Here is a 72089-nt window from a genome sequence, read left to right as displayed (position 1 = left end):
GCAGAGAGAATGCCTTCTTGTAAGCAATAGCTGGTTTGTTAGGCATGTGCTCTCCAATAACTGGATCAAGTTTGATAAGATTCCAGTATTGGTTGACAATCTTTCTAAGGGCCCCGTGCTGACTATTGTAGGTCCAGATAAGTCTGATTGGGGGCTCTATGTTTGCTACCATGCTTATCTGCTCTTTCCTGTGGGTCAGTGCTTGGGTACGTGACAGAGCATTAGCTTTTCTAATAGCTGTATCAATGAGCTGCTCGCTGTACCCGCGTGCAAGAAATCTTTCTTTGCTGGCAGCCTGTGCACTTTTGCAGTGGGAGTCCGTGCTACACACCCTACGGATTCTAAGCATCTCCCCATAGGGGATGCTTCTAATCAGATGTGGGGGGTGATGACTTGCCGCATGCAAGATGGTGTTGCCCGATGTGGGCTTCCTGTACAGCTTAGTTTCAAGTATGCCCTCTCTGACCTCTAATGTAATATCAAGAAAGTGTGCCACCTGTTGGCTGATTTGAGACGTGAAAGACAAGTTAAATGAGTTGGAATTTAAGGTTTCAATGAAGCTGACTGCCTCTTCACGTGTTCCACGCCACACCAAAAGTATATCATCGATATACCTGTACCATCTGATGATATGATGGGTACAGGTGTCATGGTGGATGCCTCTGAGGACCTGTCTCTCCCAGTACCCCATATGGAGACAGGCGTAACTAGGAGAGAAACAGGCCCCCATGGCAACACCCCTGACTTGCTGGTAATATCGATGAAGAAACATAAAGTAATTGTGGTGCAGACAGAAACTGATCATTGTTAGCAACATTCTATTGTGCTCAACCAACTCTATGGGTCGTCTGCCCAAGAAGAACTCCACAGCTCTGAGCCCATCTGCATGCACTATACTTGTGTATAACGATGACACATCTAGTGTAATCAACCAGTAATCATTGTTCCACTCAAAACCCTCCAATTTCCTCAACAAATCACTCGAATCCTGGATGTATGATTCTAGTGATAAAACATGCTCTTGGAGGAACAAATCAATATAAATGGTGGCTTTTTCCAACAACCCCCCGCACGCCGATATGATGGGCCTACCTGGCGGCTTTGTTGCGTCCTTATGCACCTTAGGAATTAGGTACAATACTGGGGTTACAGGGTGGTCATTTTTTAAACACTTCAGCTCATCCATACTGAGCAGTCCGCTGGAGCGCCATCCCATTAGTAGAGAGTGAAAGTCTGATTGTGCCTTCTTTAGTGCAGTGAAGTCACAATGTCTATATATATATTTTTTTATTATTTTTTATTTATCTAATATTACATTTATTGTTTTTCTTTGATGGAGGGACCACCCTCCCCCCCCTTTATAGGTTGAGCCGTGCTGTACTGGAGTATGGATTAGAAGCCCCACCCATTCTCTGCCCATATTTGGCATTGGATTGTATCATTGTCCTTCGTAAATGCTGACTTTAAATTCGTAAATAGGCTTGCTAGTCCCTCCTTCGTACTGCCTTGTCTTTATTTGTAACCTCCTATGGCGACTGGACCTTTTACTTCGGTTGTTACATGGTACGTGTTATTTAGTCTTGTGAGCTCTATTTTCTTTATTGAGTTTCTCTTACTGCAGGCATGACATGCTTTGTGTTTTAATGAAACGTCCCAAGTGCTTTCACTTTAAAGGCTATTACTTTTAAATATGCTCGCCCCTCCCCCTCACCCACAGACACCGTGCAAAGCTGGGACTTCGCTAATTAAAAAAATCTGCAGACGCCATTGTTCCCCCTCCCTCCCTCATCAATCTCAACTCCAGTTGCCGCCCAACTTCCCCACTTTCAGGCTCACAATTGCAGCCTGGCCATGGATGAGGGAGAGGAGGAAGGATCCGTGATCCTCCCTTAGGCTGGGAGAGCAGGCTCAGCTGCTGCACCGAGGGTTGATTCCTGGTACTCACACACAAGGAGATCTCAGCACTGTCTGCAGCCCAATGGTGCAAGGTACTGAATCCCACAGACAAACACAATACCCACAACTTTCAGGCTTCATTTTGGAAACTATGACGTGGGCGGGGACAGCACATCTGACCAGGGATGCGTAGTGCGCACAAAATATTAACTTCTTTTATATGTAAAAACCCTATCAGAAAACACTGCAAAGTTGAATAAACGTATATAGCCTGGAAATTCTTTACAATAAGAAATGTTTTTATGTGTTTATGATTCTAGATACCATTATCTATAGCGTGTTTTTCAGCACTAGCAGTTGCAAGCTCATAATGGCTGCAAGGCGTGCCTCTCCTCGCTTTACTCCCACACCCCCTTGGAGTGTGCATGTATGGCAGGCAAGACCAGGAACACTCTGTACACACACACTCACACGGAGGGGGATCAACAGTCACTGTGCAAACATCATGTGACCCACGGCATCCGTGTACAGACACCTCCAGTCCGGGCGTCATTACTGAGGGAATGGGGGCACCTGGGGGTGCCATTCGAAGAATGTTCACCCTTGGGCGGCTTCGGGCTAATGGTACAGCCCAGATAGGAGCTGTGGAGTGGTTGAGGCACCTGCTCTAGAATGCGGCGATTCGAATGCTGCATTCTGTCCCTCAGTTGCAGCAGGTAAGTCGAGATAGGCGAAGCGTTTTTTATTAATTGCTGGCGTATTGGGATCCTCGGGGGGAGCGAGCGTAGCAGTCTCCCCCCGTGGATTTTCACCCGAGTGTGCAGACCGGAGAGATGACGCGTTAGAGCAGGGCAGCGCGCGCTAGTGAGCTGAGTAGGCGTTAGGTAGGGGAGAGGCGCCATTTTAGGTTCCAGTCTGAGGAGGTAGGAGCGTTTTAGGTGAGGCTGGGGCATTTTAGGCAAAAGTAAAATAATAAAGTTTTTTGTTATACATTGCCGCTTACCGCTTTGGCTATGGTGATGAAGGAGGCACTGCAGGAGGCGCTCCGCGTCATAGCAGCAGCGGGAAGAAGCGACCTATTAGCGGTCGGAGTGGACGGTGCAGCAGAGCCCCCTCACAGGCCACCGAGGAGACAGGCGACGAATGGTGTGAGGAGGGCCATTGAGGCCTGCAGGCAGCCGGCGTCAGCGCGAAGAGGCACAAGAAGAGCGCGCTCGGCCAGAGGTGCACGGCAGTCTGTGGTGCACGCTCGTTAATTGGCCCTGTGGAGGGGCCAGTCTTCACGCTCCCTCTCCCCAGCATTGCTCCGAGGGTCTGGCTGTGTCGTCAGGCGGCTGGGTGAGTTGGCTACGCCCACAGGTTCGAGGGAGGTGTTAGCATAGGGCGGGCCCGGCTCAGGTCTCCTGCTTCAAGAAGGTGGGAGGGGCAGGTCAGCAAGAGCAGCCTCAGCACGGCAGACAAGGCCCAGACCAGTGCCTTTATTCAGTGTGCCTCAATGTTTAGAGGGCAATACAGTAAAGGGGGCGGATAAGCGCCTGCCCACTACAGCAGCTTCAGAGGCACTGCAGTTACAGCCTCAGCCTTTATTTGATTATTCCAGTGGCAGTGAAGAGGAATTAGGGGTTATGCCATATCAGGAAGAGTGCCCCAGGGGTCGGAGGGAGTTTTTGTCCACAGGGGTTTTGACCAGGGAGCCAGAGTTTGAGGAGGTAGGGGGGGTTTCAGCATTGTGGAAAATACTGCAGAAGATGTTATAGACAGATAAGTACACGGTCAGGAGGGGCTGCAGGCGCAGGCTTTTGAGGAGAGTTTTCAGAGGAGGGCGGCCGGCCTGCCAGTACATTGCCAAGAAGATTTTATTCATTATATGTATGACAATGGTTTGGAACATACCAGATTTAACCGCAAGTAAATTTTCCCGGCTGCGCACCAGGCACCAATAGGTTTCGGGCCTGAGGAACAGGATTTGGGCACTAGTTTAGATGGTCAATGTGTGTGGGTAGAACATTCCACATCTTTGGACATGCAGCGGAGTAAAGGGAGATTGGGGGTTACAAGCAGCAGGGTGCCTCTAGCGGAGGAGGCAGAGAGGGTGCCATTTTGTCCAGTAGTTGAGCAGGTTCAGAGCAGAAATCAGACAGGAGGTAGGAGAGCACATGGCAGAGACTTTGCGATGGACAGGGCGGCCACTGAACAGAGTGGTTTTAACGTGGAATTTTTTGCAGATTCACACCAGGCGGACAGGCCTTTGGAGCGAGGGTCTGTTTTTAATTGGGCAACATATGATGGGGGTGTGGGAGATGGAGAGTGTCCAGGAGGAAGCCAGCAAATCTTCACCCCACAAGCTAAGGGGGCAGGGAAAAGCGGCATTCGTGCAAAATTCGGAGGAGCGGAATGTGGGGGAACAACTGATGAGTTTGCAAAAAAGAGACACAACTCAAACAGAGGGCAACGGGAGTGGGATGGGGACAACAAAATCTGTTCAATCATTTCAGGTTCAAGATGAAGAGGCAGATTCTGGACTGCAGAAGGAGAATCTTGAGCGGATATCTCAGGAGGATTTGAGACGACGAGAAGAACAGCTTCCAACGGGTAAGCCGCGTTAGTGGGGGGCATGGGATGTTGTTTCACAGGTTGCTGGTAAAAAGGTCAAGGAGCAGGATGTTTCGGTGCAAAGTCAAGTGGCGATTTCACAGTCAGGTGAGAAGGGTGGAAAGACGGTACACAGTCTTAGGCACGAAGGCACGGAAGATAGATCATCTGTGCCAGGCAGGTTACCATATATGGGCAGGTCGATGCCGCTAGGCACACATTTGTCACAAAAGACGAAACAAAAGATATGGCAGCATGATTATGTAGACGTCTTTCGCTTGCTGCATCGAGATGTGCAAGCGAGAGAGGGGTCAAAAGAGGAGGAGATGGAACTGGCAAGACGCCCTAGAGTGCCTAGAAATATAGATAATTGGTCATCTGCCTTTTTAATTTTTGCTAGCATTTGCTGCGAGAAATATCCGGAGAGGGCAGTTTCACTTTTCAAATACATGGATGTGGTACGGAAGGCACACATGCATTTTGGTGGTTTTTCCTGGCTGAACTATGACGAAGAGTTCAGGGCCAGGATGAGTATGAATCCTGATAAACCATGGGGGGACATAAATACGGAATTATGGTTACAATGGATGTCATCCTCTCAACATACAGAAACTACACATACAGTTAGGGGCTTGCCGGTAGTGTACTGGCCCTTTCCAGGGCGCGCCTCCCAAGGAGGGGTGGGGTCGGTTGCAAGGGGACATCCAAGCGGCATGGGCTCATGTTGGAACTACAACAGAGGTTATTGTAACAGGCCATACTGTAGGTTTAGCATGAATGTTCCCAGTGTGGAGGTAGACACATGTTCTTTCAGTGCCTTACACCAACACCAGACACAGTTGAACATAAACCCCAAGAACAAGGCCAAGCAGCAAGAGGGTGGGGAGCTCCACTCCCTCCTATACCAAAAGGCTTTTACCCCAATTAAATGGGAATTGTTTGTCCCTTGGTTAGACAGGTACCCGGACAGGGAGGCGGCTGCCAAACTATATTGGGGGTTTAGGGATGGATTCAGAATTGGTTACCAGGGCCCCGGATGCAGGCGCTGGGCAGAGAATTTAAGGTCTGCAAAGGACTTCCCGGAGGTAGTGCGAAAGAAACTGGAAGAGGAAGTGCGTTTAGGTAGAGTGGCAGGCCCTTTTGAGGAGATGCCTTTTGTTCATTTTATGGTGTCACCATTAGGGGTCATTCCTAAGAAGTCGTTCAGGTAAATTCCGCATGATACAGCATCTTTCATGGCCAGAGGGTAGGTCAATCAATGATTTAATTGCAGACGAGGACACGGCGGGCTCTTACACCACAGTTGATGAGGCTTTGAGAATGATAAAAAGTTTAGGAGATCATGCTGAGTTAGCAAAATGCGACATTCATTCTGCGTTTCGATTGATCCCGATTCACCCCATAGATTTTGAGCTCATGGGCATGCAGTTGAATGGCTATTTTTATTTTGACAAAGTTTTACCAATGTGGTGTGCAGTGTCCTGTGCCCTCTTTGAGTTATTCAGTTCATTTTTACAGTGGGTTTTTCAACAAGGGTTTAGTGAAGGCAAGGTGTGTCATTACCTTGATGATTTTTTATTCATGGGACAAACGCAGTCTAGACATTGTGAGAGAGCTTTACAATTTTTTCAGAACATGGCCAAAACATTTGGGGTGCCTTTGGCACAAGACAAGACTGAGGGACCAAGTACACAGATTACGTTTCTGGGAATAGAAATAGATACTGTGGTGATGGTGGCAAGACTTCCTAAGAAAAAATTAGAAGAGATTAAGTGATGTATTCAACAGGCGCTACAGGCAGACAAATTACAACTGTGGCAAGTGCAAAAGCTATTAGGATATTTGAATTTTGCGTGCAGAGTGGTGAGGGCAGGCAGGACTTTCTGCAGGTTGTTAGGCATGGCCATGTCGGGAGCAACTCTGTCGCACCATAGAATCAGGCTAACCAGAAGTATAAAAGAGGACTTGAGAATTTCGTTATTGTTTCTTGAGGAGTTTAATGGTTTGTCTTTATTTTTCATTGAAGAGGGCATGAAATGACAGGTGCAGCTTTATTCAGATGAGTCAGGATTTAATGGATTTGGTATTTTTTGGGATGAGCGCTGGTGCGCGGAGGTGTGGCCAGAGGTGTGGAAGTCACAGGGCCGTAGTATAGCTTTTCTGGAGCTTTTACCCCTTTTGGTAGCTATGCAGGTATGGGGTCAGGAGCTTAGTAACAGAACGATCCTTTTCCACGTAGACAACATGTCAGTAGTTAACTTGCTAAATAGGCAGAAAGCAAGAGACAGAAGAGTGCTAGGTCTTTTGAGGGCGTTCATGTTGTTGAGTTTACGTCTGAACATAGTTTTCAGGGCAAAACACATACCAGGTATCAATAACACAATCGCTGATGCACTCTCTCGTTCCCAGTGGGACAGATTTCGTGGGCTGGCTCCGGGAGCAGCAGTCAAGAAAACACCTGTGCCTCACAGCGTCTGGGCCCTAGGGGACTGAGGATCCTACAGCTGGTGGAGAATTCAATAGCGTCATCCACCCAACGGAGTTATATGCTGGCATGGCATGAATTTCTAAGTTATGTCAAGACTTTCGACATTGTGAAAAGAGAAGAGATGTGTATCCCACTAATACTTGACTTCGTTTTAACATCTATACTACTGTTATAAAGAGAGAACACAAACCTTTGAGCCAGGTAAACTACAAAAGTAATGCACCAATCACTACACCCAATACCCCATTTGAAAGGGGAAATGTGGCAGAAGGACATAGGCTATAGATATGTACACCATATACATTAAAAAAGCAAAAACGCCAAAAGTGGTAAAGTAGTCCCTTGGGGGCGTGGTCGTGGGCGTCTCAAACAACAAATGTGGGCGTTTACAGGGCTGTGCCAAGTGCAAATAACAAAAATAGGCCAAGCGACTTCACAACACACTTACATATGCACACAGAGCGGAAATGCGCTTTCACTGAATTTAGAACGCACAATATGCAGACAGAGCGGAAATGCGCTTTCAATGAATTTCTAACAAACATTTGCAAATCCCAACACATACAGCGGAAATGCGCTTTCAATTAATTTAAATTCACACATACAGCGGGGTAACACCAATATACAAAAACAGCAGAGGTGCGCGCTATAAGAAATATACACACATTTGTTGCAGTTACCCAGACAAAATCGACGCCTTCGCATTAAAAACCGGGCACGCCTTCCATCGACGAGGAGTGTCAAATTACGCCACACAGGGGGCAGGATTAATCGCATACTACACCAATCACAACGCACTAAAGAAACACACACGACTTCGGCTTACCAAAAAAAAAAAGTCTTTAACCATTGGCCATTGACCAACGACGTCACAAGGGGGTAAACACGAACAAAAAAAGCCGACATTTCATAACGGAGAAACGCACCCGACTGCGCATTTACGAGACTTTCCTCACATCTTGCGGATAAGATAAAACACTGACAATAAGACATACGAATAACGAAAATACCACAACTGCCCATAATCACTCGAGCACTGCCAGGACTTCACCACATAATTGACAAAACGAAAGGGAAACTTCTTTGAAGGGATACAAAAACGAACACACGGAAAGAGCCTTCGAAAGAAAAAAAAACATTAAACAGGTGACACAACACTTTCCTCACATCTTGCGGACAACATAAAACGCGGAAAACAATACATATGAATTAAAAAAATAACACAAGTGGGCCAAATCAGTTGAACAGGGCCAGGACTTGCACAGACAACTCTTCTGCGGGGCAGGCGGGGGCCCTGAAGCAGCCTTTTGCTCCTGGACAACGTCGGGACGGGCTGCTAGTTAATTGATAAAGGGCTTTCGCATAACACCATAGCAGGAAAGTTAGCGGGGATTTCTTTTTACGGTCAATTATATTGGGGACTGGATCCGAATAACAATGTATTGGTGAAAAAAGTTTTGAAAGGTTTGCAGAGGGAGAAGGGTGCAATTCCACACACAAGAGCACCAATAACTTTTGATTTGCTACAGCAATTGCTGTGGTCGTTACCTGAGTCTTGTTACAATTTTCATCAAATTAGGCTTTTTAGATGAGTTAATATATGGCTTTTCTTTGGAGCATTTAGAGTTTCTGAACTGTTAGGTTTGAAGAATGAATGTGGGCTATGTAGCAAAGATGTTTATTTGGAGGGTGACATGTTAAAAATATGGCTACGCAAATCAAAAACAGATCAGATGGGTCAAGGAGTGTGGATACACCTGAATGTGACCCAAATACAAGGTTGTTGTCCAGTAAAAGAGTGGAGGGATTTTCAGTCTTTTAAAGGTTTTCTGGGTGGGCCGATTTTTGTTCATGAGTCAGGTGAAAAGCTTTCAAGCCACCAGCTGGTGGTGGTCATGAGATGTACGCTTTTATTATTAGGTTTAAATCCAATGAAATATGCAACGCATTCCTTTCGTATAGGGGCGGCATCAGAAGCAGCTTGTTTGGGGCTGGGTCGGAGTGTAATCAAGAGGATAGGAAGATGGAGTTCTAATTGCTGTGCCCGCTATGTGAAGAAATAAAAAAAAAAAAGACATGAGTTGTAAGCATAAGTTTATACGGTTGTTTTGAGTGTTTTAATAGAATTTTTTCTTTCATCCAGGTGAGTTTTGAGGTTTGCGTCCTGCCAAAAAACAAATTTGGATCGTAGGACATTAATTTGTGAAGTGGGCTGCGATTTTTGCTGACCATCAAATCTATGGAAGGAATTTGGGCATCCCCAGCGCTGGACACGAACTTTACTGGTGCGGTAAAGGGGGCATGCGCTGGGAGAATTTGTTTCCTTTATTAGCAAGGATCAGGTATGACAGAGGTGGCCCTGACATGTTAATACTCCACCTTGGGGAAAAAGACCTGGTGGCATTATCAGGTTTAAGTTTGATCAAAGCCATGCAGTTAGATTTAGCTGTAATTGGTTAGGGACCAGTTTAGTGTGGACCGAATTTGGTGGAGGAATGCAAGTAGCCACACTGCTATGGAAAAAGCGAGGAAAAAACTAAACAGGGCTATGAAGATTTTCTGTGTGGGATTGGGAATTCAGACCATCGCACACGACAGCATCACTGGCAAGGAAGGCCATTTGTTTAGAGAAGACGGTGTCCACCTAACCCAATTGGGGATGGCTTATTACATACTCGAAATAAGAGACATGTTATCGAAAGTTTTGAAAGAAGATTTGTGGGTGTCTTCCGCAAGGGAATAATAAAAAATAAAAAAAGCGGATCAAAGCAAGAAAGATAAGAAAGATTTTTGGTTTGGGTGTTGTCAGGAAAAATCTATGGTTTTTCCTGAGTGGCGGAATAGGGGGAGGTCAAGGTCTAGAGCGGACTTGATCGTCCTTCATCTGAGAGGGTGGTGGGAGGTACAGGATGGGGGAAAAGAAAAGAAAAAATGGAAAGTGAAAGACTTTGAAACATGGGCTGAATTCAAGAGAACAAAGTTATATTGGTTTTGGATCAATACAGTTATAAACAAATAAGTTCATAAATAAATGATATAGTTTTGGTACAAAATGCAAATTCTATGGTTCTGAAGATAAGAGATAAATACAAGTGTTTGTAGGTTTTATGGATATTTATGAAATTGCCTGATCTTATGAATAAAGTGGCCTTTTATGCTACCAGTGATGTTTGTCTCATTGCATGGGTCTGGATTATTTTGGGCGATGTGTAATCTTTTGGGCTGCCTTTAATTTAGTCATGGCTAAGTCTTCTGCTTCCATGATGGAAGCGCTAAGGCTTTTATACGAGGAGGGCGGGAGGATTTGTTGGTCCCGGGCACTCTCGGTCAGGCTTGGACTGGGTTTGAAAGGAAAAGGAGGGTGTCAGCTGATGGCGTTTTGGCAGCCGTGCTGACATGTTCCTTGAGTGACTGCTCCCCCATTAATGAAGGTAATAAGGCGGGTAGCACATGTATTTAGGGAATTTAAAGGAGGAAACTCTTCTTACATCCTCTCAACAGCCTGCTTCCTTGGTTTTGAAAAGGGGGAGGGGCAGATCGCGCGCATGCGCTGTGAGAGGCAGGCTATTAGGGAGAGGGAAATCTCTAAAAGGATCATGTTTTATTAAGGGTGAGGAGGTTTTTAACAAAATTACTGCGGCTAAGCCACCTGGTGGTGCTTTATGTACAGAAAATGTCTCTACTGATCAGGCTGCTATTTTAAATGAAAGTTATAGCAAAATAAATATTTATTTTTGGGTAAATAGTTTCAGATGGCTTAAAATGTACTGACTATACTAGATGAGAGGTCATTATCCCCTATTATTTCTGGTGAGAAGTTTGATTTAATGTTACCTCATAATAAAATACAAAACGGCGAAGGTTCCCTAGAAGTAAGAAAGATGCAACCAATTTTGCAATCAGTTAATGGGTTTCAGTCTTCTAATTTTAATCAGAATAAAGAGAATTTATGCTCTAGGACTGCGTTTTTTAAGGATACGGATAAATCAACTAAATCTGGGTGGGTTCAAGAAGGACCAGGTAAATGGGGTGGGTTCAAGAAGGGAAAAAAGGGAGTGACATGTCATCAGCAACGGTTTCAGATGTTCCTGTGTCAGCAAGTTTTGGCGTCTTGCAGGCCAACGCGGAGTCAATACTGCAAAAGGACAAGAAAAGTAAGCAGGTCTAAAGCGTCCTGCATGATGTTGGACAACGAAAGTGAGAATTTTGACGCGGTTTTCCCTACGCCATTGAACGAACAAAGAATTTCACATTTTAAAAAGGCTGTTAATCGGAGTGTTTATGATAGTAGGGTGGGGAATGGGGTACAGCAGGGTTGTAGTGGGAAATTCAAGAACGTTCAATTTGAAGACGTTTTGGGGATGACGACTCAATGGAATTAGAAGAAGGGGAAATAGGGGACGATGATGATGACATACCCCCTGGGGGTTTCAAATCATACGGGGGATCTCTAAAAAGCTGTTGAAGACTCATATTTTGCAGGAAAAGGACCCCGAGAATAACTGCTTGGACTGGGCAAAGCAAAAAGGACACCAAGAAGGGGACAGAAGGAGGAAGACGTCAGTCTGCGACAAACCTTTATGAGCAGATGAGAAGATTTCATTGATAGTTATAATAAATCAATTTCAAAGAAACTGAAAACAGCTGAAGTAATTCTTGAAGATAGGGGTGTGGGTTAGTTATCAATGTGAAAAAACAGTAGTTTTGCGGGAAAAATAATCCGGCAAAATTAAAGATGAGGGCGAGATATCAAAATCAACTAAAGCTAAACACAATAAAGAAGATGGGGTAATTAAAAGGAAGAGAATTCGAAATTGGCAGGCTTGAAAAGACTGCCTTATATGGGTTTATCTATGCCTCTAGGTTCCCATTTCAGCAAAAATACAAAGGAGAAAATCTGGAAAGGGGAATTCGTAGTCGTTTTTAAGCTTCTTCACAGAGAAATTCAATCCAAGGTGGGTTCAAGGGAAGAAGCTTGGGAGCTAGCTAAGATGCCAAGGGTTCCCACAGCTATAGATGCATGGATGTCAGCTATTCTAATTTTTGGAAGTGTTTATTGCAAAAAAATTCCAGATAGGTCAGTGTCTATTTTTAAATATTTAGATACAATCAGAAAGGCTCATACTGAATTTGGGGGTTTCGCATGGCATCATAAGGATTCAGAGCTAGGCTGGTCCTTAGTCCTGAAAACCCCTGGGGAGAAGTAGATAACAAGTTATGGGTCCAGTGGATGTATCCCCAGAGGCCTCCTCCTACTATGCATACAGTGGGTATTGCCAGAAGAATCCATGCAGATACAAGCATGAATGTTCTAAATGTGGAGGCAAGCATGCCTTTTTGCAATGTTTTGGGGAGCAGTCAAACTGGAGTAATTTTGGGCAAGCCAGAAGGCGAGGAAATTCATTTCAGCCTAACTACAAGGGCCCTTACCCCAATTAATATACGAAAGTTATGCTACTGGCTACAATTCTATCCTTTAAGGGACAAACCAGCCAAGTTAGAATGGGGATTTAAAGAAGGCTTCCGGCTGGGTTATCAGGGACCCCACTGCTGTAGATTTGCAAAAAATTTTAAATCGGCTAGACAATTCCCACAAGTTATTGAACAAAAGCTGCAGTCAGAAATTACAGAAGGAAGAATAGCATGTCCATTTTCTACATGGCCACTTCCAAATCTTATCGTATCACCCTTAGAAGATGTACCTAAAAAGACACCAGGTGAATTTCGCATGATTCAGCATTCGTCGTGGCTTCAAGGTTTATCGGTTAATGATTTAATAGCCAAGGAGGATTTTATCATTAAATTTGCATCTATTCATGTGGTGCTTGAGCTGGTAAGGAGGGCATGAAAGAATGCTGAATTGGCAAAGTGTGACATTAAGTCTGCTTTTAGATTGTTACTGGTACTCCCACTGGATTTTTCTTTGTTGGGTATTTATTTTGAAGATCAGTTTTTTGTAGACAAAGTTTTACCGATGGGATGTGCAGTTTCTTGTAATCTTTTTGAAGAGTGTAGCTCTTTTATTCGAAGGTTTTTCATTTTCAGGTTAGGTCACATTCAAATAACACATTATCCGGATGACATCCCTTTTATTGGTGCAGCTACTCAGCAATGTAGCAGAGCTCTTCAGTTTTTTCAGTCATTGGCAAAAGATTTAGGTATTCCTTTGGCAGAAGAAAATACAGAAGGCCCTTCAAGTTGTCTGATCTTCCTAGGTACTGAAATAGACACAGTCAAGATGGAGGCAAGACTGCCTGTTAAAAGGGTGAAGGAGATGGTGGAAATGCTAAAACATGCCAGGTCTATCACAGAAGCTAACACTTTATGAAATGTAATGTGTTCTAGGGCATTTAAACTTTGCTGGAAGGGTTGTGAAAGATGGCAGATCTTTCTGTAGAAGGTTAGGTTTTGCCATGTCAGGAGTTACCGTGCCTAATCACAGAATTAGAGTTTCAGCCACCATAAGAGCTGATTTCGAAGTCTGTATAATGTTTTGAGGGCTTTCAACGTAGGTACGATTTAGCCTCTTGATGAGGATTTTCTATGGTCAATTCAAATATTGTCTGACACGTCAAGAGGCAGTGGTTTCGGGCTCTCTTGGGAATGTAAATGGTGTGCTGTAATTTGGCCTCCAAAGTGGATTTCTGAGAAAAGAAGCATAGCCTTTAAAAAGAAAAATCCTCTGATAGTGGCATTAGCGGTTTGGGGCAAGAAATTGTCAAACAAAACAGTTATTTTTCATGTTGACAGCAAAACTGTGGTTGACCTGGTAAATGGTCAAAAGGCTAAAGGCAGACGCCTTCTTAAACTATTTCAAAGATTCATGCTAGGTTGCCTGATGTTTAATATATTTTTTTAAGTTAAACACTTACCAGGAATAGATAATAATATAGTAGATGTGTTATCTCGTTCTCAGGGGCTGAGAAAATCATAGGGATGACGTTTTACGCTTTATAATTTCCAACATAAAACTGAATATTTCTGCCATTACAATTGCCGGAAAACTTGCAGGTCTAGCCTTCTTTGGTAAATGTTTTTGGGGGCTACGAACCATCAGCGGGAGAACTAGGTAGGAGAATTTTACAAGGCTGGGCTAAAATGAGGAAGCGCTGTCAGTTTGTGAGAAAACCCATATCTTTCAAAATATTAGGCAACATCATTCAAATTTGCTTTTCACAATTTGAATTCTTATTATTCAAGCTGTGTATGGTTTGGTTATTTTTCGGAGCATTCAGGATTTCAGAGTTACTGAAATTACTGGGTAGGACAGAATCTGAAGGGCTGAAGGTTTCAAATGAATTAATAACCAAACTGTCTCTTTGAATTCTCTTGGAAAAATCACAAACAGATCAGAAGGGGAAAGGAGCTTCAGTGGTATTGCGGAAGCTGGGCGGCCCGCTTTGCCCTGTGAAAACTTGGTTTGAATTTAGATTAGCAAATGGTTCTTTAACAAGCTTTATTTTCAAACATCAAGATGGATCTTCTTTAAAAACATCACAGATTCTAGCAGTTTTAAGAAAAGCATTAAGCCTCTTAGGTTATAATCCTATTGAGTTTGGTACCCATTCTTCAGAATAGGTGCCGCTTCAGAGGCAGTAAGAGGGTGGGTTCTCCTTGAAGCAGTTAAAAAGTTTAGGCCTCTGATCTTCCAATTGTTGTTTGAAATATGTTAGAGAATAAGAGGATTTCTAAATTTTACTGCGTTTCTGACATTTTTCTCTTTTTAGGTAATCTGTTGAGCCCATCTGCGTCCATGGCAAGCGTCTGGATCATTGGACATTCATTTATAAAATGGGCAGTGTTGGAACTGGCCCTTCTTGCAGGGTCATCCCCAAACTTTTTGCTTCTTCCTCCCTTATTTTTCCTGACCCGTGGTTGTTGGCAATAGGACTCTGCGCACTTTACCACTGCTGATCAGTGCTAAAGTGCATATGCTCCCTATGTAAATTGTTATTCTGATTGGATATACATGTTTGGCATATTTGTATCACCATGAAGTCCCTAGTAAAGTGCACTGGGTGTGCCAGGGCTGGTGATGACAAATGCTACTAGTGGGCCTGCAGCACTGATTGTGCCACCCACAGGAGTAGCTCTAAAAATGGTGTCTCAGGCCTGCCACTGCAGTGCCTACGGGCAGTTTAGAACTGCCATGTCCTCCTGGTCAGTGTCCCCACTGACCAGGCCTAACCCTTCCCTTTTCGTGCACATCAGTCACCCCTATGGAAGGCCCAAGGTACCCCCCTGGGCAGGGTGCAGTGTATGTGAAAGGTAGAGCATGTGCTAGTGCAGGTGACATGCTCTGGTAGTGAATTACAGCCCTTTTCGTTTTTCACTATTGTAAGGCTATCTTGCTCCATAGGTTAACATGGGGGATGCTGGCTACAGTGGTTAACAGCATTTCTTCCCATAGGAACAAGATAGGACATAAGTATCTAGTATCCCTGAACTCAGAATTTAATAACACATCTTTTAGGAAAGGTGGTTTTTAAATCCTGTGTTTGAGAACAGCACTTTTAGAAAGTTGCTGTTCTCTTGTCTGACCCTTCTGTGTGCCTGGGCCTGTTTGTGTATTGACTGTCTGGTTTGTGAGTGACAGGGGCTGGGGAATTCCCCCAGAGGCTGGATGAGTCAGCACTAGGCTGAATGAATGCAATTGCAACCTGAGTGGTGGGAGGAGTTAGCACCTGGGCCTGAATAGGGCTGTGCCTGCCTGCCACAATGCTGGCTCCACCTCCTGCTGGGCGGCTGAGGACCCTGCCCCTCACTCTGAAAGGAAAGATGCAGCCAGCACAACAAAGTGCTCAGGATCTACCCAGAACTGGTTCAGACCGGGCTCAGGGCCCACATGCACAGAGAGAACAAAGACTTTAGGGGTATAAGTACAGGACCCCTGACAACAGAAGATTAGATCATCCTGGAATCAAGAAAGAACCTCTGCCAAGGAGAAAGCTGACTCTGAAGAAGGAAGACTGTCCTGCTGTTGCTCTGCTGGACTGACCTGCTGTTGCTTTGCTGCCAAGGAGAGGGGAAGGACTTTGCTGTGAGATGTGTCCCCTGTCTTGAAGGGATCTCCAAGGGCCTGAGAAGAGCCGGCTCCCTGTTTTTGAAGTCCCAGGAACAAAAGGACTTCACCCCCAGTTTCCCTGAACTCTGCTGAGAGAGTTCTGTCATTCTTAGAGTGCTTGACCAGTTGTGGGGCCTCTGGAAGTTGAACCTGAGCTGGGAAGCTTGAAACTAAGCTTGAGAGACTTTTGAATCTGAAAAGTGTTGCATCGCTCGCTTGCGGAGCGCATCCCCAACAGTGCGAGAAGTTTCCCGCCGCTACGAAGGTCGAGATCGGCGCAGCGCCTGACGCCGCTGCCGGAACCGTCGCATCCTTCGTTTGCGGGACGCACCAGACCGGTGCGGGAGAATCGAACATCGCTGCGAGTGTCGTCGCAGAGCCTGTCGTCGCTGGGTGAGATCACCGCACCGCTTGCTTGCGGACCGCATCACGTCGCTGCGAACATCGTCGCAGAACCATCGCATTGAGGAGCTGCGAGAGAGAGGATCACCGCTGGACCGCGCATCGTCGCCCCGGAGATCGTCGCAGCCCCTACGAGATCATCGCATCGTGCCTTTGCGAGAACAGACTTCCTACGGAACCTATGCACCGGAATCCACGCAAGCGGCCTTCCTCCCCATACAGACCGGATTCGTCGCAACACGCCCGCTGCTGCAGCGGGGCTGTCGCATCGCCTCCCCAGGGTCTCAGGAGTAACGCATCGCTTGTTTCCACCGCACCAGCTTCCTGCTTGTGGAACTTTGTTGCATCTAAAAGGTACTGTGAGTAAACGTGACGCAACTGTGAACTTTTCACGCATCTGTGGATTATTTTAACGCAACTTAAAGAACTTTGATTACAACCTGAAGAACTCTTTTGAAACCATATTCTTGAACTGTGTATGTTGGATTTTTGACGTTTTGGTCTTGTGTAGTTTAGAATAAATACCTTTATTTTCCTAAACTGTTGTGGAATCAGTTTGTGGTGTTTTCACTGTGTTACTGTGAGTGTTGGTACAAATACTTTACGCATTGCCTCTGGTTAGCCTAGACTGCTCAGGCCAAGCTACCTAGAGGGCGAGCAGGGGTTATCTAAGAGGGTTATCTCCTTGCCCTGACTAGAAGCAAGGGTCCCTATTTGGACAGTGGTACCTACCTCTGCCAACTAGAGACCCCCAGTTCTAACAGGCAGCAAAGCAATCCGAAAGTAATCATTATGGACAGAACCTTGGCTTTAGCTTTGATGATATTAAGATTGATTGGTGGGGCAAATGCGGTATGAAATGGGGTCAATTGATGCATTTTTTAAATGAATTATGTTTGTCTAGAAAATGTCCAAACATTTTGTTATTCATTTGGGTCTTGGGCTGCTAATTGCACTGAAATCTGATTTAGAGTTGATAATTACATCCTGTCCAAATACAAAACTAATCTTGCGTGCTCTAATACCTAGATGGGTTTGGAGGGGAGCTGCCAAATTCACAGCTGTAGACAGAGGCAGATGGAAAGTTAACAGAGAACTCCATTGTTTTTCCAGTACTAATGGGATAAGTTGACTGGCTCATGTGGATACAACAAAAGATGATTTCCAATTTTTCCATCCTGGTGGGGTGCATCTTTTCATAGATCAATGTATAAAGAAAAGATTGACTACGGCATCTTTTTCTTTATACATTGATTGTTTTGAATCTATGAAAAGATGTCAACATAGCTGTTGTGCAGGTTAACTCACGTCACTTTACAAACTATGTTTGGTTGCTTCAAATCCTTTTATTCCCTGATTTATACATTTACCATATATTAAATATATGTTCATTTTGAAGTAGATTTTTGCCCTGTTTGTTCTATAACGCGGCAATTCTAGCGCCGCATTCTTTCCCTCAGTTGAAGCCCGTAAGCAGAGGTAGGGGAAGCGTTTTTTCTTTGTTGCCCCTGCCACCCTCCCTTTAAGTTAGTTAATTATAAGATTTTGCAATCAGGTACATTTTCTTATAAAATCTCTATGTTTTTGCTATAGTTTCTTGAGTAGGCAGATTTGGACGAGATTGAGGCAGGCAGGAAGGGTGGGGGCAGTCAGAATAGCTTAGGAAAGAGGGAAAACAGATGACCGAGAAATGAGGCAGGTGGGAGGCAGGTGGCGAAACTAAGGGGTTGGGGACGAGGGTCAATGTGGGGAAAAGTTTGTAGGGAATCAATTAGAGGCGGCAGGCTGTTAGACTTGATTTGTGTTAGTTAGGCCTTATCAAAATGATTGTAAATTGTCATAAGCTGCTTGCCTGTTCCAAATAAAGTGACCTTTTACCTCATACTGTCTGTGATGTACTCATTGCCTGATTTTTACTTTTCCTCGTACACCACATTCACCAATACAGGTCCTTCCACCTCTGAGATCTATGGCGGTACTTGTGTCCTATTTTCATTTCTGTTCCTTGCATGTATAACGCACGTTCTGTATTAAGCCCGATTCTCATATTCGAATAAGTGAAATTCCCTCCAGATGCGGGTCCTGTTACTGAGGCTAAGGGCTGTATTTTAATGCAGTCCTTCATTTATGGACTTTTTATCTCTTTAATATGGTGTGCCAAGTTATTGGTAGGTGGTTAATAATGTGCTGTCACAGGGGGTTGCCTTGCGTGTACTGCTGTAATTACGTAACACGCCTCCATCTATTTTGCACTTCGTAACACGCAACCTTGTTTCCTGTTGTGCAGACAGACTTGGGCAACAGCAGCCTGCTTTTCATGCTCGGATAAGTGGGATTCCTTCCAGACGCTGGTCCTGTTACTCAGAGTGAGCAAAGTATTTTAATTCAGTGTTTCATTCATGGACTTGGCACCTCATCAGTTTGGTGTGCCAAGCTATTGGTAGGCGGTTACTAATGGGCTGTCACAAGGGGTTGCCTTGCGTGTACTGTTATATTTACGTAACGCGCCTCCATCAATTTTGCACATCGTAACTCACAACCTGTTTCCTATAGTGCAGACAGACTCAGGTAATGGCATGGCTCCCTGAGTGTGCATTCAGTAGCAGTGGATGTTGTAGCACCCAAGGACAACATACTACATAGCTAATTAATTGTACTACAAAACCCTACTCAGCTGTCTGCGTCGTTTTGGCAAAGGGATGGGCATTGTGAATGCTTGCCAATCCAGCAACATCCTGAGAGGAAGGCACCTCTATAGAAATTAGCCAAACTTTAAAATATTTTGTTAGAAAACTTCACCCATCCCCATGAAAGTTTATATACCAGGTTTTGTCGAATTTGGTAGCACAGAATCTTCGTTTTAACTTGTTATCTTGCCTGTCGGCCATGATTGTGAAAGGATCCCTAAGATGTTAAGCAGTCAACTCCCTTTTACCCTCCTTGGAACTCACCTTGACACAGATCACAATTCAACAGTATTCAGGCTGGGTGAATCATTCAACAAGTTTACAGCATAGAGGGCTATTATAAGGATGCTCTACTCCAGTGTACAATTCTTACAAGTTTCCTTCACACTTCGCCTAACTCGTAACAGCTATATCATAATGAAACTGTGTCTGGATATTCGGATAACCTTACAAATGCTTGAAGTCACCAATTGATATGTTTCAGGCTTCAGGGCCTCAAAAAACACCATCCTCTGTCACGTTAAAACACTACACTCTGAAAACTGCTGTGTCATAAAGAACTTCCGGTTACATACATGTACACGATGGCAGTGATGCCTAAACTTGCCCACAAGACCCCTGCATGTGCTTCTTGGTTCTGGGTACTTTTGGAACTCTATTTACTTTTATGTCTAACTCAAGCAGTAAACTTGTGATATATTTACAGTGCCACTAACATATATAGTTTTCCTGCTTTCCTTGCCAGTTTCGAGGGCTGCGATTGTTTTCTCTGGCCTCTGTCTGGAAGGAAATAGACGTATCAATAAAGCACCAGAAAGAACCCTCGAGTCCGCGTCATTTATTACAGCTAGGACTCGACAACTGGCGACGAGGGTGGGATGCATCGCATTGCCTGAACGCGTTGCTCTCAGAGTTTGATGAACCTGTTCCCGTCGCGCGCGTGTGTGGTGTCGCCGTCGCGACAAGTGCGCTCATCTGGTGCCCGCCTCAGCAGAAGTCTAAGCCGACAGGGTTGCCGCATTCTGTCTCGATCTCCCCGACCTGCAAGCGGTGGAGATTGATGCCTACAAACGCGGACATGCACTGAGAGCTGGGTGCCCACCCCAGCCACGTGTGCTGCCCATGAAGTAGCTGCGGATGCCGGAAGCCCACTCCGGTTTTACCTGCTGCTTAAGAATCCGCTGCCGGACGCCAGGAAGCCACCCCGGTCTTCTGCACTGTGCCTGATTGATCGCTGTGATCGCCTACCTAGTGAGTGCCTGCTCGTGGTTGCTGAGGCCCCGGGGTGTGAGAAACTCTGCCAAATCTCGTGGGAAGCGAGATTTTGACAACGGCGGCCATCTTAAAGTCAGGCTTCTCCACCTATCCCCTGTCAGGGATAGCCGGCGGCCATTGTTAAGTCAGGCAGCAAGGGGTTTCCAAATAAGCACAAGCACATGCAAGTTCAAAACCGATTGTTTAGTGCCACGAACTTGTGCAGAAATACCTGGAGCATAACGAAGGGGAAGAAGAACAGACATTTAACATGCACCCGTCCCTGTTAGCGGATACGTGTAGCAAAATCCCAGAAACAAAAAAGTGACTGTTTGAGAATACAGCAAGCGTAACAAAACAAGTTTCAAAGATGTCAGGTTCACCTTCACGGAGAGCTCAAGCCCCAGCTGACACCAGCAGACCAAGCATGATGGGTGTCTCCTTCTTGCGCCCACCTGAATCACTTGTGCTTGTGGCTGGAGGAGGAATGGGCCTCCGATGGCAAGAATGGCTTGAGACCTTTGAAGATTTTATGCAAGGGTCCCAGGTGACGGAAGAAGATCAGAAATGAATCGCTTTGCGTAACCTCGTAGGAAAGGAAGTTAGTCAACTCATCAAAGAACTGCCCACTGAAGACACTGGATCCTACACCAAAGTGCGTGATGCACTGAATAGGAAGTTTCTACACAAAAAGAATGTCGACTATGAGAGGTATACCTTCAACATAGCGTCTCAGGAGAAGGAATAACCAATTAGCACGTTCATCACACGGCTTCGACGATTGGCCCGCTACTGTGAATTTGACGCATTCTCCACTGAAGATGCTCTCAGGTTACGCATCATAGAGGGCTGTCAATTAGAGTCCCTAAGACGCCGACTATTAAAGAAAAGTTATACCTTAGATGAGATCGAGGAGATGACTAGAGTTCATGACCAGGCGAAGAACACGCCAAAAAGATGGAGGCAGGACGCACGGAGAAGCCTGAACAAGCCTTCCGACTTCAATCACGCACTACCCGCAGGTCCCCTCGTGACAGGTAAAGAATGTCGAGACCAAATACTCATCATCAACACACGGGTCGCAGATGTCATGATTCAAGCAAAAGGGACAGAAGACGGGAACGTCCGCTCAAGTGCTACCAGTGCAGATAGGACTTTCCCCACACTGATGGATGTCCCGCCCTTGGACAACAGTGCCGGAAATGCGGAAGAGATAACCATTTTGAAAATGTCTGCGGAGAATACCGAAGAGACAAGCAGAAAGACCCTGGGAGGTCTTCTCGTCCAACGACCACACGCCACCACGCCAAAGCGGTCCGCGATCACCGAAGATCGTCCACAGGATCTTCACAATCGAGTGGGACGTCACACAAATCATACTGGTCGAGAAGGTCAATGTCGCAATAGTCGAGATCACCATCTCCTGCGTCCCAGGACAGTGATGAATATATCTGCATGGTGGCTGACCCTGATCAACTCAAGAAATACCCGCAACTTAATATCCGTGTAGGAGGTCACGCGACAAAATTTGTGCTCGACAGTGGCGCATTCCTGAACTACATTCTAGTGACAAAATATCAGAGAATGAATCTAATTCCTCCACTAAGTCCAGCGCACGTGAAGGTGTACACGTGGATATCTAAAAAAACACTTCCCTGTCTGAGAAAGTTTGCAACCACTCTCACTCACAAAGAACACACTGTGCCTGCTCATAAACACGTGATCGAAGGACCAGAAGCTGACTGTCTTCTCAGCCTCCCCACAGCCGAGCGACTCCGGCTGGTGGAGATTCTTTATTGTGTAAGTGACGACCCAGACATCATCCACAAGTTTCCCAAACTATTCACCGGACTTGGGAAGATGGCGCGCTATCAAGTGCGCTTACACGTCAACGAGCAGGTGACACCCGTAGCTCAGCATCATAGAAGGGTCCCATTTCATATCCATAAGGCCGTTGAAGAAGAATTACAAGAGTTGCTACAAGCTGACATCATTGAGAGAACTGACGGACCCACTCCTTGGGTTTCGCCAGTAGTGATTGTGCCAGAAAAGGGTACTCCAAACAAAGTGCGCCTCTGCGTTGACATGAGGGTACCCAATACTGCCATTGAGCGAGAGCGACATCCTGGGCCGCATCTGAGTGACATGATTGCGTCCCTCAAAGGAGCCCTAGTCTTCTCCAAGTTGGACCTTAATAAAGGATACCATCAACTTGAGTTACATGAAAAATCACGGTCCATCACTACGTTTGCTATTCATCTTGGACTTTTCAGATATAAGCGGCTCAGTTTTGGAGTCTCCTCTGCAGCGGAGATATTTCAAGAAGCCATAAGGAATACAATCCACCACATTCTGAATGGCCTAAATTACAGTGACGATATATTAGTTTATGTTGCAACAGTGCAAGAACATGACACAGCACTGGACAGAGTTTGCCATGCCCTTTTAGACGCGAACCTCACATTGAACAAGGAAAAATGTGAATTTCACAAGTCCACGTTGAAATTCTTTGGACATATATTCTCTGGAGCAGGGATGAAGCCCGACCTTGAGAAAGAAGAAGCGTTGACCGACACGAAAAGCCCTCAGGATGTAGGGGATGTGAGATCCTTTCTAGGAATGGTGAGCTATTGTGCTCGATACATACAAGACTATGCCACCATCAGCTATCCCTTGTGCAATCTCACCAAACAAGGGCAGCCTTTTAACTGGACACCACAATGTGAACAAGCCTTTCAGGAGATCAAGAAGGCAGTTGAATCCGCAAACAACCTGGCGTATTTTTATCCCAAGAGGAAAACAGAAATTACAGTTGACGCCAGCCCCGTAGGCCTAGGTGCCATCCTGGCACAGTTTGATCATGACACCGACCAGCGACACATTGTTGCGTATGCCAGCAGGTGTCTTACAGACACAGAAAGAGCCTATTCTCAGCCCGAGAAGGAGAGCCTAGCCGTCGTATGGGCCTGCGAGCATTTCCATATCTTTGTATATGGCAAACATTTCACGTTAGTCAAAGACCACCAAGCCGTAGTCACCATTTTTGGCAATCCACGAGCTAAAATGCCTCCCAGGATAGAATGATGGGTCCTCCGTCTTCAGGAATACACATACACCATCATACACAAACCCGGGAAGGCTGCCAATCCTGCTAATTACATGTCGAGGCACCCTAAAATCACAACCACAGCAGGGTCTTCCCTAGCTGAGGAATATATCCATTTCGTGGTTGACCAGGCCAGGCCACCTGCTGTTCCGCTGGAAGTCATATGGGATGCCAACATGCAAGACGCTGTCCTGCAACAAGTGAAGCATTGTCTCCGAACAAACACGTGGCGACACTCAGACGAGGATGAAACCAGAGATCCGAGTGAGAGGCAAGAACTGAGTGCGTTCAAACATGTAAGAGATTAATTATCTGTCACAACGGATGGCCTTGTGCTCCGAGATCAGAGAATAGTCATTCCCTTGCAACTTCGCCAAGGTGTAATCAATCTGGCACATGAAGGGCATCGCGGAGTGGTGGCGACTAAAAGAGCACTCAGAGAAAGCGTGTGGTTTCCGCTCTTGGATCAGATGGTGGAACTGCCCCTCAAAGACTGCCCTCAGTGTCAGCTGTCAGCTGGTGAGTCAAGGAGAACTGCCCGCTCCCCTGCAGATGTCCACACTACCCAATGGCAGTTGGCAAGATGTTGCCCTGGACTTCTTTGGTCCTCTTCAATCCACTAAATACATCCTAGTTGTCATGGATGAATATTCAAGGTTCCCCATTGCCCAGTTCATCTCGTCCACAAAAGCTGCCATCATCATCGCTGTTCTGGATGAAGTCTTCGCTGCCTGGAGCATACCCAAGACAATCAAAACAGATAATGGACCACCCTTCAACGGTCAGGAGTTTGGGGAGTTTGCCAAGCACCTTAATTTCAAACATCGCAAGATTACCCCTCTGTGGCCGCAGGCCAATGGCATGGTTGAACGATTTATGGCCACTCTGAAAAAGACACTCCAACAAGCGGCACTTGACAAGAAGGATCCCCAAGTTGCCTTAAACGAAGTCTTGCGAGCATACCGCACAACCCCACACGCGACCACTGGCAAGTGCCCGGCTACTCTAATGTTGGGGCGATCAATACGGACCAGGATACCCACTCGGGATGACGCTCTACAGTCTGACAAGCATAGATTCGAACATGACGACATTGCTGTTGCAGATCGGAAAAACAAAGAGAAAATGAAATCATATGCGGATGCCTGGAGGACAGCCAGAACTCCGTCCATTCATGAAGGAGACTGGGTGTTAGTCAAACAAGAGCAACAGAGGAAAACGGACTGTCGATATCGAGCTGAGCCGTTAATGGTCACTCAGCAAAAGGGGACTATGATCATCGCGGAGTCTGAAAACAAGAGAATCACAAGAAACGTATCACACTTTCAAAAATGCCCTTCTGCAGTCAAAGATGCCCTTGCCGATTCGTCAAGAGCCTTGGCTAGTGGGAGTGCAGTAGCCAGCGGCGCTTCATCAAAGCCCGAGTATCACGCTGAGTCTGAAAATGAGAACTCGGACGTGTATCTGAGACCGCGACGAACCATTCGAAGACCTGTGCGGCTGATTGAGGAACTGTAAATACGTTCATACTGTCGTTGAAATGACGAGTCATTGCTAACATGATTGACTTTTGCTTTTGTTTAAGAAGAGGGGAGATGTAAGAGTGTCAGTTAACATTCTAGTAGTTCGGGGGTGGAGATGTGGGAGGGACCGGACAGGGAGGGGCAGGGAAGGAAATAGGCAGAGTAGAGTAGGGACGGGAAGGGAATAGACGTATCAATAAAGCACCAGAAAGAACCCTCGAGTCTGCGTCATTTATTACAGCTAGGACTCGACACTGCGGAGAAGACAGGGGACACGCAAACCTAAAGTCAGACAAAGCCTTCTCAAACCACGCATGCCAGAAGTTCAGATGGTTGCAGAATGAAACAAGTCCAGCATGTCGCCCTGGGGCAACAATAACGACTCTTAAACACATATCTGTAAGAGTAGCCCATGATGCTGTACCTCGGGCACCAGAGCCATATAAAGAGGTGTCAAAGATAGTAAAAGAAAGGAATGAAAAGCAGCAGAATGCGAGTCACTACGATAGAAGTCAGATATTTGACTTTTACATTACTATAGTACAACTATAAGCGCACGCGAGCGCCTGGGTTCTAAGAAAAAGCACCACCTTTCATCAGTGTGCTTGTTCTCTTTAATTTTCGGCAACATGGCAAACCGTTAATAGCAGGAGTGGATTAGGTCCTGTGAATTTTCCCATTGCAATACAACGCAGCTCCTCGAGCCAGCCAGCATGGCCCCTCTCGGCGTCAATTTAATTTTCACACTATTTGCATTGCATGGCCATTTGACGGCTAGTTAGGGAAAATTTCGAATTTGTAAAAACTGTCACATTTGTCGAAACTGCCAAGAAATAAGACAAACGGTTTGTTTTTGTGTATGTAAAATTTATTTTCAATAAAATATTTTGAAATAAAAAAGAAATAGACAAAATACATCCAAATATTGGCTGCCGATGTATAATTAAATCATCATGTGCAGAGATCACAAGTTGTCCCTTGTGTAGTGCAATAGTATATTTAGTTTACTTTTTTCCTTCTCATTTCAGGACTTGTGTTTCTCCATGTGTAACATTAAATACAGTACTACAATTACTAGAATGAAAAACAGACTTCACTGAGGCCTCTTCCCCGGACTCGTGAGATGTTTTGAATGTGTGAGAACAGTCCATGTTTGTTCCATTTACAGGGCACAACTTTGGCTTCTCGCTCTAAACCAGCGAAACAAAAGCAATTTGCCCTGCGTTCAAGATCCTGCCAAAGATTGGGAACACAAAAAAACAAGCATTTGCAATGCAATAGGTCTCGTATTTGGGAGAGTTTGAGCTAATGGCACAATGCCTTTTATTTAGGTGTTCTGGAAATCTGCACTTTTGTACTTATAGTCCTTGCTTATGAGAAGCAAGGCTGGCTGTAAAAAAGGCACAGTAGCTGCGAGCCTTGCTTCTCGCAAGAGAGGAGGAAGTAGCCTTACGGCTAGAGCAGTTGACCTCGAAGCTGCGGAACTGGGTTCGAGTCTCAGCAACGATCCTCAACATCCTGTGATTCTGGGCAAATCACTTAATCTCCCTGCGCCTAACAAAACAAGCATTTGCAATGCAATAGGTCTCTCCTTTAGGTATGTTTGAGCTATTGGCATTTTAAATGACAATGCTTTTTTATGTTTTGGTTTTTAAAACATAAAAAAGGCATTGTCATTTACAATGCCAATAGCTTAAACTCGCATAAATGCATGACCTATTGCATTGTAAATGCTTATTTTTAAAAGTAATTCTTTAGTAGCCCTACTCATCCCAATGTAGGGTGTCAGAGCACATGCATATTGCACTGAAAAAGCACACAAATATTTCATGAGACAATGAAGGTTCTAAGGTGCTGGAGTCACATATCATCCACACTGGAAGGTATTATATGTTAAGATTGCATGCATGGGAGAAACACAGGATTTCAAATGTAATGCAGTGTTTGGGGGTGTCTGTACTAATAAGACTTCATCACTAGCTAAAGGAACCTTTTTTAGCAACCCCATAATAATCACAGATTAAGAAAAAAACAAGGTTCTAAACCTATGCCTAGCAGTGGTGTTGCTTGGGAGGGAGGGGCTGTCCGCCCCGGGTGTCACTTTTTTGGGGGTGTCAGTGAGCGCAAGCTATGTTTCATTTTGTTTACATTTTATTCTCCTTCCTCATCTATCGCCTTCCCCCCTTGTTGTCAACTGTCACCACCCTCCTCCTGCTCTAGTCTGCACCGGCCGTCACTAGACGCAAACTCAGGGATCGCCCCAGGTGGCAAAAGCTCGAGCTACACCACTGATGTATAGTGGTCTGCATGGAACTCTTTCATGCTGGTTCATAGCTTCCTGTGATACAGTAGAAGGATTGCAACTTACCGACTACAAGTAATACAAACATTTGCAATGCAATTGGTCTTGCCTTTGGGACATTATATATATTTAGCTATGCAGCACATTAGCCTGGGTGCTGAAACATCTACTGTTCTGTAACATGGAGGGAAAGTAAGCACCAAACTGCGTGGTACGCCAGGTATGGGAACACATGAGGAAAAATATTTCCTTTCAGCGGGAAATGGTATAGTCCAAAGCTCTGTTTTCAATATAAATGAGTGCCTTCGGTGGTCATATCACTGAAAATACAAGATTTTAAAAAAATATTATTGTCTACGGGTGCTCATGCAAGACAATTTCTATGGACTGGAATCTAGATAATGCTAAGGTAATTATGGTATTTTACTGACCCCTGTTGGTCGTTTTCTAACAAGAAAGTTAAATGGAGGCAGTTGCCAGAAAAATAAAAAAGAAAGTCCCTCACCAGAAAGCAATTCTGGTATTTTACTGTCCTCTGCTGGTCGTTTTCTATCAAGACAGTTGAACAGTAAAATGAAAAGTCCCACAAAGTACATAGACATATAAGTATATAATAAGAATATACTAAAGCATATACAAGAGGCCTCGAATGCTCGACCTAAAAAGGAGCTCTGTGGCAAAAGCAGTATCCCACTGAGCTGTCTATGTAAAATACAAATCTGTGATCTTCATATTAGACAGTGTGCTTTGCAGTATGCACAATGCTCTCTATTTTGTTTTATGAGTCAAAACTCTGGACAAACATGTCAACCCACACAGTGCCACCGCGTGACACACAATATCGGCTCCCATCACAGAGTCACCCGGTGAGTAGCCGATAGCACACAGTGACAAAAAAACGGAAAATAGTGGTTTTCCAGCTTGTTTTCTGAGGCTTTGAACTGCTGACGTCAATTAAGGGGTGTGAAAACACAACAGGACACCAGCACCAGGCAGGTTTTTGGGTGGTCAGGGGATTTGGGGGCGATGTGGGGTGGGGTTGAAAAGTGCCTCTAGGTACTTCTCGGCACGAGGCCCCGCCCCTTCAAAGCCCCGCCCCCTTCTCACGCGGTGGCATTGTTCTTCAAGTTGGCAGGTATGTGTGGGGCTAAACAAAACATAGATCGCTTCAGCATGTGAATTAACCACTACAATTTTCTTGCCGTTATTATCTCCTGAAAATTCCTGGGGTTTTAAAAAGTGAAATATAGAAGTTAACTGTCAGGTTTCGCTTTTCATCACTCCACCAATCGTGACTCCATCCCCGCTCGACTGCCACACCTTGACCCTAAATCTATGGGCTCAGGAGAAAATGTTTTCCATTTCAATCACTGGTTGTCGCTGACCCTGACTTGGGTCACAGTGGGTGTGCTGGATTGTTGTCAAACCCCATAAATATGGCCAGGGCGGGGCTGGGCACATGGGGCAGTTCACCGCAGAGTCACATTATACTGAGCTGAGTCTGCTAATGAAGTCAGCGGAAACACGTCATCGCAGTTCCAATCTCCTTGAGGAGTGATGTGCCAGAGTGCCTAATTGATGCACTTTCCTGCTGGAGTGATGCATCGGTTGACGCCTGTAAACATGTTCTGTTTTCACTTCGTTTTTCTTTTCTCTAATAGGCTGTCTGTTCTCCTCTCCCATACATCCGTCATGTTTAACATTCGCTTCCATCAGCACACTGAATTATCTGCCCATCAGGCTAGACAATTCTGCTCTACTTTGGTTCTGAAGCTCCCCCGGGAGACTAGATTATATTGATTGAAGCTACAAGGCCGTCTTTACCTTGTCTAAGTCATTAATCTGCATCGCCTTCAGGCGGATCAATGGGGCACTGACTAACCCAGGAGAACTGGGCTTTGAAATTTTTATGTTTTTATACTCTGGCTGAGGGCACGATGCTGCTTAGAAGGCCGGGAGAGGCCAAGTGAGAGAAGGGCGCTGTGGCGAATGAGCCTTTGAAGACAGGGCACAGCTTCGGTGCTCCTGTGGCACCATCTGAAAATGAAGGGAGAAATAACAGCCTGATTCATGAAGTGAAATTGCGCCCGCAATCGCTGCGAAAACGCAAATGCGGGCGCAATTTCCGTAATCGGCATTCAACAAGAAAATAGCGAATTCGCAAACACATATTTGCGAATTCGCTAATATAATCGCAGAATCCCTGCCGCTGAGCATTTGCGAGTCGGAAATAGCGACACACCACGGAATCTGCGAAAATAATAGCGAATTCGCAAAAAAAATCGCTATCGGCATTCAAGAAAATTCGCAATTAGCAAAAAACCCAAAAATCGCTATTTGGACGGCGCAAAATAAGGACAACTCAAAGCAGGTGGTAACCATGAAAGCCATTGAAAAAAAATTTCAAAAAACCGTTGTCCTATCACCAACAGGTACTGGCCTGACCAATCACACATAAGGACCATCAGCAGCAGCAGCATTAGGAGTCCCACAATGCCAGGAATGTACATGGTGGTGAGGCGTCGCAGGCTACAGCGATTAGCACGGAGGAGACGCAGGATCCAGGCCAGGATATTCCGCCAGCGGGTCACCTTGCTGGGCCAAACCAGAGAGCAGATATATGCTAAATACAGGCTGAATGGGGAAATGATAATGCAGCTAATACAGGACCTTGACCCCCTGATGCAGCACCCAACAAACCATACCAATGCGGTGCCTACACATGTGCAGGTATTGTGTAGCCTGCACCTCCTGGCCTCCGGAAGCTTCCAGGGGGTAGTAGCGGCTGCTGGGGGAATATCCCAGCCCACCATGTCACGCTGCCTCAACACTTTTGTTGACGCCATGCTCACCCAGCTACACCGTCACATCAAATTCCCCGCCAGCCAACAGGAATTGGACATGACAAAGCTACAATTCTACAATGTAGCCCATTTTCCACATGTGCTCGGATGTATAGACTGTACCCACGTCGCCATCTGCCCACCAGCTGGCATGGAGTATATGTTCCGCAATAGAAAGTGCTACCACTCCCTCAACATCCAGATGGTCTGCAATGCCAAGACATACATCACTGACATCGTTGCACGGTACCCAGGGAGTACCCATGACTCCTTCATTTTCCGGCACAGCGGACTCCACAGACGACTGGTCAGGGGAGAGTTTGGGGAAGGACACCTACTTGGTAAGTACACTTTGATTGAAATGTCACATTGCAAAGATGTAACAGCGCAGCACAGGCAATCACCATCTGCTCCTCTCATTCAGGTGACAGTGGCTACGCCCTCCGTGAATACCTCCTGACCCCATACCTCAACCCTGCTACACCCCAGCAACGGCGCTACAATATTGCTCACATACGGACAAGGAATTGCATAGAAAGGACATTTGGCCTGCTCAAGAGCAGGTTCCGCATACTGCACAAGACAGGTGGGGCCATGTATTACAGTCCTGCAAAGTGCTGCCGCATAGTGGCTGTCTGCGCAATACTACATAACATTGCAACCAAGCGCCGGATACCTGTTGACATCTCTGGCAGTGAATCTGAGGGGGACAACCGGCCACCTGCACATGCGCGCCATGCACAAGGGGAGAACCCAGCAGAAGGGCACAGACGTCGCAACCACATCACAGTGAACAGTTTCTAGTACAACCACTGCCATCACCCCACAAATCAACAATGCATGCAAAATGTAATGATGACACAACGCTAATGTGTGTAGGAAAATAAATGTATTTGTTCAATTCACAAAATGAAATATAAGGGTCTGTGCCAAAGTTCAAAATAAAAGTACGTGTTCTATTCACAAAATGAAATATAAGGGTCTGTGCCAAAGTTCAAAATAAAAGTACGTGTTCTATTCACAAAATGAAATATAAGGGTCTGTGCCAAAGTTCAAAATAAAAGTACGTGTTCTATTCACAAAATGAAATATAAGGGTCTGTGCCAAAATAGTCCCACAAACAGTATTACGCCATACTGCTGTGCATGGCAGGCTTGACCTCAGCCTGTGCCAGTGGTGATTACAGTTCTCTAGGTGTGCCTAGAGCGTGTTCCTCCATAACGCCTCTGAGGGGCTTCCTCCTCCGGGGCGTCAGGCAATGGGGGGGTCCTGGTGCTGCGGGTGGGTAGTGGGGCCTGTGAGGCTGATTGTGAGCTCAGGCTGGACGCCCCCTCACTCGCATCATCACCCCCCACAACAGATGGAATAGGTGGAGGGTGAAGAGCCACGACAGCCGTGGTGAGGGTCTCCAGCACCCTCGTCATGTCCACACTGCACTGGATGACAGTGTGCTGCTGTGTCAGACAGCGCCGCGCCAATAGGGATGTGGCATTTGCCGACACATAGCTTGCCCTACTGTAGGTGCCAAGCTGGGTCAACAGTTGGCGGTGGTGCCGGCGTTGCCCACCGCACATTCTATACATGGCACGGGTGTTGGCCTCCACGGCTGCAGCAATGCGGGCCATTCCATCGCCCACACCGGCCAGGTCGGCCCTCATGCCTTCAATGTGGGTAGCAACACATGCCACGTTGCGGCCAATGTTGTGTAGTTGGAGCTGAATTGCTCCCTGCTGCCGTGCCTGGCGCTGGTGTATGCGCAGCATCCGTCGCTCGATGCTGAGCCGCGCCAGTCCATCACCATTGGCCCGCCTGGTAGCAGCTGAGGAGCGCTGGCGTGACCTGCCACGCCTGCCCTGCTGGCCTGATTGTGAGGCTGGGGGCTGAGTGGACAGTGGCGCAGCCCCGGATGTTGAGGCGCCAGCTGCTGGGGGTAAGGCCACCGGTGTTGCAGGTGTGCTCGTCGCAGGGGGTGTGCCTGCTGGTGTGGCAGTAGCAGTCGCTGCAGGGGCCACAGGAGTGACTGACCTGGCTGCAGCTCTGGGAGGAGCAGCGGTGGCAGGGGGCACAATGGGGGCTGCCATGGCAGCGGATGAGGGCGCTGCAGCAGTTGCAGGTGGGACGCTGCTGGTGGTAGTTGCTGGTGGTGCAGTTGCAGCGGAAGGGGCTGGTGCCTGGGTAGGTGTTGGCACCTCCACCTCCAGGACGCTGTCGTCGATCACCAGCCTGTCACTGTCACTGGTATCGCCACCTGTGGGGGTAAGTGGAGGACCATTAGTTGTATGCATCTGGCAGACGTGCAGTTGCTACATGCATGCTGGGTGACATTCCCTGAATGGCAGTGGCTTTGTGTGCATTGGGACCTGACTGGCTGCATTGTGGTACTACAACATTGTGGCCAGACTACATCTCCCACAATGCTTCAGGACATTCCTTGATGTGCAACTATGACATGCCTATGGGACATTGGGGGAGCCTATTTGGTCATGGACATCCATAGGGGGCAGGGTCGCAGTCGCATGCCACTTACCTTGGGTGTCTTGTGTGGGGCCGGATGAGTCCAGTGCAGTGAAACCCACACAGGCCTCCCTCTCCAGGTTGTTTTCCACCTGGTCCTCCAGGGCGGTGTTCGGTGGTACCGTCGGACCTCCTCCTCCTGTGCCCGAGGACTCCCCAAGGCGCGCCGCCACCTTCTCCTTGGCACGGCCTCGGAGGTCGTACCACCGCTTTTTAAGTTCTTCCAGGGACCTGGCCGCCACTCCCACCGAGTTTACTGCTGAGGCTATCCCCTGCCATATGCGCCTCTTCTCCATTTCTGGGACCCTCCTGGAATTGGCACCAAACAGTTGGTCGTGGTTAGCCACAACACCCTCGATAAGGTGCTCCAGCTCCTGCTCGGAGAATTTGAGCTTTCGCTTTCTCCCAGACGAGCTGCTGGTCCCAGGTGCAGCTTCCTCAGCCATGGTATGGGTTGTGGCTCTGTGGATCACTCTATTAGCCAAGATGTGCAGCAGCTCTCCTATGTGCTCCCTGTCTCTGTGCCTCAATGTGCAAAATGGTGCTGGGAACCGGCAGCTTCCTGGTTGTGATGTCATCACTGGGCTCGAAATGCGACTTCCCGTTTTCCCGATCTCGCGAGTTTGCGATCTCGCAAATAGCGATATCGCTAATAGCGATATCGCTATTTGCGAGATCGCAGTCCAGCCGCGGGTAGGCCGAAATTGCGATTAATCTGCGATTAATCGCAATTTCAATCGGATCGCTATCGGATTTTGCGATCGCGTGCGAATCGCTTTTTTTTATCGCAATTCTTCATGAATTCGGATTTGCGATTTCTGAATAGCGATTCGCTATTTTTCGCTATTTCAGAATCGCAAATGCCGATTTTCATGAATATGGCGGTTAGTCTCTTTGCCGGTCTGCTGGTATTTTTACACTCTGTAGCATTACAAGGATTTCTGGCATTTAACAACAAGCCCGAACTGCCAAGCCATGCCTTCCCTGGACCGGATTCAAGCTTCCCTTGACCGGTCCCTTGCTCACTTTGCCACTGGATTCAAGCATGCCTGGCTGAAGACGGCTGATAGCCAGAAACCGGTCCTAGGAAGCTTGAATCCGGTCCAGGGAAGGCATGGCTTGGCAGTTCGGGCTGGACTGTTCCCATGAGGCACAGGGTCAGACTGATTTGCATATGGCCATGTCTGAACTGGGGTGGCAGAGTGGGCTAAAGAACGGTGATGGATTAAACCCAGATCTGTTGACTGGGTGTGAGTGTTTGATTGGCTCAGATGCTCCATCCATCACCACCCCCTTTTGTAAAGTTCTGGGATTTAGGCAATACTCTTGCAAGCCCATAGAATAAAATAACTGTTTTACATAATCCAGCCACGTACAAACAATTTTATCTATGTCACGCATATTTAAAGATCAACTTCTGCAAAGTGGAATATATGATACATAGGGTGCACCAGCCTCTGCACAGTGCCTTGGGTAAAAGAAGACTCCTGTGAGGCACTCTGCCTCTGCTGAGGGCTAAACAAGGTTCAGGTCCGCTTCGATTCTGGAGCAGGGCAAGTACAGCAGCAAATCAATCTCAATTGCACAATAGATAAAAACTATTGCAATCAGAATTAGAAAAATAAAAAGAAACTGGGATAAAATAGGCAAGGCTACATTAACGTACAAGACTTAAAAGCAGAAAACTAAATATAAATGTCAAATAAAAAAATTCAAGATTGGAGCACAGAGATAACATTTTATGAGAGAAATGTAAAAGCTTAAACCCTTGCCACTGCAATTAGTATTTAAATGTGCATCCTATCTAGGGTGCACAATACGTCTCAAATGCGCAGGGTCAGACGCACAACCACCAATAAATTGCAGAAGCCGGTTTCCAGAGTGCCTGATCTATAATAGTGTTAGGGACTAGATAGACTCTTGAGGAACCGCTTGTAGAAGGGTTGGGGTTGAGTGTCAGTCAGAGGTTGAGATCTGGTCGATAAGAGATTGGAGGACTGTATAATAGAGCTAAACAAGGTGAAGAGAAGGGATGATAGTTGGAGATATATGTGGCAAAAGTACACACTTGCTGCTAAAACTGCAGTACCTGGGATTCCTTAATTGAGGCTATTTGTTTTATTTGGTGGACATAATCTACATGCGTGCTCGCAGTGGGCCGCTTCAACACACCGTGAGCCAATACACAATATAACGTGATAGAATCTTGACGACATGGCAATCTGATAGATAGCTTTCCGATCGAGGCACCAAGAAGAAAGAAGCTGCATGTCATTCAAACAACATGCTGAGTTAAACTGTGGTCAATAGTAAAGCATCTTGAAGACATCCACTCTAAATTCTGACCTTTCAAGTCACAGATAAGCCTAAATCAGTTTGCAGCACATAGATATGACAGAGCATACCACGTCTGTGATTATTTACCCGCCTTGGGAACCTCCTCAATCTGAGACTTTAGGGTAAGAGTATATCCTGGCAATCTATGCTAGGAACTTCGGGTGTGCCCATGACCCCTGCCCTGCGACCTCTGCACTGACCCCAATTCATCCCAAATCTGCAGGCCACACCTGCATACCTGATCCCCACCACCTGCTTGCTCCCCACATTCAGACCACTGATTGCTGAAACACAGAAAAAGCTCAGGCAATAAAAGATAGCAGAGCTGAAGGGAGGAGTGTTGGGTGGGGGAGAAAGGATAGCCATACACAGGGGCTAGGGGAGAGAACGGAAACAAGCAAAGTAGGAGAAAGCTTGGACTTGCAGCTCAGAGACCTGCGACTACTCTGCCTGCTGCCGCCTCACTTCTCTGACCTGACACAGCAGATCTCAAGACAGCCCACCCCATGCTTCAGGCTAAACATAGCACGGCCTTGCCTGTTTCTATACATATCAATATTAATTAAAAATAACTACAAATGGAAAAAGGGGAGCTAGTGTTTTAATCCAGTGGCTTTCGGGAAGTTATTTACACCCTCTCAGAAAGATACATTCAAGTGAAAAAAACATCCCGGGCCTTTTAGTGAGTGAAATGCCTGTCACACTCACCACAACACACAGTGAACTGTGCTTAGCGACTAACAAACACGTAATAAGAATGAATGCAATGCTACTCGTATTTACTTTGAAAGGATGAACGGCTGAGTCAGCCCTGCAAGGTATGTTCTGTTCCATATAGGTACCCTAATATTGGTTCAGGTAGTCACCTAGCCCTTCACCTATATTCTCCCTACCATTACACTAAATAACGGTTCTTAGTACTGACCTTTTACCTAGTTACGGTAATGTCCAAAGATGACATGGGGTTTTCTCCGAAAAGCTTAAGTCTCATTAATTATGCATGAGGATTGTTGGAATCACAGAAGGTCAGCATGCCTACCAACTCCTGCATATTAACTATGTATAAGGGTCATTATTTCCCTCATCACAGTCCGACATGACACAGCAAGGTATATCCCTAAGGGATACCACTTTTGGTATATATGCATCATCTCTTGCTGAGATAGTCAGAGGAGAAAAGGACTTCCATGCCGACACACTGACGCGAGACGCTGAGGCTCCTGCATGCAGATACTCCAGCTCGCAGTGGTCTAACATCCCTTGCGGGGTGTTCAACTCGAGACCAAGAAGGGGTCCCACATTCTCTCACTTCAGGTAACGGGGTTGACTTTATCCTAGAGGCATACTTGGCTTTACTCCCACATGCATTCTAGGTACTCTTAGGTACATCTAGTTAGGGACGCATCGTAGGAGTACGCATTCTACTGTCCTGTATTTTTTATACTTGGCTGTATTCATTGTTTTAGCACAATGGTAGAAATCTACCATCCTTTTACTCTGTTAGTGCTTATAATCATTTATATCTGTTACTGTCTAATGGTTGTTTCAGCACACCTATTTTACACTAGAATAACGCCGGTTCAATAAATGCTTATTGAAAAACGTCCCCACCGTTTATTCTGTGCATTTCTCTGAGACAAAGTAAGCACAAGTGACTGAGCGAAAAGTAGTACACTATGTCCACGATTCTGAGGTATCAGGGTTTGTTATGTTCAATAGTTGCCAAGAACTATTCTCTCCTTGGTAAGAGGAGTATCTAATGGTACTGTGAGCTAGCTGGTATATAGGCTGACATATGCGGTAGGGATGTCCAGACTCAGTCTGACTCCAATCCTACAGTATATGTTGTCTAAACGTGTAGATCCTACATCGGTTAATAGGAACTACACAACAGGTATACAAAGATGTCAAAGACACAGCAGAAAAATTATGTCTGGAAAGGCTCGAATCAATCCTTTCTAACTACTGCGGAATCCATTGGCAGCATTCCACTCCATCATTTTTAGCCCATCCGAGGCATTACAGCAGGGGTCTAACCATATGTAAAATCAGTTTTGGCAGCAGAGAACCATTCAAATGCAAATCAGCCATGGCATCAAACATTTTGATGTCGGACCAGGTTGCTAGGAGCCTTCCTCTGGGAAAAGAAAAAGTTTTGGCTCATCATCAAAGCCGGTCACCGACTCTTAAGGTATTGTCCTATCACTTCCCAACTTCTTGCCAGATTGTTATCAATGCAAGCCACCGGAAAGGAACACTTTACAGCTGATCACCTCCTGTTTCACTGGTAGCGATACACTCACCGCTTAAACAAAAACACACCCAAAACGTGGCTCCTCCAGGTGTTTAAATGCAGATGATATCACGCAATTCAATGGTTCCTATTAAGCTTGGACTCTGAAAGGGGAAATGCCCAGTCGGGCCTGTAGGGATATAACACATGGCCTGTAAGTCACATAAATATCTCTGCAACTAGCGCAGAGCCGACTGAGTTATCATGAAATGGACCCACTAAACTGGGTAAAAAGGGAAATGTACATTGGTTGGTAGTAGAAGGGGGTTTATGAGATAACCCCTTTTCCCAGTGCCCCTTTAAATGTTTTAACCCCTTCACTATAGTTCTATCCCATTCCTTTTTTTGTTTTTTTTGTAATATATTTTTATTGATTTTCTTGATAGGATACAGATATACATATAACATTTAGAGCATTTCGCTGTTTCATTTGGCATGCTCGTATTACATAAAAAGCGTTCGGTGGTTTGGTCTTGGTCTTCATTTGAGTTGTTTGACGCGTTACAGTCGTTAGGTTGGTTATAACATATATAACGGATACATATAACATATAGGAGGTCGGCTACCTGACAAAAGCAGTCCCTTGGAAGAAGCACATGCAAGCTATCAGTTATGGGTTTGCAGAGCACAGTGACGTCAGACGAGGGCCTGCATTGGAAATTGCAGTGCGGAGGGACGCAGCTTGTGTACCGCTAGACGTATGGGAGGGCCTTGTTTAATAGTATCAGTGGGTACAATGGGAGACGAAGGTGGGGGCAACTTGTTTAATGGCACACCTTGTTTAACTGCTTCAGAGGGGGTGCTGTGTAGGAGCTAGGGGAGCACCCTCGTTCAGTAGCAGCCTCTGGTGGGAGTGCTGCCAGGCGCTGACGTGTGGAGGGGGAGGGGTAGGGTGGATGGTAGTAAACTATGGATTATGGACGATTAGAGGTTATTAACATATAAATAAATAAAACTAATTTTGTTGAGCGTGCTGCATCTCAATTCATTTTATTTATTTATGTGTTTACTTACCTCTAATCGGCTGTAATCCGTAGTTTACTACCCCCCCCCACCCTGGCCCGCCCCAAGTCAGCGCCCAGCAGCACTTCCACCACGGGCCGCTACTGCCCTCCTTACTTGTACCAAAGGGGGTGAGCGTTGTTTCTGCCATGTCAAGGGGCACTGTTAGAGGTAAGGGGGGCCACAACCCCAAATTGAGCAAATTGTTGGTTCCTGTGGTCTGTGTGGATTTCCAAGTATCATTTCCTCTGCAGTTAGCATGTACGACCTTCTTCCATGCTCTATGATCGTGTATGGGTTACATACATCTTCATTGAGGCAAGCAATGCGCAGAAAAGGAATCCTTCAGGACCGCTTGACAGGCACCTTCCAATCAATGTGCCAATGTTATTTAATAGTGAGGCACACCTTGCATGACAGTCACAAGTGACTCACCATCCGTCCCAGTACTCAGAAGAACACTTGTTGGACTCATGACTTTGCCACAGGCGTGCATGAATCTTGTGACCAACAGGTCTGAGCTCGATCCCACCCATGACTTCTGAGCCACTGTGGATGCTGCTCGCTTGCTGTTCATGCTAGGAAACAGCATGAGAGCAGCGCAAGGATCGCCAGCGCTCCTTAGGAGAGTCGGGGGCTGTGGCAGCAATTGCCTGGGCTCCTACAATTGTGCAAGTAGGCGAGGGTTCAAGTGCGCATGTCGGGCTGGACAGAGCAAGGCACCCATCCAACCCGACATGCGCACTTCACCCCAATGAGGCCGGTAGCTAATCTGTCAATCATCCAAGCCCCCCCCCTTCCGCCTCACCACATGACGTGACTTCTCCTGCAATGCAAGACAAACTGCAAAAAAAAATAAAGAATGAAAACTATTTTACACAGTAAGCATTTATGGGGCCCACCATTAGGGTAGACAAAACAAACAAGGGGGGGCGATGCCCCCGCTCCCCAATAAAAATACGGCTGCTGCATACGTTGGAATAACAATGACCCAACACCTAAATACCCAACGTTCTCGCTGCCCTGAAGCATAGACATCACCTGGTGCAGCCAGAGCTGCAGAAGTCCTAGGCCTTCCTTTCACTGATTACCAAGCTCCAGGTGAACTTAATCAGCACAGTGTAGCTCGGGGCTAAAGTTAGGATGGGAGTATCTAGTTCAACAAAAAAGGCTGGGTTCATATTGTCTGATGCTCTTCTTGTTAAGAGGCATAACCGTGCACAGGTGTATTTTTCAGGGAGCACAGTATGCAAAACCTTTTTTATGAAGAACAGACAATGAGCTGTTTGTGTAGCGCGGAGTCGAGGGTGGCAAATGTTCTTCCATTGTGTGTGAGGGTCACACCCTGCCTTGGTTCTTTCTGTCACTTGGAGCCTTGAGTTTAGAATTTGAGAAAAAAACCTTCAGATACCAGGATGCAAAGAAACAGAAGAATGGATGAGCTACTTACCCCTAACATGTAACACCCTGAGAAAAAGCACTCACTTTCACACTATGAAGCTAGGCCCAATATTATTCAAGTTGACATTTCAGAAAATTCCTTGTTCTAAAAAGCAGTAAAATAAGAAGGTGAACAATTTCCAAAAAGATGGACCAATATTGTTCTAAATGTGGAAATAAATTATTTTGGTCCCTAAACATTGCAATCCATCCCTACATGTTTAACACCACAGCAGAACTGACCAATGTTATTCATCTCCATAAATCTGCATAGATTTGAACATTCTAACTTTAGCTACAAAATCGCCATTTGTTAGAAGCTTTTAGCAAAGCATCACTGCACAAAACTGTTATATGTGGAGTGAGAGAACCTCTTATTTTTAACTGGTGGCATGTACCCGGACGTTCTCTGCCTTGTGCTATAAATAAGTAGGTTTCCCGCAAAATTTGAAATAGCCTTCACTATGGTTCGAGAGAGCTGTCAATGAAACCCCCTGTCAATTTCCTTTTTCTTTGGCAAAACAAGCATTGGCAAAGCCAATTAGTCACGCTTTCCCAATGCTTATTGTTTGCCGGTACTTGGTATGCCAATGCAGCTCAAGCATTGCCAAAGTCGTTAGTAGGAGTGGCGATCTTTGATTCTTTATTTTCGGCACCTCCAAAATAGCTGCCACTTTGGATTAAGATGCAACGAGGCAGCCATCTTTGAAGTATAGATAATAATGTTCCACGATTACTGAATGTTATTGTCTGTGCTTCCAAATGGCTGCCACGTTGTATCCAAGATGTTCAACCATAGCTACTGGTTTGTCAATGCTTTAAAAAATTGCGTGGCAAGCGTTGGCACCATGTTGCAGCTATCTACAAGCAACATAAAGGGCATCCTGGGCGTATTAAAATACCATTCCGAGATGGCCAGTTGCTGCTATTGTTTTTTTCGTGGCTGCTGTAATTGTACAGCCAGGTAGTGGCACAGGCGCAACTAGAGCCAAATTTCGGGGGGTGGGGGGGGGGGGTGGGTGTCATTCTTCCAGCAATGTAGAGCCAAATTTCAGGGTGGGGGCTAATACTTCCAGCAATGTGGCCTTGTATAATGTAACTGGTGCTGATGCAAAGAGCCTCAATACCTTCAGGTGGAGTTCGAGCTATATAAAACTGCAAAAAAACCAAAGCTTAAGGTTACTTTTCAGGTAATGCATTCTCACACTGTGGCAGCTAAAGTAATTTGCAACTTTAAGGAATAGGCAGAGTGGGGATGCAGGGGCTCTAGAAAGGGGTGGAAAAACAACAAAACTTAATTATCAAGTAAATGGTCTTATGAAGACCTGTGAAATATTTGGGCTTCGCTGCGAAAACCCCACTGCAGCCTGGGGCGGCTCCAGGCTCATGGTGGCCCTGGGCAGAGAGCGTAGGTTGGGGGCCCCGGAAGAGGGGGTCCGGGCGGGGCGGAGTGCGGAGGCCACTGAAGAGGCGGGGGTCAAGGTGTTTGGAAGTGGAACAGAGCCGGAGGCTGCCAAATCCCTCCCCGAGGGCCGCCAGGTGTAGCATCCAGCTACAATAAACACAGACACTTATCATAGTCTTTAACTAGTGCTTTATTCAACACGTCTTCTCTGTTCCCTGTCCCTACTCTAACTGCCCCCTTCCTGTGTCCACTCCTCCTCTTCCTCTGGCCCCCTAGCTCCTCCCACTCCCAGCTACTGGTGTGCTAACTTCACAACATCTCCCCCTTTTGTAACAAAATAAACAAAACATACTGACTTCTCAGTCCATCTCCACGATCAGTCTCTTGGGTGGACTTATGTCGCGATGAGGTCGTGGCGACCTGACTCTCGGACTATTAGTACTCAGTGTCTCGTTGATCGGAGCAGTGTTCTCACGATCATCAGGATGCAGTTCTTCCACACTGGGAGTGTCCATTTCACTTACTGTGGTTCTGGAAATGTCTGGTGACAGCTTTTTAAAGTGCGAGATGTTTCTCGTGACTCGTCTCTGCTCGGACTCCGCCGTCAGCATAGTCCCGTTCCTTTTCGTGACCACCAAGGAGTCATCCTTGAATTGACAATCAGTCTTTTTCTGTGGTTCCTGCTTGACAATGACGCGGTCCCCTTCATGCAAGGATAGTGACCTCGCTCTTCTCCGGTGATCGGCGTAGGCTTTCATTTTCCTTTTGTTGCGTTCGTCTGTTGCTCTCATTTCATGTGTGTCCTTTGCCGATGAGGATGCTTCCAGGGCCCCATCCCACGTTGGAATGCGATTTCTCATGGGACGTCCCAACATGAGGGTCGCTGGGCACTGGCCAGTCGTTGCATGAGGAGTCGTGCGATACGCTCGGAGGACTTCATTGAGGACTGCTTGTAGATCTCTGCCTTCCACGGTAGCATGTTGAAAGGTTTTCTTGAGCGTGGCCATGAATCTCTCAATTGTCCCATTCGCCTGTGGCCAGAGGGGCGTGATCCTGCGGTGATGAAAGTCTAAATGTTTCGCAAAGGCTGCAAAGTCTTTCCCATTGAACGGGGGCCCATTGTCTGATTTAACTGTCTTAGGAACCCCCCACGTCGCAAAGACTTCATCAAGTACTTTGAGAGTGCTGGAGGTGTTTGTGGACGGTACAAAACATGCAATGGGATATCTGGAATATTCATCGATGATAGCCAGAACATACTTGCCCGATGACAGGGGTCCATAGAAATCAATAGCGACCTCTTGCCATACACCACTAGGCAGAGGTGTCATGTGTAATGGCGCAGGTGGATCACTTTTGCTAGTGAGTTGACAGAGATGACAATCCTTCAGAGTGGTTTCCACTAAGTGATCAAGATATGGGAACCACACTCGTTCCCTCAGTGCTCGTTTGGTAGACACTATCCCACGATGCCCTTCATGTGCAAGGGCAACCACTCCTTGTCTTAGTTGAGTGGGGATTATAATCCTCTGGTCTCGCAGTAGTATGCCATCCGTGGTAGCCGACAGTTCGCCACTCACATGCCGGAAAGCCTGCATTTCCCGTTGAACAGAGGAGTCGGCATTCTCATCTTGAGAGTCATGTCTCCATCGATTGTTTCGGACCTTGCGAAGGACTTTTTGCAAGATGACGTCCTGTGCTGTACTCTCCCGAATGGTGTCCATGGGGATGGCTGGAGGTAGAGCTTGGTCCGTCACAAAGTGAATGTACTCTTCCGCGATGGACGAAACGGAAGTTGATGATGGAAGCGGGTGTCGGGACATGTAGTCCGCTGGATTTTCAGACTTCCCCGGCTTGTGGATTATGGTGAAAGTATATTCCTGCAACCGTAGGCCCCACCTTTCAATCCTCGGGGGCATCTTGGATCTTGGGTTTCCATAGATGGTGATGAGCGCTTGATGGTCTGTAATTAAAGAGAAATGTTTGCCATAAATGAAAACATGAAAATGTTCACATGCCCATACTACGGCTAGGCTCTCCTTTTCGAGCTGGGAGTTGAAGGACTGGGTTTTCTTAAGACCCAGCGGTGCCAGGGGACAACACCTGAAACCTTCGTGGGTAACCTGTTCCGGCGTACAAATGACAGAGACACGGGACACTTCCTTCGGCGTCAAAGATTCGAGGTTTATTACTGCAGGGAACACAGAAGTCACGAGAAGTACATAACATAGGTTCACGGAGCCTGATTCGAATTGCTACTGTGGGTCGCTCCTTTTATACACATTTCTCTCATAGGTTAACATGATACACAAAGGTTTACAACTTGGTTCCCATCATAAACCACAAGGAGTTACTTTCATGTATTCAAGGTCCGGAACATAAGTACGGAAACATTTGGTGGTTCCCAACTGTAAAAACCCATCTTCCCACCATTAGTTCATTCCAATTGGCAGTAAACAGATCGAAGAAGGAACAGGAACAGGTGCAGAGGAAGGCAGAAACAGTGGGGAGATCGGAAAGGGTGTAAAAGGGGTGGTATTGGGAAACACGAGCTACAGGCATCAAAGGGACGTGCCTAATGAGATGCACGGCTAAGACAATAGACCGGCACGGCAAGATGAGCCTCGAGCGGGGCCATCTGCCTTACAGTATCATCCCCCTCATCATAAAGACACTTTCAAAGGAAACGTGTCTTCCGCAAGAGCTTGGGAATCCCAGGGTCGCGAAGCGGACAGCGTCCGTTCGCTGGCTACTTGAGGGCAAGAAACAAAATGGATGCCGTATCTAAAATGGAACCCGTGGGTACAGATAGATAAACCCACGAAACAAATGAACGGTTTAGGTTAGCACAGCGAAACTGCGTACACCCACTAAACTCGTCATTTGCGGTTCATAGATACCAGACTCGACCATATTCGTGCGAGTCGAAAACACCACTTACGATCGTCACGGAACCTCAGACGCTCCTTTTGCCCTCATGTAGGCAAGCACTAGTCAGAATCATATTCGATATTCATCAGACCATCTAGATGTTGCTGTAGCATAATTCTAACCATCCGAGTTCCTTTGGTGACAGGCGACTGTCTCATACACGTTGTAGCACAGAGGCCACATAAGGCAGGACCACACTGCACACAAAGGCAACACGTGAACAGGAATGCTACAACAGCCCCGATGATCATCAGAATCTTCCAACCCCAGGTCGACAATAGGCCCCAAAACCACCCAAGTAGCGTCCAATCCCCTACGTCCACGTGTATGGACTCAGAGATTTTATGCAACTTTGAGATGGCTTGATAGACAGTCGGAGCGTTATCTGGAATGAAAATACAGCAGCTCGAATGGATCACCTTACATACTCCACCTCGATCTGCTAGAACAACGTCTAAAACCATACGGTTTTGTAACGTCATGAGCCTATCCGCCTGAAGTTCTGCGGTGATATTACCAAGGGCACTGGCAGTGATATTAGCTGTCGATTCCACCACTCGAGTCAACTGTCTCAGGTTCCTACTATTAACCATAGGTCCCCAAAACGGAAAGAAACCCTTGAAAAAGTCTCCTGCCTCTTGACCGGCAGTGTCCTCTTCGCTAATCACGCCCCTCACAATTCTAGTCTTGTGGTAATCTGCATCTACGGTGAACGTCGGAGGCAACAAATTTGCAATGTAACATGTGCCCGCAAAGTCGGAGGGCAACCACGTATACGCACGATCATGGCAGACAAAGTACGTACCCTTGGCAGTCAGAAACACAGGGGACGAGAGCATCGGCAAGACATATGTCTCGGAGCAAGCACTCTCTCCAAGATAAGCTCTCGGTTTTCGGCCACGACCTTTTAGACAGAAATTTCCAAGGTGGGGTACGATCCATATCGGAGACGAGCTTCTAAGCTGTCTTTCACCCACGAGCGCACTATACTCAGCCTCACTCAGGTCCCTATAGGCTCGCACCTCCTCCTCTGGGATGAGCGACGGCTCATAGATATCCCTATCTAAATCAGCGATCGCTATAGCCAGGGGCTTGTGGTACGGACCAGGACCAAAGTGTGGAGAACGTGGCTCTCGATTGGGGTAGGAATCTAGTGCGCTTCGAAACATTGTTTGGAATGCTCGAGCTGAACCCTGGGAACTATAAGGAAGAACCAGATATGGAATTCCTTTATCCGTGGTATGTGGCATCAACCCACACACCCAACAATTAGTAGTATTTACCACTAACTGATGCTGATGAAGGAGCTGAATGAAGGAATTATTTCTTAAATTCCGCACGTCTAGCCTGCTCGTATTGAGGTAAGATGTGGAAGGAATGAGGAGAAACAGTGGAGGTAGTTTTAGGTTCAGGAGAAGGGGTCGGTGAGGCAGAAGGCAAAAATGTCAATATCAGGTAATACACCCCACCCACCAATAGCGAAGAAACAGTTAGAAACAGTAGGAACATTTGAAACATGAAGCATTTTGTTCGAGTAATTTGTTGCAGTTTGAATCTTTGTGCCTGAGCTTTTTCCAAGTCCATCAGCTTAGAGAACAGCATCCTCTAAGACCGTCCGCAACGTTTCTTGACGCACTTCGTTCTGTGTAGCAGTAGTCAATCCCTAGGAGTTCCCAGGAACCGACGGCCTTTGACCTAGTGTCAAGACCTACTAACCAGAAGGAAGTACACGCGCGGCCCTACGGTACACCTGGATGCAAAGTATCTTAATTCACAAATATATACAAAGTCTTTCAGCTGTGAAGCAAAAACACAGATGTGGAAAAACTCAATATTTACAAAATCACAGTTGTACGAGTGTTTTAGACTGATCGTGGCAATGGGGTAACGTAAATGTCGAGGAACAAAAGCAAATTTTATTTGTCCTTGGTATTAGATCGCAAAAAGTATCGGCTCTTTCCAGGACGTGTCTGTTCGTCAAACAATGGATCCGATGAGGGAACAGAGTTCTGCTGATCAGTCAAGTTTTCAGGTCTTGAGTTTTGGGGTGACAAATGTTCAACAATGTCGTTCTGCTGCACTGGGGATTCTCCAACAGGTTGGGCGTCGCTAAAAGGTAGGAAGGTCTGCAATCTTTCAGTTTCAGACGAAGCAATGACCTTCCTCACCCACGAGTCCGCCGGTAAAGGTATAGGTACCTTTTTGGTGTGGGTGGCATGCACCCAGTTCTTCCGGCCTTCCAAACGAACAGCAGTTCTTGTGGCAAGGAGGACTTGGTAGGGTCCAGTAAAGCGGGGCTCAAGGTTTCTTTTACGTCCAAAGTTCCGCGTCACCACCCAGTCTCCGGGCTGGAGCTGGTGGCCTGGACCCTCCGTCTGCGTCGGCAGTGCTTCAAAGACCTGTTGGTGAATTAACCTCAGTTTAGCAGTCAGATCATGAAGATAATCAATTAACATTGGGTACTCAAGATCAGAAAACACACTCGGTCTAGGAACCCCCCAAACATTCGCAGGACGGCCGAACACTATTTCATAGGGGCTGAGCCCTACTCGGGAGTGTACAGTCGCCCTTGTTGACAACAAAGCTAAAGGCAAAGCGTCAGGCCACGAAAAACCAGTCGTAGCCTGAATCTTTGCTAGTTTGAGTTTAAGGGTGCCATTAGACCCTTCAACCAAACCTGCTGACTGGGGATGGTTGGCGCTGTGGAATTTCTGAGTAATTCCAAGGCCCTTACACACACTCTTCATCACACTCCCCACAAACTCACTTCCGTTATCAGACCATACAATCCGTGGCATTCCATTCCGAGGAAAGTATTCCTTCAGTAGGATTTTCGCAGTGGACAAAGCAGTGTTGTCTTTGAGAGGGTAGGCTTCAATCCATCGGGAGAATGCGCAAACCACAACTAAAACGTATTTAAGGTTATTGCATCGCTCCATATGGATGAAGTCTAGCTGAATCACTTCAAAGGGACATGAAGGGGGAGCAAAATGGCCAGGAGGTGTAGGGGTTCCTTTTCCAGGGTTGTACAGCATGCATATCATACAATTCTTCACCAATCTCTCTGCACACTTCGTGATACCATCATTCTTCCATACAGGGGACAACAACTTGCAGATACCTTTCGCACTAATATGTGCTAACCCGTGTGCCATCGTCACAACAGCTAGCACATACGCGTCTGGCAACATCCATCTCTTATGTTCCGATAAATCAATCCAACACCCATTCGCATCCAACTTTCCCGTACTCTCTTTCCACTTCGTCTTTTCAGTCTCGGTGGCCTCGTTCTGTATCGTTTTCACACTCTCGATGGTATCCTCGCACATACTAGTCTCTGTAGGCCACCTAACCGAACTCGTCACATACATTCTGGTGCTAAGGTTCCGGGCAGTCTCCTTAGCAGTCTCATCAGCGAACGCATTACCTCGACCAACATCATCCGTCACCTTACGATGCGCACTACATTTAACAATCGCCACCTGCTCAGGCAATGTAAGTGCATCCAAAAGATCGTTCACAAGCTGTCCATGCTGAATCTTAGTACCATGCGATGTCATAAAACCTCTCTCTCGCCACAATCGTCCAAAACTATGGGCGACGCCAAAAGCATATTGGCTGTCGGTAAACACATTCACCCGTTTCCCTTTCGACAACACACACGCTCTAGTCAAAGCGATCAGCTCTGCAGCTTGGGCAGAATTCTGATTCAATCTCGCAGCTTCCACAACAGTATTCAAAGTTACCACAGCATACGCAGTCGTCACATCACCATTCGGTAATTTAAAACATGAACCATCCACATACAAGGTCCCATCGGGATCTTCCAAAGGAGTGTTTTTAAGGTCCACACGACCTTTTGTTTCCTCCTCAGTCCGCAAGTAGCAGTCATGAGGTGTTACTTCATCTGACTCCATACTAATTGGCAACAAAGTCGCCGGGTTCAGGACATTGCAGCGTTTTATCTGAATGTGACTTGCCAAAAGCGTCAACTCGTACCCAGACAACCTTGCACTCGTCAGGTGCTGAGTTTTCGTACGATTTAAGAGAGTGTCAACTGCATGCGGAACCATCACCGTAAGCATATTATCCATGACCAATCCTGCTGATTGTCGGATGGACACTGCAGCTGCCGCAGTTGCTCTCAAACAACTCAGCAATGCTCGAGCTACCGGGTCCAAGGTCGAGGAAAAATATGCGCATGGACGCTGCTTACCACCAAAAGGTTGCGTCAAAACACTCAACGCAGAACCTTCTCTCTCGTGAACGTATAGTGTAAACGGCTTACTGTAGTCAGGGGTACCTAACACAGGAGCCGAACACAACGCGTCACGTAGTTCAGAAAAACTTTTCTGACATTCTTCCGTCCATGGTAAAGGAGTTGGAACATCCTTGCACGTAAGAGCCACCAATGGTTTCGCTAACAGTGAAAAATTTGGAATCCACTGTCTGCAGTATGATGTGATACCCAAAAAGGCACGCACATCTCTCTGAGTTGTTGGCACAGTCATTCGGGCAATCGCTGCAATTCTCTCTGGGGTCAACCTTCTTCCCTCCTTTGACAATAAGTGACCGAGATAGGTAACTTCTTGACAACAATATTGAAGTTTAGAAGGTGACACCTTGTGATGTAAGTCACAGAGATGCTGCAACAACGATACCGTAGCAATTTTGCAAATGTCCTGAGTATCTGCGGCCACCAATAAGTCGTCAACATATTGGATCAAAGCCGCACCAGCCGGCAACACAAACGCATCCAATTGGCCCTTCAAGGCTTGACTGTATATTGATGGACTCTCACAGTAGCCCTGAGGAGCACGTTTAAACCGGAAGCTGCGGCCACCAAGAGAGAAACCGAAAAGGTCTCTACTTTCCTCAGCAATCGGTATACTGAAGAAAGCATTCTTCAGATCGATCACAGAGAACCAAGATGCAGAGGCTGGAATCAGAGTCAGTAGCGCCGTGATGTCAGGCACAACAGGGAACTGAGGAATCACAATTTTATTTACTTCCCGTAAATCGATAACAAAACGATAAACAGGTGGTTTTGATGGATCCGTGCGCTTCAAAATAGGCAGTACAGGGCTATTGCACACGTTTCCCCGAGTCTCCTCGATAACATCTTTTTCAATCAAATCGTAGATAATGGCTAACAATGCACGCTCACCATCAAGGGAGATACGATACTGGGGAATACGTGGCAAGCGCACGTTAGATTTCAAATGAACGACATAAGGGGAGATGTCAAGCAGGCCCACGTCGTTGGGACCTGTTGCCCACAAAGATGCAGGAAAAGAACTCAATTCCGGTGGAAGCTTATCGAGAGATAAGTACATAGGAGAGACAACTCTCTCACCTAACGTAAGCTTTACTCCCGCAGGAGAACAATACAAAGTCGCATACAGACGTTTCAGCAAATCCAGACCCAAGAGATTTTCACCACAACCAGTGGTCAAAATCAGCGGAGCTTTCAGCTCACGAGGCCCAATCGTAAGAGGCAAAGGGCGCGAAACCGGATTGCTAACAGGGGCGCCAGAGAATCCAACGGAAACATTTGTTAAGCCAGACAAAGGTGCGCCAGGGAGTTTCGAATGCATTATGGAACTTTTCGCTGCACCAGTGTCCAACAGAAAAGGCTCAACGACGCCCGAGGTGGCAACTGTGACGTAAGGCCCTCTCTGATCAACCGGAACTGATACTACTCCCTCTCCTTGTCTATGGCTGTCCTAGTAATTACCGTCGTCAGTATCCTGATCGACGTAATAATCATCCACATTGTACTGAGCAGATCGCCCTTGCGACGATCCACGCTGATCAAAACAATTATTAGAATCAGAAGTATTATTGGAACGATCGTTTTGAGCACTGCGACCTCTACCACGTGATGTCTGTTGAGAACCACCACGACCTCCTCTAGACGAATTACCACTATTGCGCTCATTGAGAACTGGACAATCGAATTTTAAATGGCCCTCGTTCCTGCAATAGGCACACTGATTGTACCCTAACGATGATCGCTGCGAAGAGGAATCATTTCATAATTGTGACCTATTTGACTGTGATTGTGATCTGTTCCGCTGTTGCGAGTCATTCTGATTTGAACGCGGAGGATACGCCTGTTGCAACAACACTTTAGTTTTAAGCTCTTTCGTTTTCTTGTCAGCACGATCATTCTCCTCTTTCTCCCTATTCTCATAATACTGGGCCGTAGCCAATATTTGAGCAGAAGTAGAAACAGCCCACGCACTTTCTGAATTGCGCAATTTGTTGCTTAAGTCAGGCAGTAAATTCGAAACAAACTTGTCCACAAACAATCGCTGACCTCCTTCAGTACCCATGTCTTGACCACTATGGTCAATGAAAGCCTCCTCAAATCTCGTAAAGAAATCGGAGACGCTCTCATCCTTCTTCTGCTTGCAAGCGGACAGTTTGTCCCAATTTACCTTCATGGCTGGCATAAGCGTCTTCATAAGAGTTATTATTCTCTGAGGCAGAGCCGTAATGAGCTGTTCAGGTTTAGCCCCACCAATTTGTTGTGTGTCAGCCGCAATAAGAGCAGCCCAATCACCACCTAATTCTGCCACATGGTTTTCTTGACGAATTTTCGCCCAAACCGGTTGCGGAACTACGTTACCGAACAACATATCGATGTCGGCGAGATTCATTATCGTAGCATCTACAAGCTGCGACAATTCCTTATAGTACCCTGCAGGATTTTTACGAGGGTCAGGCAAAGATTGCTTCACCTGCAAAACTTCTGATCGTTTCCATGGAAGATGGATCCACACTCTTTGGAAATGCGGCAGGATGACAGGAACAGCCTGTGCATCACCAGGCATCCACACTGGTGGAACCTCGCGCATGGGATACTGACCAGGCGCTTCTAGTGGTCCCTCAATGTCTTCCACAAACAATGCTCGAGGCATCGTAGAAGGACGAAAAGACAACAATTGCTCGACAGCACGTCGAACATTGGTATCTACTATCATTCTGTCATATGGATACTTCGTTACATATATTGCGTTAAGTTAGCATGAGTGTATTACATGTTTAAATAGCCATTTTTCCTTCGGCTTCAGTTTTGCACACGACACCTACTTGTTGTTGTCGCTTTCAACCTAGAAGCGGTGATGTGATTTATTTGAGAATAATATGTTATTACTATGCTATCAGCTTTGCCTGGTACACTTGGTACAACTGTCTGCACACTGAGAGCTGCACACTCTAGGAATAATCTAACACAAGGTTGCTGGGAGGCCTGATCCTCGCACCACATTAGACATAACACAAATAATGTTGATGCCAACATTTTGGGCTCTACGCGGGTTTAAGATAGAGTTACAGGGAATAAACGTAGACACTTGGTGCTGCGCATGAAGAGAGCTGGTAGCTGTTGATGTGATCTACTCCTACTGACATTTAGAGGTATGGGTCCGCCCTGCTAAAGCCCGAATGAGACCTTCTTAGATATAAAATAATATGCTAAATAGGGTGCGTGAAATATAGGTGATATAGATTTCTATAGATTTTGCATTGTAACATGCTATCACCTTTTGCTTACTATGGATTAGTGACTATGCTGCTAACGCTGATTTTTATAATCTGCATTTTGGTATTATACAAGATACTGCGTTTGAGAACTTTGCATTGAATAATAAATATTTCAAACTTGCACGTGTGTTCTTTGACTCTCAGTTTTTGGTTTGAAATGATTATATAACGAAAGAGTGTTCATGTGTTCCACGATTCCTGAGGTATTCTAAAGATCATGTTCTGGTTTGTCTAAGACATGGATCATTTCATAATGAGCCATGAGACACTGTAGCTAGCTAGGTAAGGGGATTTCTGACACTGAGATGAGTTTTGGATCATCCTAACTCACTGAGGTTCTAGATCTCTATGCACAGTTCTGTGGGAGAACGGAAACCCTGCTACATGGCGCCCGTACGTTGTTGGCCTTATATCATGACACTCGAGTAGTATATCATTCAAACCTTGACACCTTCATTGCCGTTTCCGGTAAACGGTGGTGTCGGAAAAACCTACCAATTTTTTAAATAGGTCTTTTCAAGCTTGAATTCTTCTAAAAACGGTTTCTTTGAATTACTACCCAGTTGTGCTACAAAGTGTTCTTTGTCTTTTTTCTCTTCCTGTGCTACCATGGCCGTGGACATACCGCAGCATAGCCGCATCGCGGTTCGCGACCACTTGCGGGCGTATAGTGTCCCTGTGGTAGGCTTGGCTGTGGTTCTAGTGGTGAGTGCGGAACATGCGTACCCGTACGAATTGTTTTATTCCTGGGTGACATTTCCGGAAGTGGGCGCTAATTCGGGTGTCTTCCATTCATACACTGCCTCGGCTGTACCGGCGGCTTATGCTCCGTACAGGGCACTGGAAGTACCTATCGATGCTTGGCAGCACGGAGTTTGGTTTGGTGGCGCCCTACCCCATTCTTTAACGGCTCCGAGGTTAGGTCCTTTGTCCATTCCGGGCACAAATTGGCCCGCTTTGGGTGGATTTACTCCTCACCCTAATCGCGCTACTTGTAGTGTAGCTGACCTGCGACGTCTTCATGAAGTCGCGGTTGGAGTGATTAGGGCGCTTGTTCATTACATTGGTCGTAATGTTCATGGCGCAGCCCCCGCAGGTGCGCAGCTTCGAGCAGAACAGGCTGGTTTGAAAATCAGTCCTGTCTTGGTGAATTCCGTTATGGGCAAGAAGCCCCAGGATAAGGATGAGTTTCCTTACTGGCTTGCCGAGAAATTCGACCAGCTGGAGGCTGTGTTTCCTAATACGACTCCGGGTGAGAAACACCGGATTCTTACGCTCAGTTTACCGAAAGATTTAGCCCCTGAACTTGCTGACTGTGAGACATGGGGTAAGACTTTTGCGTCTGAGTGGCTCGTTTGAGACTGTTTGCGGTCTTATCCTTGCTAATGTCAAGGGGGATGCAGTGAACTTTCAGGTGGCCAATGCTCTGGCGTTGATTCCCGATGCCGATAAACCCCGTCAGTTGGCAAGGATTATTGTGGCGGCTTATAAAATGGTTGGCCGCACTTCTATGGGTGTAAAGGCTTTTTCTGAAAAGGAGAAGAAACAGCCCCAGGGACAGTCTTCGGAATCGGGCGGACAGCCCAAGTCCAAAAAACAAAATTGGCCAAAAAAGCAGAATCAGGGTAAGCAACAACAACAGCAGACACAGGTTTCTAGTCCGGCGCCTTCACAACCTGCGCAGTCAGATCGAGTTTATGATTTGCGCGATCGCGCGACGATTAAATCGCCTGAAAGATTTCAGGCTTCTGACCAACGCTCTCCTCGTTCCTTTCAGGACTCATCGGCTCCGTCAACCGGTGGTGGAGGGGGCGGCAGGGGCCGGGGTGGCCAGCAAGGACGTGGTCAGCCCCGCACACGAAGTGAAGGGGATCAGCGGGACGACTCTACGCCCAAGAGACCGCAGTTTGCCAAGAAGAAGGTCGCAGCCTTAACGGCGCATCGATATGCCCCAGATAGTGAGAACGCGGCTTCGGAATCTGACGTGGGCTCTGACCTTGCTGGACAGCGCGGCGGAGATTACCATAGTGAGAGAGGCCCTCCGTCCACTGTTGAAGGTGACAGCGACTGACACTTATGTTGTGATTGAAACGGCTGATACACATGTTGCTCCCCCTGAACGACTTTTTGAAATTGTCCTGTTAATTGAAGGTGACATGCAGCGAACTGTAAAAGGGGTATTTTGGGAAAATCTTTCGTCTACGTATGACATTTTGCTTTCGGAGGCTGACTGGCCCCCACCTTTTGTTCTCGCAGCTCCGCGAGGGGAGAAGGTGATCCTCCCCAGTTTCGCGCACACTGTATCGAGAGTGGAAGCGCTGCATTTTGCAGAAGAGTGGGCTCTGGCGCTTGCGCCGGCTGTGTACCGAAATCAGTGTGGCTGGGATAAATTGTCCCCTAGCCATGAGATTCCTTTAAGGTCACAGCCGCAGCCACAACCTCAGTATCCCATACGGCGTGAAGCCAAAGCTTCTGTCGCGGCTATCCTTAAACAATTGGAATATCAAGGTGTAATTGAAACGTGTGTGTCACCAATGAATAATCCCCTTTTTACTGTGAACAAGTCGGACGGCTCATATCATCTGGTTTTGGATTACCGGCATTTGAACTCGCATTGCCGTAACTGTGCAGTACAGAATACTCACGGCTCTGCCCTAGTGAATAGTCTTGAGCGTAAACGGTTCAAAACCTCGCTTGACATTTCCAATGGTTTTTATGCACACAGATTAGATGGTCTAAGTTCCCAATGGACCAGTTTTACGTGCGGCGGCGTACAAAAAATGTTTAAACGACTCCCAATGGGCTATAAGAATAGTCCTGGAGTGTTTTCCGCCCGCATAGTCTCTCTTTTGGAGAGCTTCGATCCAGTTGCTTGTTCTTATGTGGATGACATTTATCTCACAGACGACGAACTTTGGGAGCATCTGTGTCGAGTAAACAGCATAATTTGTAACTTTGCAGACATGGGTTACAAGTTTAACTTTGCAAAATCACACATTGCGGAGTACACAGTGTTGTTTCTGGGTTATGAACTTAACCACGAAGGAAAGGGGTTGGCTCCTCACTTCCTGGAGAAGTGCCCGCAGTTGCGCTCTCCGACAACGCTGAAAAAATTACAGTCTTTACTGGGTTTTTTGAATTTCGGTAGAACATACATTCCGGAATATGCCCAGCGTATCAAGCCTCTGTATGCGCTGATACAACCATCTTTTTCCAAATCATGCTGGCTGCCTGAGCATTCAGCCATTCTGCAGTCTTTGCAGGCTGATTTGCTCGCTTCTGACTACTTACAGACTCGTGATAACCAGACCAACCTGGTGATAAGAATTATCCCTGGGACGGTGGGTTTCACGTACCTGACTTTTAATGAAGGGGGTACTGTACCTATTGCTTACAAGTCACACTTGTACACTTCGGCTGAACTGCGTTTTTCCACTGTGGAGAAAGTTTTAACGGCTGTGCAGATGGCAATTCTTAAGGAACGTGCCCTGTCGCAGGGAAAGCGCATGTTGGTTGTTACCCCGTGTCCTGCCTTGGAGGCGGTCACGAAAGCCAGTGTACCGAATTCTAAAGCTTTGCACCCTCGGTGGATTCAGTGGGCTACATCCTTGACATCCCAGGATGTCACGTTTATTTTTGACGCCTCTTTACGGTCGCAGGAGTATTTACAGTATGAGTTTGTTCATCCTGCTCCTTTAGCGATGCGGCCGTTGGAGGATTTCCATTGTATCATTTACACTGATGGTTCGGCGCAGGTTGCGCATGGCTCTAAACTAGGCATGGGCGGAAAATCCGTTCCGCTCGCGGATTTTGCGGATTTTCGGGAAATCCGCAATCCGCGAGATTTGCGAATTTCCTGCAAAATCCGCAAATCCGCGAGCAGCGGATTTTGCTCGCACTGCTCGCACTGTTCGCGTGAGTTCGCGCCCCGCGAATAAGTGCGAAATTGCAGAAATACGTTCTAAGCAAAACTGAAAGTAACTACTTACCAGGTTCAAAAGTTCAGGCACATCATTAGTAGCCATTTCCTGTAGTGCTTCCTGAGGGGCCCCTCCAGAGTTCAGTTGCCAGTTGAAACTATTATGTGACCCTGCTCTGAACCTCAGAATAGTTACACATATGCCACAAAGGTCATGAATTACAGCTAAGGGAGACAAGCAGGAGCCAGGCTGGAAGTTAAAATCCATTAATCAGCCCCTAATTCATTATTGTCAGTTGGGGCAGGGCAGGTGTTGTAACTAATTTTGCAACAATGAAAGCACTTAGCAAGTGCAAAAGATCACTAATCAGGGCGCACTAAGGAAGCAGGTGCCAGCTAAAAAAATATTCTGTGACACATTAATCAGCCCCAAATTAATTCAGGTCACTTGAGGCAGGGAAGGTGTGCTTTGCTTTGCCGAAAATAATGTACACTGGACAACCAGAGGGTGTGGTGATGAAACAGAGGGTGGCATGGGTGGGCCAGAGGGTGGCATGAGTAGTCAGAGAGTGGCAGTGGTGACAGAGAGTGGCAGTGATGAAGAAGAGTGTCCCAAACAGGTTGGACACGTAGAAACAACAAGTTCGCAAAACTTGCGACCCGACAGGTAAGTTCGCAAATTGCGAAATTGTAAAAACCCTCGCGAACTGGCAGAAACACGGGCGAACACAAAAAAAAAAAAATCCGCAAATTCGCGGGAATTCGCGGATTTTGCGGATTGCGAGTTCGCAAATCCGCAAATTCGCGGATTGCCAATCCGCAAAATCCGCTCATGCTTACTCTAAACATGCCTACGTTTCCGCTTGCGCCATTGTGGTCGGTGCCATGGTGAACGATGAGTTCAAGTCCAGTGTCGTGCACACGCAAACGCTAGGGGACTGCACCGCACAATTGGCAGAGCTTCGTGCTCTTATGCTCGCATTGGAGTACGCTGATCCTTGTGTGACGACTTTAATCGTAAGTGATTCTTACTACTGTGTCCAGTCTTACAATGAGAACTTGTTCTTTTGGATTCAGAATGATTTTCGTGATTCCAAAGGTAGCACAATAAAACATAAAATGATCTGGGTCCGAGTGGCGGAACTTAAAGAAAAGCTGCCGCTCGTGTTTGTGATTCATACTCTCGGCCATCAGCGCGTGGGGGTCCACGCTGTTGGTAATTCGCTTGCTGATGAGGCAGCGAAGTCTGCGGTATCAAAATACTTAGTTGCGGCAGTCACGAGGTCCAAAAGCAAAATAGATGATGACATCTTGGCGGCTGTTGCTGCCACGGAGAAGGGAGGTAAATATCCTGCGGGGTTCCCTTCGAAGTACACATACCACTTAAGTCCCGATAAGGTTCCTTATGTGAAAATTCCTGAAGTTGGCGAACGTCTAGTTCCCAACTCGGATCGCAGGGCTTCTCTGATTACAGCAGCTCATGAAGGTGTGGCGTCTGCGCATGCGGGCGTCTCAGCCACTGTAACTCAGCTACAACAAAGGTTCTGGTGGCGGGGACTGTACAAACAGACGCACGATTATGTCCTTATGTGTGACATTTGTCAGCAGATTAAGCCTTCTACTGCTGCGCGTCCGCCTCAGACACAGTTGTACATCTCTAATAAACCGCTTGGTTGCGTTTATTTGGATCACTGCGGTCCTTTTTCCTCTGATACTGCGTATAAATACATCTTAGTAGCAGTTGACTCATGCACACGCTTTGTGTGGGTATGGCCGCATCGAAGCGCTGATTCGCGGACTGTCATTAAGGATTTGCGTGTCTTTGTGGGAATCTTTGCCTGTGGTACTTTCCATTCGGACCAGGGTCCGGCTTTCGCCTCTAAGGCGTATAAGGATGCTATGGTTTCGTTGGGAGTCCAAGTCAGGTTTTCAAGTCCCTACAGGCCTGAGGGCACTAGTGTAGTAGAACGAATGAACCGCGACTTAAAGCAATCTTTGACAGCCCGAGTTATAGGCACTGGTAGAAACTGGCTGGCCCACCTCATGGGCGTGCAGCGTGCGCTTAATAATCTCCCTAGAAGGTCTCTGGGTGGGCGGACCCCATACGAAATGCTCTTTGGTATCAAGATGTACGTCCCTGACCTCGATGGTGCAGACTGCCAGGCCCAGGCCGCGGCCTTTGACGTAGATGAACATTGCAATGTTTTACAGGATCTACAAAAGACCAGAGACAGTCTTGCTAAGGAACACTTGCCCTCCACGTCGGATGATGCGTTGCAGATCCCGGTAGTTGGCTGGCTACCCCAAGTTGGAGAACTGGTTCGAGAGAAGATCGATAACAAGAAAGAGTTTGGTCCCTCATATCGAGCACCGGTTCGAGTTCTTGGAGTGAAGGGCACAAGAACAGTCATTTTACCACCACTTCCAGGTCGTAAAGAAAACAGATTTATTTCTATTGACAATGTCAAGACACACAGGGTGGCCGATTCTTCATAGCATGACACCGGCTGTATCCTGTCCTTCCATGGTGAGGCACTCTGTGCTGGCTATTACATCTGGTGCAGAACAGGAGGTGTCCCTCAAGATGCCTGCCATATCCAGTCCTTTATTAAATACTATTCCTGTTACTAACATTGATGAATTGACCTATGCAGATCCTGCTGATTTATCTATGTCCGATTTACAAGCTCGTTTGGCTAACCAGTCCAGATTCTCTTTTGACTCTGATTCGGAACTTTCAAAGAAACCATCGAATATTGCAAAATATGCCACGTTGTTTAAAAAACATTTTCTAATTCCACCTTGGACATACGTTTGGCTGATACTATTTTCATTTTATCTTTTTATGTCAATTGGTTTTGTGTTTTATTTTTTCCGCCTGATCGATGGCCATTATGTGAAAGTAAGAACAGGAATTCGGTACCTTAATGGAACATTGGCCCCTCTTTCCTCCTCACATTCAGCACACAGACTAAAAAGAGACTTAAATACAGTAGAGATTACTGCTTGGCCTGTCCTTGATGGGATTGTGTGGGATGCGGTTAGGTTTCAGATACATGGCCCCACAGAAGTTATTAATGTTCCTAATGTGCTTAGAGTAAACATGGGAGATGTGATTAAGCAAGATATTCGTTCTGATGATTGGGATCTTCAGGCCGTAGAAGAATTGTTCTCTGATTTGAAATATTATGCGGCCTTTGATGCTGAGGATTTGTACTTAAATTCTGTCAATTATGGTGATTTGTTTTGTTATCAACATTATGGGAATCATTTCTTACACAAAACAAGTTCCAGGAGGGTTCCTGTGAACTACACACAGTGGGAACATTGCCCTGCTCCTTTACAGGGGAGCTCAAGTACATTTCTGGGGAAATTCTCTTATTTTACAGATTTTAATCAATCAAATCCTGAGTCGTTTTATTTTAAAGTGAAACAGAAATTCATGTCCAAAGTTAGACTTACCGATACAAAATTGCTGTATTCGAAGTCCTTTCTAGACAGGTTAGTTATAGATGGCTATGAGTTATGGAAGGAGGCTATTGACCTTAAATCGGTTTGGGGTACCAAAGATTGGCAGGTACAAGGCACTGAGGCTTTGCATCGTGCATGTCTCATCCCGAATCACATGTTGTTTTTAAATTCTACTATTTCCCAAACAACATGCTTTGGATTGGCTACATCTAAAAAATTAAATACACCTACCATCCCTGATTTGGAAGAATATTCAGGTTGGAGTAATTTCACTACATTGTCCATCAGTGGGATACAAGCACTTTTGCACAATTCCTCCTTTAATATTTCCAGTTTTGATCCAGAGGGGTGGCTTTTGTGGCAAAGAAGCTCTGATTCTTGCCAACGTCGTTTTTTGGGTTTGTCTGGAGGTTTTACACACATCAGGCCAGATCCCAGGTTTGAAACAGATCACACTGTTACTACTTATTCAGTAGGCAAATTGTGTCAGAACTGGTTACAACATTCCACTTTGGCTGCAGTTAAACTGCATCTGTCCCAGTTGAATGAGAACATAGAGCTAAATGATTTTATAAAAGGCCCGGCTAGGGGTAGATCTAAACGCTGGCTTTATGCTGTGTACAATGAAATTTGGAAATTTTCACAGATTGAGGCAGCTAAACGCCTGAGAGCTATGGATCAAGCAAATTTGGAAAAAGTGCTTGCAGTGGTCGATAACAGTATTAACATGCTTTCATCCAGGATTTACACGTTGGATAATATTGTTTCTTCTGTTGTTGATATTGTACATGATGAAGTGTCCACGTTATACCATGGTCAGAATCAATTACGTTCTGTAATGCAGTTTGCATGGACCCTACAGACACTTAAGGCTGGTCGAGTTCCCTGGAACTCATTGAACGTTTCGTCCCTTTTCCCCCCTTTTAATCTGACTGAAAAGCAACGCATGCTTTCAATGCGTGATGCGTCATTTTCTATGTTACATATTGAAAAACTAGAATCCTTACCCTTCTCTGTTGCTGAAACCACTGCTGCCACGTGGCTTATTCATGGATTAATTACATTACCATTTCCCTTATACAAATTTACTAATTGTATGCGGTATATTGCTATAGGACGATATGAACCACTAGGCAATGCATTCCTCCATGAGGCATGGTCATTACCATACACATACAGATGTCTGAAGGATGGGAAAGAAGTGAATCTTAATGGTGAGGAATGCACACAGTCACCTGACCATTCATTAATATGCAGACACATTCAGTTACACGGTTCTTGTAATCAGGACCGGCCAAATTTAGCATGTGTTTTAAAAGGCACGCCAGTTCCAGCAGTAGTTCCCACATTTACATTATTGACTAATGGTAGTTATTTGCTTTTAAACAACGAAGTATGTTGTGGGTTATTAATTGGTGTGGCTTATGTGGTAACTGTATCAGAGCGTGTGGTGTGTTGCAAGAATGTTCTATACCCACCCACGCATGGGTCTTCAGATGTCTCCATCTGGCCACGGATTCCAACCTTGGAAGCGAAGTTCAATGGTTTAAGCAGAATAAGGGCCCTTTTGTCTCAAAAACAAGTGACCCTGAGTTCGGCCCGGGAAAATTATGTCCTTCACATAGCTAACACACGCACAGAGGTGCAGGCGCTTTTAAATACTGATTTGCCGTTTCATTTCTGTGAGCTGGTGCACCAGATCTTTAATGCATCTTCCACGACTGGGCTTGCACATTTTTTTTAATTGGTTAGCAGTGGCCTCGTGACTACATTTGAAAAAGTTTTTGGTATCATTCCCACGTTTTTCCACTCTATTTTTTCGAGTTTGTTTGGTGGACTACCTGTTTTACTGGCTGTAGCCGCTGGCATTTTGTTGGTGTTTTTCGTCATAAAACATGGATGCCCATCCTGCGCAAGAAGCCGTTCAACGCCTCCTGACACTGTGCCGTAATCGGATGCTCAATTATTATGGAACATTGCCGCTTGCAGCATTAAGCACGGCTTATAGATTGTCATTTCGGTTCACCGACTTCACGTGTGTCCAACCTGTGTTTCACTGCCTGAGCTGGGAGTTCGATTGGGCCATTGATTTGTGCCTATGCTTGAGGACTGCTCCTGACGTCGATTTTGATCAGCTAATGCGTCCCGTGGTGGCTCACGAGCTGATTTGTTCTGGCGAAAGAGTTATGGCCTTGGCAGCGATAAATGGAGTACTGGGCCAATGGGAGATCTCTGCAGCGGCGCATGCCTTTCTGACACACAGCGTTCTGGTGAACCCACCGAGTTGTCCTCTGACGTTACAGGAGGATCCGATGCTGGAGGAGCACGTATGTTCTTTCCCATTGCTGAATTGGATTGCTGAACTATTTTCGGATGATGGCAGTGATTTCATACTGGAGGCTGTTGCAACTTACTTTGCATATACTGTCCAATCGTGACATGCCTGGGAGGATTGCTTTGTTATGGAATATGACTTTCCCCTTGCTGGATTGGAGGGATGAACTGTGCTCAAATGATGGAGAGTTCAATCATGTGATGTCGCTGAAAATAACGTCCATGTGGCACATGACTTTGGATATCGGATAAGTGCCTTGTTTTTTCTCTTACAGACATTTAAACTAATGCGACCTGGTCCTACATTTCATATTTTTGAGACCTGACGAATAACTTTTGGTTCGAAAGTTTTGTTTTTATTTTTAGATTTGAGGCCACTGTAGGCATTCATACATATTCATTCATACATATTTTTTAGCTTATTTTAGCTCAAGATTATTGAACTTTGCTTTCATTTTTATGTATCTGATTTAGTATTGCCTTTTCCCTTATGTTTGACGGTGCTCGGATCAATGGGGGGGTGTCATATGGATACTTCGTTACATATATTGCGTTAAGTTAGCATGAGTGTATTACATGTTTAAATAGCCATTTTTCCTTCGGCTTCAGTTTTGCACACGACACCTACTTGTTGTTGTCGCTTTCAACCTAGAAGCGGTGATGTGATTTATTTGAGAATAATATGTTATTACTATGCTATCAGCTTTGCCTGGTACACTTGGTACAACTGTCTGCACACTGAGAGCTGCACACTCTAGGAATAACCTAACACAAGGTTGCTGGGAGGCCTGATCCTCGCACCACATTAGACATAACACAAATAATGTTGATGCCAACATTTTGGGCTCTACGCGGGTTTAAGATAGAGTTACAGGGAATAAACGTAGACACTTGGTGCTGCGCATGAAGAGAGCTGGTAGCTGTTGATGTGATCTACTCCTACTGACATTTAGAGGTATGGGTCCGCCCTGCTAAAGCCCGAATGAGACCTTCTTAGATATAAAATAATATGCTAAATAGGGTGCGCGAAATATAGGTGATATAGATTTCTATAGATTTTGCATTGTAACATGCTATCACCTTTTGCTTACTATGGATTAGTGACTATGCTGCTAACGCTGATTTTTATAATCTGCATTTTGGTATTATACAAGATACTGCGTTTGAGAACTTTGCATTGAATAATAAATATTTCAAACTTGCACGTGTGTTCTTTGACTCTCAGTTTTTGGTTTGAAATGATTATATAACGAAAGAGTGTTCATGTGTTCCACGATTCCTGAGGTATTCTAAAGATCATGTTCTGGTTTGTCTAAGACATGGATCATTTCATAATGAGCCATGAGACACTGTAGCTAGCTAGGTAAGGGGATTTCTGACACTGAGATGAGTTTTGGATCATCCTAACTCACTGAGGTTCTAGATCTCTATGCACAGTTCTGTGGGAGAACGGAAACCCTGCTACAATTCCACTCGAAAACTGGAGCTGTAGGTTAGTCAGAGCAGTCAATACCTCATCAGATGCATCAGCCGATATTAGGTCACGTAAAGCCTTGCACATTTCTTCAAACACGAACCTTTGTGTCGGTATGTTGAATTGGCAAAACGTATCTAACACTACACGAGGAGGATTTCTAAAGGGGTATTTCATCCAACCCATCGCCATATTATACAGTGCAGCTCGTTCCCGATTACCGGGAAGCTGACTACGTCTTTGAGGACCGTCCGAACCAGCGGACTCAAGAATAGGACCAAGAGAATTGAAAAAGTTAGCAGCAACAGAGGGGGTACGACGTCGGGTAGATGGAGAAGTATAACATAGGGGATTAACAAGAGAAGAGTCGGAAACAGACGAAACAGCAGGAGTAAGAAGAACAGGAGCAGCAGCGGGAGCAGGAGTATGAGGAAGTACAAGCGGTGGAGCAGTAGGAACAGAAGTAGGCAAGGGAGCAGGAACAGTCGGAAGAACTGGTACAGGTTGAGGAACAGGTTGAGGAGCAGGTACAGGGGGAACCACAGGAGCTGTGGTACCCTGTGCGTACGGAGGTGGTGACTTCAAAAGATAGGACAGTAAAGGGTCCTCAACTGATTCCTCTTTCTTATCCGACTCCGTTGGCAAAGCGGGGTAACACTTATCTATAGACATACGCTGAAGCCTATCGAAAACTTCCTTTTCCTTTTCCTCCTTATCTCGCTGAAACTGTTCTGCTTTCTTCACTATGGTAGCAACTCCATCTCTCTGATTACGCTTTGTCTGTCTGATTTCTTTCTGTTTGGCTTCTTTGCGCCACAACCGAAAGGCATCAAACATGGCCGGCCTTGATTTTTTCTTAAACAATTTAGCCTCGAGGTTATCTAAAATCGGGGTCTCGAAACTACCATGAGGTGGCCAACTAAGGACACCGTCCTTTCTAGTATAGCGAATCCAATATTCATTAAAGGTAATCGGACCTAACCCATGCTTGCTATATAATTCATAAGTTGGAGTTCCAACCGGAGGTATCGGACACGAATCCTCCAGTCGGGAATCCGCACCACAACGACCAAAACAACTGAACAAAGTACTACGGCCAGGCATCTTGCACACTAGCCGAGTTTCACAAACTTCAAGGGTTACGGGATTTACCAAGTCCCCGCAAAGAGCAAAAACCCTCGGTTTTTGGCGACTGCAGACGTCAAATATTACAACAAAGAACCAAGTACTAAGAACCACAAATGCAATGGAACCATGCAACAACTAAGCACCCACAACTAAGGACTCTGGGAGCGACCCACAAATACTTAACTCAAAGATCGATGGCGTCACCAGGAAGGCCCGTCAATCGTCTCGCTGTACCAAGGTCTACGCCAGGCGCCAAAACAGGTCTACAGTCAGGGCAGCAGTCCGTCGCAGCCGTCAGGAGGCGGGAATCTTCGCGGGAAAAGTCGTCGGGCCACTTGTTTCGACAACAGGATCGATGAAGCGGGGTGCACCTTCCCTCGGAGATTTCACACGAAGTTCCTCACGATCGTCGGGCTTGGACCGGTACCACTGATGCAGCCCCATGTTGGGCGCCAACTGAAGGACTGGGTTTTCTTAAGACCCAGCGGTGCCAGGGGACAACACCTGAAACCTTCGTGGGTAACCTGTTCCGGCGTACAAATGACAGAGACACGGGACACTTCCTTCGGCGTCAAAGATTCGAGGTTTATTACTGCAGGGAACACAGAAGTCACGAGAAGTACATAACGTAGGTTCACGGAGCCTGATTCGAATTGCCACTGTGGGTCGCTCCTTTTATACACATTTCTCTCATAGGTTAACATGATACACAAAGGTTTACAACTTGGTTCCCATCATAAACCACAAGGAGTTACTTTCATGTATTCAAGGTCCGGAACATAAGTACGGAAACATTTGGTGGTTCCCAACTGTAAAAACCCATCTTCCCACCATTAGTACATTCCAATTGGCAGTAAACAGATCGAAGAAGGAACAGGAACAGGTGCAGAGGAAGGCAGAAACAGTGGGGAGATCGGAAAGGGTGTAAAAGGGGTGGTATCGGGAAACACGAGCTACAGGCATCAAAGGGACGTGCCTAATGAGATGCACGGCTAAGACAATAGACCGGCACGGCAAGATGAGCCTCGAGCGGGGTCATCTGCCTTACAGTATCATCCCCCTCATCATAAAGACACTTTCAAAGGAAACGTGTCTTCCGCAAGAGCTTGGGAATCCCAGGGTCGTGAAGCGGACAGCGTCCGTTCGCTGGCTACTTGAGGGCAAGAAACAAAATGGATGCCGTATCTAAAATGGAACCCGTGGGTACAGATAGATAAACCCACGAAACAAATGAACGGTTTAGGTTAGCAAAGCGAAACTGCGTACACCCACTAAACTCGTCATTTGCGGTTCATAGATACCAGACTCGACCATATTCGTGCGAGTCGAAAACACCACTTACAATCGTCACGGATCCTCAGAGTAGGCCCGTTCTGGGTCAGTCAGACTACGACTCGCGTAGGCAATGATGCGACGTTGATCCGAATCATTCTCGTATTGGGCCAGAATCGCTCCAAGCCCCACGGGGCTGGCATCCACAGTTATTTCAGTCTTTCGTTGAAATATGACAAGTGGTCCGCTGATTCCACCGCTTTCTTGATTTCTTTGAATGCCTGCTCACACTGGGGAGTCCATTCAAATGACTGACCCTGTTTGGTCAGTATGCGGAGGGGATGGCTGATCGTAGCGTAGTCCTTAATATAACGAGCGCAATAGCTGGCCATACCAAGGAACGACCTGAGTTCGCTGACATCTTGGGGACTCTTGGTGTTGTTTAGGGTCACAATTTTGTCAGGGTCAGGTTTCATGCCGGCTCCAGAAAAGATATGACCAAAGAACTTTAGCGTGGCCTGGTGAAACTCGCATTTTTCTTTGTTCAGAGTCAGGTTTGCCGCCAATAGGGCATGGCAGACACGATTGAGTGCGATGTCGTGTTCTCGAACGTCAGAGCCATAGACAAGGATGTCATCGCTATAGTTGAGCGTGTTAGGAATGTTTTGGATGACTTGCCGAATTGTTTCTTGAAATATTTCGGCCGCTGAGGAAACTCCGAAGCTCAGTCTTTTATATCTAAACAACCCCAGGTGGGTTGCAAAGGTGGTGATATATCTGGACCCCACTTCTAGTTCCAATTGGTGGTACTCTTTATTCAAATCCAATTTTGAAAACACAGTGGCTCCATTAAGTGCTGCGATCATGTCGCTCAAGTGTGGCCCCGGGTGTCGTTCTCTTTCTATTGCAGTGTTGGGCAGGCACATGTCCACACAGAGCCTGACTTTGTTGGCCGTGCCCTTCTTTGGGACGATAACGACTGGGGATACCCAAGGGGTCGGGCCGTCAGTGCGCTCAATGATATCCGCGGCTAGCAGATCTTGGAGTTCTTCCTCAACCGCAGTCTGTAGATGAAAGGGTACCCGTCGAGGGTGTTGGGCAACAGGCCTGACTTGTTCATTGATATGCAGTCGCACCTGACAGTCTCTCAATTTGCCCAATCCCTGAAACAATCCGGGAAACTGGCGAGTCACATCTTGGTTGTCGCTGACCTTGAAAAGGATTTCAACCAGGTGAAGCCGTTCAGCGGTTGGTAGGCTCAAAAGACAGTCTGCCTCGGGGCCCTTGATAACATGGATGACCGCTGATATAGTTGTGTTGTCGTGCGTCAAGGTCGTTGAGAACTTCCCCAAGCAGGGGAGTGGCTTCTTGGCCATCCACGTGAAAACCCTCACCGGTGCGAACGTCAGAGGAGGTCGTGGACTCATCCTTTCGTATTCGGTAACTGGAATATAGTTTAAGGATGCACCAGAGTCTAGTACAAACTTTGTGTCGTGATTTCCAACTTTGATATCCAGCCGAGGGTATCTCTTAAGCTGGTCTGGATCTGCTGCCAAGTTCAGATATTCAATGGTGTATGCCGAGTCTCGGGACGACGGTCTGGATTCTCTGGAAGGTGACCTCTGTTCCCACCTGGACCGACGTGACTCTCTGCTAGAATGTGACGATCCAGAGGACTGTTCCGTCTGATCTTGGACGGCTCGCGCGTGGTGTCTTCGAGTGTCAGACCGAGACATTCTCGGGGCTCTGCTTCGTGTGTCAGATCGGGTTGTTCCTGTGGGACCACTTCGTTTTTCTCTATTGTAGTCCCCGCACATTATTTCGAAGTGGTTGGTTCGACCACACTTCCGACACCTCTGGTCCATGGCCGGGCAGCTGTCTACATGAGGGTAATCATACCCACATCGGTAGCATTTTCTCACTCGTTATGATCTTTTCTCCTTCTTCCATGGTTCTCGTCGTTGATATCTTGATTGCTCTTGACGGGAAGACGTGTGCGACCTCCATTGTTTGTCTCTGGAGCTTCTCCGACTGTCGCTTTTGGCGTGCACACGCCGCACCAGTTCATGACTCCCTTTGTGTTCCGTTTCCATGACAGCAGCGTACTTCTCCGCCTGATCGTATGCTCGTGTCATTTCTTCTATTTCATCCAGTCCATGTGCCTTTCTCAGCAGGCGCCTCCTGAGTTGATCCGAATGACATCCGTCTATTATTTGAGAATTGATGGCGTCATCCGTCGAGAAATTATCAAATTCACAGTATTTGGCTAGTCTTCGCAGACGCATCATGAAAGTACTCATGGGCTCATCCTTCCCTTGCCGAGCGGAGTGGAACGTGTGGCGTTCGTAGTCTACATTGCGTTTGTGAAGAAACTTTTTATTCAAAACCTCACATGCTTTAGCATAAGTATCCACGTCGGCAGCAGGAAGGTCTTTGAGTATTTTGACTACCTCACGCCCTGCCAGATTGCGCAGAGCAATCAACTTCTTTTTTTCATCTACAATGTCCGACCCTTCAGTGTAATCTTCAAACTCTTCCAACCACTCTTGCCATTTGGGACCCATGCTCCCCCCTGTTGTCACCTTGATAGGTGCGGGTGCCCGCAGGAGCGACCCACTTGGCGGGGGCTGAGCGTTCTCTTCGTCAGACATTTTACAGCAATCTCACTTGGCTTCGCCAATGCTTGTTTAGTTCACCAATGTTTGTTTACTTGACCAATGTCTGTATTATTTTCAATCACCAATGCTTGTTTTATTTGCCAATGCTTGTTTTCTTCCAGTCGCCAAGGCTTGTTTATTTGACCAATGCTTGTTTTATTTTCAGTCGCCAATGTTTGTTTGTTTGCCAATGCTTGTTTCTTTCAATTACCAATGCTTGTTTCCTTGACCAATGCTTATTCTTTCCCAGTGCCTGACTCTAAAATGGCCGCTCTATGATAGTCAAGGGGTCTGTCCTGACGAGCGCCTGACTCTAAGATGGCCGCCGTCACTGCAATCCCACGAGGTTTTCTCTCTCTCTGGATTCAGGCATTCAGACTCACCGGCCGGCAGTTGCAGGGCAGCGCGCTCCAGAGGTCACTCTTCTTTGGCCACCACAGCGACCAGGTGAGGTTGGGGTGGGCTCCCGCCTCGCTCAGCACTTTCCCGCTTTTTCTTCGCGGCGGCCTGCCGACTTACACGCATCAAGCGTGAGGATTTCACCGACGGCGGGACCTCAGGCCTGGGCTTTCCGGCGCTTGGTCACCCTCGCTGGGCGGTCGTGACGGACTTCGTCCTCGACGCTGGGGTTACTTCTCCTTGACTTTGGGGCACACAGCAGGGTCGGAGTAGGCTCCCGATCTCTGCACTGCTAATGCTCACGCTTCTGGCGGGGTCGCGTGTCGGCGCGCTCCGCTTCTCCTTTCTTCGAGCCTTTCAGCGCTCGGATGCGCAGCCCCTCATAGCTCCCTCATGAGGGGGGGGGGGGCGCAGGTTGCCTGCGGCTGGCCTCTTCTCCTGGGGCATCAGCGGCTTGCACTTCTCGGCAGCGTTTTCTTTTCTTGGTGCTGCCAGGGACAGGGTGTCTCTCTAGACTTTCTGCAGGCAGTGGGTTTGACTGTATCCCACCCTCGTCGCCAGTTGTAGCATCCAGCTACAATAAACACAGACACTTATCATAGTCTTTAACTAGTGCTTTATTCAACACGTCTTCTCTGTTCCCTGTCCCTACTCTAACTGCCCCCTTCCTGTGTCCACTCCTCCTCTTCCTCTGGCCCCCTAGCTCCTCCCACTCCCAGCTACTGGTGTGCTAACTTCACAACATTAGGCAAATATGTATCCATCCTCAGAGGATTATTATTTTAAGGATATATATTGGCGTGGTGGCCCCTGGGGTTTGGTGGCCCTGTGCAGGTGCACAGCTTGCACATGCCTAAGGCCGCCCCTGCTGCAGCTCGAAACCTGTCTGTGTGTAGGGAAGCTGTCTCAGCTTGGGCACACACACGGCTGAGGCCCTTTGAGCCCTATGGGCATTGCACGCCTTGACAGTGGCACTGGCACAGCCAGTGGCGAAGAGTGACAAACTAAGGCGGCTAGCAGGGGTCGTAGGGAGACGGAGGCATCGAGATGCAGCGGTGCTTGGTATCTTCCATCTAAGGAGGGGGAGAGCGGAATATGGGTGCAATGGGGGGGAACAGAGAGAGAATAACTGAGGTGGAGAAAGAAACACAAGGAGAGATGAAAAGTGAAAATGGTGATTTCACGAGAGGGTTCGAGAGAGAGAGAGAGGGGAGATCAGATGGGTGAAATATATGCTCTCCCATCAAGTGCTAAATCAGAGATACAGTAGCAGAGAAGTGGGAAGCCCAATATACCCTTGGAGGCTTCGGCAGATAAATTAACAGTAGGTAAAGGTGCCTTCAAAGGATTTCATTAGCTATACTTAGTTAAATTCTATACAAAAGCATCGCTTATACATAAAGCCCCGATTGGTAGCTTAACCGTAAACAATTCACAAACATCAATGAGGTTATTCACAACATGAGTATTCAATCAGTAGAAAATGAGCAAACACGGGTATATCTTTTTTCAAAAGTACAACATTTTTTATGTAAACAAAAATATTTTTGAAAGGGTACATTAGGAGACAACAAAACACCATTATAGAGAAACTTCAAAGAAACCTGCAAATCATAAGGGTGAACATCTATTCCACCGGAGAAAAGCCATCCAAGAAAATAATTGAAATAGACAACAAGATGACCTTCTTTCTAATCATGAGCAGAATCAAAACGTACTCTGAGTATATGGTGAAGTATTTGGAAACAATGATGTCCATGACAAACAGCTACAGCGTCTATAGCGAGACTGAAACCAGGGCCGGCTCTAGGCTCATGGTGGCCCTGGGCAGGGAGCGTAGGTAGAGGGCCCGGAAGAGGGGGTCCGGGCAGGGCGGAGCGCGCAGGCCAATAAAGAGGGAAGGGGGTCAGGGAGTTTAGAAGTGGAACAGAGCCGGAGGCCGCCAAATCCCTGCCAGGGGCCGCCACGCAAATATGTATCCATCCTCAGAGGATTATTATATTAAGGATATATATTGGTGTGGTGGCCCCTGGGGTTTGGTGGCCCTGTGCAGGTGCACAGCTTGCACATGCCTAGAGCCGGCCCTGCTGAAACAACCGAAACAGGCAGCACCACTCCACTCCATCCTTCTAAATCATATGGGGGGTCTGAAATCACTCTATGTCAAGAAAATGGCAAATTGTTGTTTTGGGGCTCCAAGGCGCTAGTGTAAAATGATGTGTAAACCCTAAATTCATTTTGACCAATGTTACTGTGCTGCGTAAAATGCACAGTCTGTCCAGTGCCAATTACCCCACAAATTATTGAGGGTAGAGCCCACCTGCACACATATTTGAAGGTTTCTTTCACATGTATCTGTGTTTGACCCTTGTTGCTGCCAACGTGTGCCTTAAATCACACTATTTGCCCAAAAAAAATTGCTAAGCTTTTTGGGGTATATTCTGACCACGTGTGCCTCAAAAACTCCAATCCCCACTAAATGTCTCAGTCTAAACTCAAGGTGACCCCAACCGCTCCTTATACAGTTCATAAAAAAATGTAAATCCCCAAGTCAACCTGCCTCACACACCCTTTGACACTTCTACATTCTGTCAGAGCCCAATAAGTGACAATTTCCAGGCACACTTCTGATAGCTGGTCTTAAAAAGCCCCCAGATTTTTTCTGTCCTTTCGATAAATAGGCCTGCTTGTCACATTTGAAACTCAAGTGTGGTCTTTGAAAAGCATTTTTTTTATCGGCATTTACTTGATGAACAATTTCATTTTCCTATTAAAACGTCCTATTTGCTGTCATTAACATGATCAAAAAGCGATATAAAAAGTAACAAGGTCTTATTGGTCAGTTATGACATAAACTACATAGAGTAAATATTTTAGCAATTAAAAACATGTCCCTTTTCTACACACCAAATTGTTATCACAACAATTCGTTATTCTCTTTGTAACGTATTTGCTGTCTGTGAAGACTCTGAATCAGGGCACGAGAGCATGAAAAACATTAACCGCGATTGCCATCTACTGGCGAAAGCTAGAACTGGGCGCTATCTGTCTCCAAGTGCACGGGAAACATAGAATTATTAAATTCTACGTTTCAACAAATAATGACGAGGTTTTCGTTTCTTCTCATTCCAAGCCAGTAAACTTTAGAATTGACAGAGCAGAAATTGCATTTATACTTAAAAGACTAAGCCCTGGACATGACACTTTTTGAGAGAAAATAAATGAATGAATGAATGAATGAAAACTATTTTTTTTAGCGCAAAACGGCTACTCAAATGAGTGTCCAGGCGCTGCCAGAAGCGGATTGGGAGAGCTGTGGAGCGCTACTAGATTTTAAAAAGTCACGTGTTTCTTAAAGACTGAGACATATAAAATGGAATGTAGGGAGACTGGGAGCCTGTTCCAAACCTAGGCCCCGGACTAAGAAACCGAAGGACTTACCACTTTAGGAGTACAAGCACGGTTGGAGGAGGATCAAGCCAGGATATAACGCTTGACTCATTTGGTAAGGTAGCCGGCTCCTATCCCACGAAAGGCTTTAAAGAAGACAACAAGAGCTTTGAATGTAATCCTCTCCTCCAGTCTCAGGCAGTGAAGTGATTTTAGGAGGGGGGACATCGGAGACCCTGGTTTTGGTTGAAGGATCGCCATGGCTGCGGCGTTCTGTATCACATGTAGGCACTGTACAAGATAGCACAAAAGACCCAAATACAAGGCATTTGTGTTGTCCAGTGTTGATGGCACTAAGGCTTGGACTACTCTTTTCCTGGACTCAATTGTCAAGAGAGGGAGAAACTTTCTCAAC

This window comes from Lissotriton vulgaris, chromosome 3_1 (assembly GCF_964263255.1).
Source record: "Lissotriton vulgaris chromosome 3_1, aLisVul1.2, whole genome shotgun sequence".
Taxonomy (NCBI): domain Eukaryota; kingdom Metazoa; phylum Chordata; class Amphibia; order Caudata; family Salamandridae; genus Lissotriton; species Lissotriton vulgaris.
This window is presented reverse-complemented; position numbering follows the sequence as displayed.